This window comes from Cupressus sempervirens, chromosome 11 (assembly GCF_028749045.1).
Source record: "Cupressus sempervirens isolate cs-2001-9-10 chromosome 11, ASM2874904v1, whole genome shotgun sequence".
Taxonomy (NCBI): domain Eukaryota; kingdom Viridiplantae; phylum Streptophyta; class Pinopsida; order Cupressales; family Cupressaceae; genus Cupressus; species Cupressus sempervirens.
In genome coordinates, this window is record NC_143128.1 from 8,686,216 (window position 1) to 8,758,304 (window position 72,089).

At 34.7% G+C, this 72,089-nt stretch overlaps 1 protein-coding gene across 2 annotated transcripts; it reads left to right on the plus strand.

Moving 5' to 3' along the window:
- Positions 1 to 574: 574 nt before the first annotated feature.
- Positions 575 to 31,199, plus strand: NF-YC10 (nuclear factor Y, subunit C10). Of its 2 annotated transcripts, XM_089809182.1 has the most exons (4): positions 664 to 1,057; positions 28,498 to 28,582; positions 30,394 to 30,435; positions 30,858 to 31,199. In XM_089809182.1, exons 1-4 carry the CDS (start codon positions 746 to 748, stop codon positions 30,920 to 30,922), a joined length of 504 nt encoding a protein of 167 aa, XP_089665308.1. In that variant the 5' UTR covers positions 664 to 745; the 3' UTR covers positions 30,923 to 31,199. The 2 variants fall into 2 exon arrangements, with proteins under 2 accessions (XP_089665310.1, XP_089665308.1); XM_089809184.1 differs by lacking the exon at positions 28,498 to 28,582 and having other exon boundaries at positions 575 to 1,057.
- The last annotated feature ends 40,890 nt before the right edge of the window (positions 31,200 to 72,089 follow it).

The window sequence follows — 72,089 nt, forward strand, 5'->3', positions numbered from 1 at the left end:
TTCTTTGATGTAAGTACTAATTATATCTTTATTTTTAAAATTTTCTAATAAAAAATATGTTAGAGGTAATACAGTTTCTTAATTCTATTGTGTGTAAATTTTTGCATCAATGTTTCAAATCAGGCTAAACAATTATTATAATATATTAAGGATAATACTATTTCTGAATTCCACTTTGTGCAAATTTTTATGTCAAAGTTTATAATCACACTCTGTATTCATCATTAGAATGACAAAAGAGCTAACAGATCAATTTTCATTTGAAACTAATATTAATATGATTTCAAAATTCCACTGTGTGTAAATTTTTATATCAAAGTTTAAAAGCACACTCTGTATTCATCATTAGAATGACAAAAGAGCTAACAGATCAATTTTCATTTGAAACCAATATTAATATGATTTCAAAATTCCACTGTGTGTAAATTTTTATATCAAAGTTTAAAAGCACACTCTATATTCATCATTAGAACTAGAAGAGAGCTAAGAGATCAATTTTCATTTGAAACAATTAATAATAATATAATTTCAAAATTCCGGTGCGTATAAAAAATCACTCTTGTAATTCATTATTAAGATGAGACAAGAGAAATATATATAGGAGCTTTTTGATGCACTTCAATTTTTTTATAAAAATATAGGAGTTTCTCCCCGGCTTAAAATGTCTCCCAAGGCCTACCCGCTTGAAATTGAAGAAAATAGAGAGTTGTCTCAGCTTGTAGCTCTTGACAGCAGCACCCTGTCCATGGCAAAAGTAATCCACACAATCTCAGACTCTTCTTCCGAGAGTGCTTCAGGCTTTAGCGAAGAAGCCGTCCATGAAAACGTGGAAGGAAATGCCACTACGAATGGCATGAATACAGCGAAGAAGGATGAAGAGGAGGAAGAAATAGAGCAAACTCCAAACCATCCCTCTAAATCTTCGCATACCAAGGCTGAGAAGGTGGAGAGCCCTGCGAGCATGGCGTTCCCCTTGGCTAGAGTGAGGCGGCTTATCAAGAGTGAGGAAGACATTCGAACGACTGCCGAAGCGGCCTTCCTCGTGAACAAAGCTACGGTATTTTTTTGGCCCTAATTTTTAGCTAGGGTTTGATAATGATTTTGCTTTACGATGTTGAAAGGGAAACAAACGACACTAAGTTGTGTGGAAAGGACCGCTCAAAGATAATATAGCATTGAATTTGAATTTTTTTTGAGTACCCTCTTGGTGGAAGGGATCTTTGGTAATTTCTTTGAAGGGGTCTTTATGAGGGCATCTCGTTAAATGTGCCTAGAACTTAACTTGGCCTAGTCTTTTGAGGGTGTGGCATTTTCTAAACTACGCCTGAAATTGGATTAATACTTCTTGACGACTTTCTCCTTCAATTAGGTTGAAAATTTCAATTCACATAAAGTTTGGTATAGAATTTCAATTCATATAGAAATTTGGAATAAAATTTTCACTTCATATAGAAATTTGGTATAGAATTTTTTGGATCACTTTGATTTTATGGAATTTGGTATATATTTTTGATTCATTAAATATTTGAACTTTTTTTTTTGGAAATCCTCAGTTTTAGTTTTTTCGATCTCTTGAATGAATCCAATTTTTGGACTTGCTAACTTTGGTACTGACTGTGTTAGTTCATAAGATTAAACATTTCATATTAAGATATCCAAGCACATTACATATCTAGGGATTTGAACATAGGATTCTAGTATCATAACCTTAATGATTTACCATTTGATCTCACCCCTTTTGATCATAGCTTCTAAACATGTTGTGGACTTGATGTGTCTCACAAGTTTGCCAATCAATTGTCATTATCCTCCAATACCTCATTGAGCATAGTTTGTGAATTCACCTAAGTCTATCAAAAAGTGCAGCCAAGTCTTCCCATTAGGCTCACAAGTTCTAATGTTAGTCTCCCTTGTGTGAAAAACCTAAAATGTATGTGCCAATATTCTCATTTCATTCATTTTTTCTTAGTTTGTCTTCCATAGGTGTGGAAAAGTGCTTTTAATGTTGAGAGGAGGATTTGGGAGGTGTATTTTGAAGATTTTATAGAGTTAATAGTGAAGTTGACTAAGATATGTGTCTAGTAATTTTTCCTTCCGTATTTTTGATTTTCAAATTAAGAATCTAAAAACCTGGGTGTTGTTTTTCTTTTCCACATTTGTTTTTGCTATGTTATATCCACAATGACAAGTTCAATGCAAGGTACTGGTGAGAAAGATATAGAATGGGTGATGACAAGGCCAAGGTTAGGGGTATTTATTGTGGGTATCTTAGGGCATGACAAATCAATGGGTTGAAATAACACCTTGATTAGATACTTGGACATGATGTAAGGTATGCACTTATGTGCTTGATGAAGTGAGGAGAGAATTGGATGCTCATCTTAATAGTGTTGATATGAAGAAAATGGAAAGGAAGAGGAGAAGGGACTTGGTGGCAATGGTGATGAGTTGCAATTCACATTCATCTTATAGATTCTTTTATCAACTCATGCATATGACTTCCATTGGCCTCTACTAGTGAGACTTATGAGAGTTCTAGGCGCCTCACATCTTTACCAAATTTCTATACTCTTGAGTCCTCACAATGTTCTCGGGATATAAGCATTGCTTGGTAATACCATTTGGAACATAGACAAACACAATTAGGCTAGGGTGATACTCTCAAGATTGTACAACAATTGTATGCCTTGAAATGTGGTGAGAAACCAATATTGGGAAGGGCTGGTAAACACATTGATAGGCACTAGTAAGGGGTGTAAGAATCCAACAACTAAGAATTTGGGTGGGCTATTGCTAGGTAGTGGCAATAAAAAATACACAACTCATAGCTGATGATTATAAGTAAGTATGGTGGATAAAGGGTCACAACACTTTATGATGAATGAATAGATAACAATAATAGTTCAGTTGAATTTGATAGTAATACAAGAATTTGATTTGTGGAAACTCCTCCTTATCAAGAATAGGGCTCTTAAATTTTAAGTAGCTTCAAATGGCACATAGGTGTTCTTGAAGTATGTAGATGTTGCATGTGAATTAAAAAGGGCAAGACTTTGTGCAATTTGTTGAAGAGGTGATCTAGGAGGTTGGGGTTGAGAATGTTGTCCAAAATGTCACATACACCACGACAACATCTGTAATCACTTCACTATATGTCATGATTCTTGTCTTGCATATTACTTGAATATGATGCTTGATGACATTAAGAATATTGGATAGGTCAAACGTCTGGTTGAAGATGCTAGAAAAATTACAATATTTAAGTGTAATCATGATTTGGAGCCATCTTTCTCACTTTGTAGAGAATTGTAGTGCTTTTGTGTGTGAAAACAATTGGAGTCTACCGTAGAGCATTCACACCGAGAAGATACATGTTGATAGCTTCAATGATCTTGTCTTCATCCAATATGACCCATGCTTTTGAACTAAAAGACTGGAGGCTCCTGTTGTGAGGTTTTGACACCATCTCCCCCTTGTAAATGTGAATTCCCTCCTTTTGCTTTCGTTCCTGTAGCTTAGGTTTAGAGAGTGACTTTTGCAAGGCCTTTTTGGTTAATTCAGGAGAGTTTTGAGGGCTCAAGATTAAGAGAAAAGGCAAAATCAGTGAGGTCTGAGATTTTAAATTTGAGCAAGTGTAAGCAATAATGAGTAGATCAGGGGTATGAGTGTCCAAGACAACCAATTTTAACTTATAGACGACCCCCTAGCAAAATTTGTATTGTGTTTAGCTTGGAGAAAGGGAGGAATTTGGCTAAGTATGAATATCATAGTTCATAGAGGAAATTCCTCTGGACAGGACGGATTCTCCCTACCACAGAGGAGTCCAATTTCTTTGCTATCTCTAAATTTCGCCCCCCCCTTTTGACTGTTTTAAATCGTGCAAACCACCCTCCAATTCACCTATGGGAAGGTCATTGGTAATTTAGGTGAGTAAGTAGGAGAATTTTGAGGTGTAAGCAAAAAGGTGAAAACCAGGTTCAAGACAAACTGAGGAAAAGGCACGACAAAGAAGAAAAATCATCTGAGCATGGTGGATTCCGCCAGCTCTCTAGGAATCGAAATTTGTCTCTTTCCCCAAAATTCCACCCTCAAATTTAGCTTGGAAAGGCATCATAAGGGTTACACATCCATTTTGGCATAAAGGCTGTGATTTATGCCACCACAAAGAGGGCAATTGAGGGCAAAAGTGGAGGAATGCTGAAGGAGAAATCACTAAATATAAAGGCCAAGAATTTGGAGAGTGTGTAAAAGGAAAGGGAGATGAAACGAAATGAAAGAGGAAAATTCCTCAAGATAGGGCAAAATCCGCTAGCCCTAGAGGAATCTGAATTCTTCCGAACATGTCAATTTCTACCTTAACCTTAGAATGACAAAAAATGGATGTAGCCTCTCATCTTCATGAAACGATGAACAAGAAACTTAAGAAGTGTAAGGGAGATCGAGACATTGGCGAGATCTTATGTGAAGGTTGCAAATTTGAGAACTTTGGAGTGAGAGGATTTAAAATTCCTCTCTATGCCTCCATTTCCATTTTGCATGAAGCACATCAAACTAAACACAATTTCTTAAAGGGGTGTTAATTTTTTTGACAAGGAATGAAAATAAGCAGCAAAATCTCAGAATAGAAGCAATTATGAACACTAAGACACAACTTGGTATCCTGGGAAAAACCCTCCAACCTGAGGGGAAAAATCTAGTCACACAACAAAATCGCTTTTATCGCTTTTATTGAATAATCAGAAGTCTGAAATACAATATGCCCAAACACCAGGCTCAAAACTAAAGTAATATTTAGAAACACAATATCAATTTGCATCACCTATGGCTTACTCCTGAAGAATATATAAAATTGGCTTGACTGTTCATTATCTTGCTGTTACAAAGTGAAGACCCCTTCGTTGTCACTCTTCAATGTCTTGACTATTCAATATCTACGCACGGTCTCTTCATTAGCCAATGCCGAAGACTCCTCAAGATCTTCAAATGATGCGGCTCTTCATATGAAAGACTATTCATAATTGAAGACTTTTTGCGGCCTCATCATATTAAAGGATTAGATAACACAGTAGCATATTAAATATATTATATAATTTTGATGCAATCACAGGTACATAGATATTTCCTGTAGCTACCAAACTATAACAAGTGGAAACAAAGAATAAGATGGAGAATCCAAAAGAAAGTTGAGGTGAAAAGTTAAAATTCAAGAGATGATTCCTCTAGGCATGGCGGAATCCACCGGACGAATCCAAATTCCCCTCTAAGGCCCAAATTCTATCCCTATATGAAGTGGAGAAGAGGGAAATTTGAGGCCCTTAAAATTGAAAAAAACACAATTTGAGAGTGATATGATCCCAAGAATGAGAAATTAAGACTAATTGGGTTGAGTTTCTTGAGGAGATTGAGCTGAGGAGAGGAATCCAACAATCCTTGATTTGCCTTTGCATTTATGGTAGGAAACATGATTTGAGCCTTTAAAATTGAGTGATAACCAACAAAATGAAGGAGTTGAGTGATTGGGCAAATCTATTGGAAATGATAATTTTAAGGAAAAGTTAGAGTGGAGATGAAGATTTCTCTAGAGGTGGCCGATTCTGCTACACTTAGAGGAATCCACATTCCCCTAGCAAGGCCAAACAAATTAAATGACGAACGGACTAAAAGGACAGAGATAGGATAGAACACCTTAAAACAAATTAAATGACAAATGGACTAAAAGGACAGATATAGGATAGAACTAGCGACGGAGGACAACAAATGGACTAAAAGGACAGATATAGGATAGAACCAACGACAGAGGACAGCGAATGGACTAAAAGGACAGATATAGGATAGAACCAGCGATGGAGGCTATTGGCCGAATGGCTACGACTTCAATATTCCTTCAAATGTTAATACATACAGAGAAGATAGGATGACTGAAGACTTAAACTAGCGAGGTCTAATATTTGATTCTCTATAAAGAGAAGATCATTCTCTATAAAGAGAAAATCATACTCTCTACTTGCAAACTGACTCTCTAAGACTCTTAAACTCTAAAATGACTGATGCCCAATATGCTTCCGCATGAGCTTATTTATAACTACCTAGCAAGTTATAAGTTATCGGGAACCTGGTGATTGGGTAAGGCGGTATGTCCTTAAAGTAAAGACAGTGATGACCATTTACAAAAGAGATTCCCACTAACTATCAGTACTATCACATGATGAACTGTTGGTTGGTGACGGTAGTGGAGTCATCAATTCTCCATGATCAAATACGTCTTCCCATGTGACTAGTCTCCACATTGCCAATAAAGTGAACCGGTGGCGAATATTCCAGTCATGTTGGTTGTCATCATATACTAAGTGGGGTGAAAAGTAAGAGTCCCATCTTAGTCATAGTTTAGTGATGACACGGACACAAACCTCAAGGTCGAGATGATGATCTGGATTGACTTTATCAGGACCGGCATAATTGAAGAATTCAATAACTTGCTTAGTGTGTGGGGCCGCACATGTGATCCGCCATGTGAAGAAAGGTCTTCGAATTACATCAAGGAAAAGCATATATTAATGGTCATTCTACATCCGAAGAATAGTGAATTCTCCACTATCATCATTGAGATAATCTAGTTGTGTCATGCTTCCTAGATTTACCAGAGTATCTATAGCATAATTTGCATAGTGACGGAACTTCTGATTCATGCCTTGAAGCAAGCATTGTCTTTGAGCAATATGGTGGAGAGAGGAGAAATAAACATTAAACTCCTTTTCTAAATGGAAACCATAGTATGTAGGTTAAGAAGGGTTTACCATAAAAACTCCAAGAGCTTGCCAACTGAGATAATCTGCAACTATATTCTCTTTTCTCGGAATATGCTGGACTTCATAATTATATTGATTTAAATATGTTTGCCAGCGAACATACTTTCCTCTGCCATCTTTTCTACTATGATCCTTTTCTTTGAATGTGAGAAATTTGGTACAGTCTGTTCTGATGATGAATTTTGATAAATGCATTAGTTTTAAAGCAAATTTCTTAAGACAACAAATTACACCATAAATTTCTTTGCCAGAAGAGATCCATTTTCTGATATCAATAGGGAATGATGTATTCCTTGTTATCTTTAACAAAGCATAAATATCCTCCCTAGGCTACATCAGAAGCATCTGTGTACAGGATAAAATTCTGTATGGTAGGCACAACTAGTGTGGGAAGATTCTGAATTTTATGCTGGATCTTCTGAACTGCTTCAGTATGAATAGTTGACCACTGTGGTTTCCTTTTCGTCAATAGTTGCTATAGTGGCTCTTGATCAAAACCTGCATTTGGATAAAAATTATTTACATAATTCAAAATTCCTAAGAATTCTTGCAGCTCCTTGGTATTTAATGGAGGCTGAAATTCAAGGATCTTATTTTTGATATGAGGTTGAACCTCAAGCTGTCCAGCCTTAACTATCATTCTTAAAAATCTACAAGAGTCTATGCACCACCGGATCTTTGGTAGGGACAGAACAATCCCAGAATCCGAACATAATTTATAAAAAATGTTTAGATGAGATCTATGCTCATCAGTGTTTTTACTAAAGACTAAAATATCATCTATGTAAACACAAAGAAAATCTTTACAGCCATTGAAGATTTTGTCCATTCTCTCCTGGAAATATGAGGGTGTATTCATCAAGGCAAATGGCATGACAATCCATTCAAAATGTCCAAATGGACAGCTAAATGCAGTCTTGTGCTGATCTTTCTTCTTGACACAGATTTGATAAAAACTTGATTTACAATCAAACTGAGAGAAGATCTTTGAATTAGCAACCTTTTGTAACAGATAAGATTTATTTGGTATTGGATAAGGGAATGAAATTGTTATGTTATTTAATGGTTTATAATTGATTACCATCCTTTTCTTTCCTCTCTTCTTTTTTGATTCTTTATTGACCATAAATGCATAACAATTAAAATCAGATTGAGAGTGAACAATATACTTCCCTTTCTTAAGTTCTTCGATTGCTTGTTGCATGTCATTGTAGTTATGTGCTGGAATAGGAATCTTTTTCCCACTTTTCATTTTTGCTTTTGGCTTGATTTTTATTTCCATTTCTGGCATCTTTTTTTCCCAAAACTTTTGTGGGTCTTCAGAACAAATATTTTGCACGATCAAGGCTTTTATATTTGTAAGAGGTTTAGAAGTCTGGACCATATTGACAAAAGGATGTTTTTCTGAAGCATAGACTAATCTGGGAGCACTAATTTTTTTTCCTTGAAGAGTAAACATGATGCTCTTCATTGTACAGCCATAAGGTGTATATCTATCTATGAAATTTCCTCTAAGTAGTACATCTACGGGGATTTGTTACATGGCAAAGAAATCACATTTAAATGTCTTTCCTTCTATCTGCAAAGTTTGTTGATGACAATATTTGTCATAGCTAAACTGGTTGCCTTGTACATTACAGGCAGTATATATTGTTTTTTCTATTAACTGTTCCCAATTATTAAGGACTTGTCTTTTGCAGAAAGATAGAGAGGCTCCGGTATCAATCTGAGCATCATATTGCTTGCCATTAATTAAAACATTAATGTACTGAGAAAACTTTCTAGTAAGGAGATGTACTAAATACTGTGGTTCTAGTGTTGGAGTAAGGTCAGGTAATACAATCATTACCATTCCTGCTGTACTAGAATCAGGAGTATCAAAATTGACAATATCTTCATCTTCATATTCTTCCTGAATTTTAGAGGAGAATTCATCAAAACTTAGGCTAGAGTAAGAGGGTCCTTCATCTAAATCCCTAATTGTAATGCTAGATTTTTGCTAGGGATAACTGGCTTAGGACTGGAGAGATTGTGGTATGTGGTCAAGGCTTGTACAATAGGGTCTGGTTGTGGCTTAGACTTATAGAACTTCCTTTGCTTTTGTTCTATTGGGACAAGATTGAACATAGGGGCCTGTTGACATACCCGTTTAGAAGGTTTTGTAGTTTGATACATATTGAAGTTTTGGAATTCTTTTGTGAGGCTGTCAAAATGTGGTTTCTTCTGGAACGATGGTTGGTATGACATCTTTGGTGGTTGTTGATGCTGGAAAGAACGAGAAGAATAGGCAGGTTCATTTTCATCATCATCATACTGCCATTTATAATTTCTTCCTCCTCTGTTATTGTTATTGCGCCAATTGTTGAATCGGCCTTTTCCTCTTTTGGAATGATTCCTGTAGACACCATGTAGATACTCATTGTCTTCTTCTTCAAGCTGTTGTTTTGCTGCCTATAGGGTAGCAGCAAGATCTTCAAGAAGAGCATCATCTTCTTCAGAGACTTTTTCTGCATCTTCTAAAATAGGTTAAAAAATGTTAGCTTGCATATATAAATCTTCTTCTTCATCTACAACATCCCACCACGCTGCTGCGGTTGGATCAGAGTAGACGGCTTTAACAACTTTGTTCTTGCAATGACAACTAGGGGCTTTATGCCCAGGCTTATTGCAAATATAGCAAATGATCTGATCGCATAGCAGATGAGGATGAGAATGCTTGCGAAAGAAGTGGTTTTTAGGTGCATAAGATTTTCAGCAAGGAAAGGAGCGAGGCTAAAAGCGAAGTTTCTTATGCTTTCTGCGCTGCTTTGTGGCTTTGCACTGAGTTTTAGTGAAAGGATTGCAACCAAAATTATCAAGGAATGTGGGTGCAGTGCGCTGTGCTTTATGCTTAGTGAACTTTTGTTGATATTTACAGTTATCAATGAACTGGAGAATTTGGTCTTTGGCAAACTGAATAAGGTCAGAAATGGGGCATTCTTTGAGAGTAAGGGATCTGAGATCTAAATATTGCATGACCTTATCAGAGATGTTGTACGACAAACCTTCAAGATACTTTGTCTTTGCCATTGTGACCTGTTCTTCATTAGTCAATTGATACAACAATTTCCTAAAATGGTTTGAGTAAGCAAAGAAATCTTTTAGATCACAACACTTCATCTGAAGAGTATCCTTGATTATCCTTTCATGTCTATTACTTAACTCAGGGCAGAATTCATTTACTAATTCATTCATCAAATAGTTAATAGGAATTAGTTGTACTTGTTGCTGTACAGTTTGTCCTGTTTGATTTACAACTTGAATAGCAAATTTCTGATAGACTTGAGCATCCTTTTTAGTAGCTGATTTATTGTTCCACCATGATCTAGCAATTGCCCATAAATAGTTTACTGCAAATCTGCATGTATTATCTTGGTCTGTTCGAGACAGGGTTCCTATTATCAAAAAAGTGTTGATCCAACTTTCAATTTTTTGCTTTGGATCATCATCATTATCAATGTCTAGATACCAAGGCTGTATGTTACAACTTGTTCTCATCATCAGAAGACGATCTTTCCTAAAACGCTTCTCAGGGGCTTGTAGAGAGGTTGGCAGTACTAAGGCTGTTTGAGTAGACTGCTTTTCTTGATTGACTAACCAATCAAGAGATGTGGACAACTCTTGTAAAGAATGATCTACATTAGAAAGACTTGTAATAAGAGCATCATGATTTTGTTGGTTATGCTATACATGTGTAGTAACAACTTGAAACTCATCAACATTTTTGTGTACATTATTCAGAAGCTGTTTTGTTTGTATCTTGATATTGCTCATGGAGTCTTTTATTTCTGCTACTCTGGTATGATTTTCTACAGCAATGTTACCTATTTTCTGTACATTGGTGTTAACTACAGTTAAGGACTGTTTAATAAAAATGACATCTGTACAAAGGTCATCTATACTTTGTTGTAGGTAATCACAAAATTTTGAAATAAAGTTCTTTTGCTTATGGTCAGCAGAAGGTTCCTTTTCTTCAGCATTCTTTGGCTGAAAGACATATTGAAACATTGATACTATACCATGTTCATGTTTGAATTGCCCTTTTACAGGTGGCCATCTGCCGTTCTGATAATATGTATTTTCTTGTTCTTTGTACCATTTAAGGGTTTCTGCTCTAGGAAAGGGATTAATCATGTGTACAAAAAGATGATCCCTTTTAATCTTTTCTTTTTCCTTATTAGTTCTAGCTTGAACTGGTTCTGGAATCTGGGGACCAGTATTTAGAGGTGCTTCATCCTCAATTTCTACAAAAAGTTTGCTAGATGTACTTCCTTGAGAGCTAAAGGAGGAACGAGCATCAAAATATGGTGAGGCAGAAACAAATGGGTTCATTGACCTTGTGGACAAAGATCTGGGCAATATATTTATTTGGTTATGAGATACATGGTGTACTTGTTTAGTTGCTTCTAACAATCTAGGTACAACATTTTGCATCCAGTCAAGTCTCCATCTTGTAGGGATATCTATGGTATTTACATGACTCTTTTGAAGTTGGACTTCTCCATTTAAGGTTCTGGCATAGGGTAGGTTATCCAATATAGCAGGATTGTTTGTATTTGTCAAACTGTATAAGACTTGTATTTGGACAGAAGCATATTTGAAAGCAACAAACATATTCATTCCATATAATGAACTAAACACACCCCAACAATTTAAAGAACCATATCTGATTTTAGGGCTGGATTTATCCCTGGTCGCTACTGTCAGATTAGGATAATACAAGAAACACACGGAATTTTTTTGTCACTCTTGACAGACTAGACAACTGGCACGCATGGTATATAATTGACTTGTCTTCTATCGCATAGAGCTAAATAACATATAGGGCATATGTTTTCTGGTACCAATGATCCTGTAGTTACCTGTATAGCTCCAAAATGTAAAAAGTTCATATCCTGATGACTTCTGATATACTCAATTTCTTCAGGAGGGAAGATAGATAACATTTTGGTTTGGAATGTTTGAGTAGGATCATATTCTAAAGTAAGCTCTACTATTCTCATGCGAGGAATCACAATCGGTCTGAAAGTAGACTTAGACAAAAAATTCTTTAACTTACTTGGAGTATAAGCACTCTTCTTATATAGACTGCTAGGCTTTAACTCAGGAGGTATATAAGTACTTACTTGCCTAGATAGGGTCTTCTCATCTGTCTGTATATCTGACACTTCTTCAATATTCAAGTCTTTGCTGGTAGGTTGTATTTCAGGAGCTTCGAAGAATCCTTCCATATAAGCTTCATTAATCCTTTCGACACCATCTTGGACAGGGAATTTGTGGAACTCAGCCATTTCTAGTCACAAACTGAGATATTGACTATGTGCGAAAAGTTTATCTCTGTAGGGTTACACTCTGTGTTGGGATTTGAGAAATTTTATTACCTCCTTTTATCTATTATGTTTATTGGTATTTGTTATCTCTCCTGTAAAACCTCTGTAAGTGTAGATTTCATGTTGTGTTACATTTCTCTAGCCCGCGTTGTATTACATTTCTCTAGCAAGGCTAGATTTCGCCCTATATTGCAGTGGTTGAAACCTAATCTTTGACCATCAAGGTAGAGTGCAAATGGAAGATGATTAGAAGATGGAGTGCTGAGGTGAAAATCAACTTATATGGAGGTGTAAATTTGACAAATCCCAAATTCCTCTCCATCTATCAATTTCTGCCTTGCATCTATGAGGCTGAAAACATAAATTTTACCCTTCCAAATGCTTGAAATAATGAGCAAAATGTGAGCATGACAAGCGCTGGTGAAATCAAGTGAGTGAATAAGGAGTTTGATTTATTTTTGAAAGGTGAAATTTTCCTCTTGCAGTGGCGGATTCCGCCAACCTAAGAGGAATCTCTAATCCTCCCTTATGCATGATTTCTGCCCCAAAGGAAGAAGAGGCTTTGATCAAAAGGCAAGAAGGTGAATTAATTAAGGAATAAATAAAAAAAGAAAAAATTGCATTTGATCCTCAATCAAGTCGGTCTTGGGAGATGAGAAAGATTTAAATAAAAGGATTGGCTTAAGGAAGCCAGGTTGACCGTCATTGGAGACTCACACCTTCATACTGATCAGCACCTATACAAGGGAGGAGAGGTGAGTCCATTTCAACATCAAAATAAAACAATATTGCCTCTGCTTATTAGCAGTGAAATTCTCATGTTATGAGCAATTTCCTCTTGGATAAAGCATCAAAATTCTTCTCATTAAGGCAGCCAATTCATCCTAAAAGGGCAGCGATCTGTTGTGTAGAGAAGTGAAATGTCGAAAGCAGGGAGTGAATCCTCTTGAGAAAGCAGCTATTTTGGGCAAATAAGAGCAGATTTCTTCCAAAATCTAAGGAGAGGTGGTAAGATAATAAATCTGGGCATGCTATATTGCAAAACTTTTTTGATTTTCAGATTTTAACATGATTTCATTTCAAAATATGCAAGTAGAGAGAGTTTTGGTCTTGAACTAAGGAAAATCCATGATAAAATTTCATTTTGCCTCTATATTTTGGTGTAGAGGAAAGTAGAATTTGGATGCAATTTCATTTCATAATTCTTTCATTTTGTTTTTCTCCTATCAACTTTGTAATCTTAAATTTGTAATTTCTATCTAATTTTGCGAGGTAAATTGTTCAAGATTTCATGGAGAGAACAAGTGAATGCTACAAGATCAAGCTCAAAACTTTATTTTGTTTATCTCCTATCAATTTTGTGATCTTAATGCAATTTCTTTTTTAGTTTGTGAGGAATTGAGAGGCAATGCAAGTGCCATAAAAGAAAGTATGTGTAAGTTGACAAAAGAAAATGATGAGTTGGAGACAAAAAGCTTGGTGCTAAAGGAGATCATAAACAAATATGTGAATCAAACGAGGCATCAGAATGCAACACTTATACCATATGTTCCCACTTTCCAGGGTTCTCATTGTGCTTGCAAAATAGTGAAGAAATGGGTAGACGATATTAGGGGGCAAGCAAAGGTTTTTCTCACAAAAATGGTTCAACACATGGAAAGGCAATCATAATTATAGAAAAGGTACGAGAATTAGAGGAAATTTGGAAGGAATATCAGCCCATCAAACACAGAGTCATCCCTTGTCTCAAGGTGTTGAGAGCTATCCCCACATCAATCCTATTATGGGAGTGAGTTGTTGATAGGTGGAGCACTTTTGACTTCGGCTGTTGGTATCTCTCACTGATTACTAGGAAGTGCGTGCACACAATGCTGTGATATTGAGGATCTTATCTTGGGTATACATTCAAAGGTCCTTATCGCAATCAAGGAGCCACTCGATCTTGATTTTGATGCTTGTAGTGAGTTAGATCTAGAAAAGCTAATAAAATATTGAAATCGTTTTATTTCACAGGCATGGATTTTGTTGAAGAGAGTCACTTGAATGACTTCCTCTCACTCATGCCCTATTAATGACCTACAGTGACACTCTTTGGATTGGGATAACATATTAGACACATGCATGGAATAGTTGGAGATTATGGAGATGCAGTATGACAACCTTCATAGTATTGACATGGAGGAACTCAGTGAAATCTTGCTTAAGCTCCTTGATTTTGCTAAAAGGGAGAAGGAAGAAGGAAGTATACATCTTGGATGATGACTAGGGGACTTCCTTGCTTCTTATTGGTCTTCAAGCCTTTGAATTTTCTCATTGGCTTATTTTGTGGTGCTTATATGTTGGCTACTTTTGGTTGCCCTAGCTAGGGTTTGTAATGGATTAATTTGGGCCCTTGATTCTAAAATTAATCTTGGTCGTTCACTATAATTCACGCTCCTATATAAACCCACCCCCTCTCATTTGTAAAATGGGTTGTTTTAGAATTGTTGCTAATTTAATGGCAAATTTGTGCTTCATTGTTGTGCCTTGCATGGTGAATTGTTGTGATCAAGTTTGCATTATTGCATGGATATCTACATCCCTCATTTAGAATAGATCTTCATTCCAAGTTGTTAGATAGGTTTCACTTCAAGTTGTTAGATTAGATTTTACTTTACATATTTTAGTTTATGTGGATGTTCACTTGTTAGGCTTGAACAGACTTGGGCCACTAGCTTCTTACGAATTGTAAGAACTAGCTTGTGTGGTAAGCCAATGATTAGAACACATAACTTCAATTGATATTGAATCTTTAATTTGCATTCATTTGATTGGATTAAAGGTGAGATATTGATTTGAAAATCTTTAGCATCTACCATAGAAGCTTGCACTAGGTGAGTGGAGTCACTGGCAAGATTACACTTAGTAGAGCCCAAGTCCATCAGTACTTCCTTGCATTCATAGTTAGAAGTAATAGTAGAAGTAGAAGTTAAGCTTAAAGAGTTGAAAACCAAAAGTATATTTTCATTGCACATTGTGAAGTGAAAATCTTTAGAAGCGCATTATTGATAAGGCTTTAATGAACTAGCATAAATCCCTTGATGATCCTGTTAGCATGAATGTTGATGGTATTTTTTTGGGGGAGTATCCTAAGCATTGCTAGAACAGTTGAGGAGATTGACATGTTGCATTCATGACTGTGTTTGTCATTGATGTCAACTTAGTATTGTTTATGTAAAGACTGACAAAGCAATAGACAAAGAACAAGATTGTACGAACTATGTATTGATGATATGTTCTACATTGTGTTTTGATGAAGTGGACAAGTGCGCGTGCAGAGAGTCGAAGACATGTAAGAATTATTCAAGAATTATAGAGGACAGTGTGCAAACAGAGTACTCGAGAAGTGGTTTTTGATGTTTGGATTGCATCTCTTAACAAGGATAGAATCTTGATGAGCAAAGTTAAACAGTGACAGTAAATAGCTGATGATGATGTCAGTGAGTGTGTGAGGTCAAAGGTCGCATGTGTGAGAAGTTGTATTTACTATGAGTCAACAGTGTTTTGTAATTACGAAAAAATGTAATGTTTTGTAATATCTTAATGAGGTCTTATTATAATAATTGGGAAAGCTTCAAGGCCGACTCAAAGAATTATTTTGAGGATATGGTATAAAGGAAAGTTATTTTCCTTGTGGTGAAGTGTGTGTACGTGTGTAAGTGTGAATTGTGCAAGTGGTATCTGAAGTTTGTAAATACGTGTAAGCGATCAACGAGCATGTGTGATGTGAGTTTGAAGATTTGGTATTGAGATTTGAAGAGGTTTGGTCTAGTTAAGAGGACAAAGGAGTTCAAGTTATTCTACATTCTATTATTTTGCAAGGAATAATATAGAAATCAATTGGATAGTGAGTTTGGTAGTCTCGCCTCTGAAGTTTGGACAGTGGGTCCATCCGCCTTCTACAACTTCTAATACGGTTGGAATCTCCTAAAAGGGACTGATATGTATTGAATGTATTTCATTGGCTCCTAATAGAGTCCATCCTCCTAATATTAGTACATCATTTTGTGGGTACCATCCCCACGGGGTTTTTCCCTAGTTAACATATTTGGCGTTATTGTGTATGTGTATTTTGTTATGGTTGCTGACTATATTGCTCACATGTTTAAGATTTAATAATGTTGACAAATCTTGGTAGACTTTACTTTCTAACATATCCAACAAATCACATCATTTCCAATGAGCAAGTATCCACAATAAAAGAACCTTGAAGTCACTTCGTGATCTTACTTTGCAAGCTTAGCATAAGAAGTGACTTTATATCAAGAGAGAATTTACTATTTCATGTTTTGTTTCGAAACATTAAGTGTTTGATCATGCACGTTGTAGTGAACTAAAACTCACATCAATAGGGCCCAAGATCGTCCTTGTATTAGAGCAAGTAGTGGTGGAATGACAATTGTAACCGCAAGACACCTTCCAAAACATTGTTTCCACATAATCAGAATTGGCATAATCTTCAGGTGCCGTTGGGTCATGATTATTATTTGGTGCCCAATGCATACTGTTCCCTATCATAGCTCACTAGCATTGGTTTGTACTGATATGGTTCTATCTTTGTCAATGTCTTTTTAGAAAACAAATAACAACCCACGATTACGATCAATACAGTCATGAAGGTCAGTTCAACTCCTTTGATAAAACAAAGTAGAAAAGGCACTGAAAATGAGAGATAAAACATACCACCTAGGCATTGCAAGGAGTCCATTTGATGTTGCTCACATTAGGAGGCGTCCAATCACCCAACACGGTACTGTATCCAATGATCTTAAACATTTGTCCAAATTCGGCATGTTGAACCATTACAAATGTTAAGATCATATCTTGCCCCATGAGAAGCATAACGACATAGACATTTTTGTTTTAAAATTTGAACCAAAACATTGATATGGTGGTGTATTTTTGGCATTTTCTTATCATTTGGACTAAAATGTTAATATATATGCTGGTGTATTTTGCTATGTTGCATTATTATTAACATAGTGGTGTATGAACTAATATGCTGCACACACACACACACACACAATTACATAAGTAATTGGTAAAATACTTGCTTGTTATTAACAGAGACCAAGAGGTCTATATATGCAAAAGAATAAAGCGATGTTTGCTTAGGAAACGATCGTAAAGAATAGAAATATTCTATTCTAGCTAAAAGAAAGCTAACAGATAACTACAACTAACTAAATATTAGAAACATTCTAATATTTACAATAGATTACAGATGGATAACCATTAACTAATAATAGAAGCTTATCTATTATCATAATACCCTCCCTAAATGGTTAATCTATCCACAACACCAAGTTGTCCTCTGAATTTGACAAACTTATCAGGACCAAGAGGCTTGGTGAGAATGTTTGCAGTCTGATATGTGGTAGGAACATATTGCAAGTCTGTTGTCCCATCTTCAACCAGTTGTCGTATGTAGTGACAGTGAACATCCACATGCTTGGTTTGTTCATGGAAGATTAGATTTCGTGCTAACTTGATAACACCTTCATTATCATCAAACAAAGTGGTTGGTCTTGTTGGTGACATTTGCATATCCCCAAGCATTCAACGAGTACAAACAACTTCACAACCTGCCTTGACTGTCCCTTTGTATTTGGCCTCTGCCTGTTGCTTCTTACTGGTCCATGTGATGCCACCTAATCCCAAACTGAACACATATCTGAAAGTTGACTTTTTATTGTCAATAGAGCATTCCCAATCTGAATCTGTGAACTCACTGAGTCTAGGATTAGAACTTCAAGAGTAAAGAAGTCCATAATCTGAAAGGCCCTTCACATGACGAAGCACACGCTTTGCTGCCATCCAATGTGATGGAACACTAAAATTTTGCAAATTTTAGCTTCCATTTGAAATGTAAAGTTGACTATATATAATGAAGCCATATGATATAAACAGTCAAAACCAAAACATGATATGGAGGTTCATACATAATTTGAGGAAGCCATGATGGAAGCAGGTATGCAGAGAACTTGTTTGATAAATATCTCATCTTAAAAGATGTTAAGAATAATATTGCAGACAACATACTGAGAATCTCATATGAAGATCAATCATATGCTGATTGACACACAAAGATAAGGCATTGGAGCAAGTTCATGAATTCCTTCAAGAGTCAGATGGTAAAATCTGAGACATGAGCCAAAGAAAGCGCTCAGCCACACAACTAGAGGTATTGTCCACATCAGAAAGAGAGAGTATTATGCCATGGAGATTCGCGGCAAGAAGAAAACACTGAATACCTCCGAATATCTCACTCGCACAAGGGCACAACCAATAACCTTGGCTCACACATTTTTAGTGAGCGATAAGACTAAATGCCTCCTGTTACCAAGTATCAAGCAGTGATAACGGCAAATATCGAATTCATTGATTCAAGCAATAACTATGAATGGAAATGATGGAAACGGAGATCAGAGATAATAAATATCAATTATTTGTTGAAACTTGCCAATGATAATGAAGTTTCATGGAGATCACAAAATATTTGCCATAGATATCATAACTACGAAAACTACGAAGAGTCAGGGATAAGATCAATTAAATTATCAAAACATTTTAATAAATGTTCAAAGCTTTATAAAAGAACGTTTTCGGTAGTTTGTGTAGAGTTTAATTACAAACCTTTGTTTTGTTTATCAAGAAAGAGATATGACTCTTTGCTCCTAAAGGTTGTGTCCCCTTATATTTAAGATATAAGTATGGGATGAAAAATGTTAGAACAAGGACAAACAAGAATTCGACAATATACATTTGGGGAAGCATTTTAAAAGATTTTTTTATTTTTGTACGGAGGAACAAGGGCTTTAATATGACTTTATAATTTAAATTCCATTATTTTATTTTAATAATAAAATAATTTTTTTAAAAAAAATTATTATTAAAGGCGTGGAGATTTAAACTGTAGGCGAATTGTCCTTTGTAATTATTTTTTGGAATTCTGTATACAATTTAAATATCGGATAAGTGGACAAGGTCATTTAGCATTAAAATTTGATCATCACAGATATTGTGAAATATTTAATTGTTTCCGTATTTGTGTCTAGTTTGTCTCCTAGAGGAGTTAAAATTTAATCTAGACTAATTTAAAGATTGCGTAATAATTGATTTGTCGCATTTTGATTATGTAATTGTTGGCAGTAAAGTGTGTAAAACATTATGAAATTGTGCGTGAAAATTCCTTGAAGTTGACTCTATTGCCCGGATGAGCAGAGGCATTGGTCTTTTATTATTGAAGTCAAAAAATCTATAATTTCCTTCCCGCAAGCATCAAATTAATTATTATTCAATTATACAAAAAATCCAACCATTATTTAGCATTCAGTTTCATTTTGATGGAGTTCGAGGACTTTGCTAGCTAGAGAACTCTGAAGGTTTAAATTCGCTTTAGAAAAGCTCTGAACCAAGTAAACAGGTTCGAGGAGGTCTACCCGCCTAGGTGTAGCGGAGCCTGAACTGTAAGGGAATCGAGTAGTATTCTTGTTCATTGGCCAGAATCGATTGAGAAGCCCTACTGGAGAAGTGGCAAACTCTTGGATTTCCAATCTGCGGTTTTGGGAATCAACATAATGATCAGCCTTGGGAGCTGTCATAAAGAGTGAGATGTAGTTGACTGCAAAGCTGATATCAAGCCTAGTAGCAGAGAGGTAGATGAGGCTACCTACTAGTTACCTGTATTTAATATCATCAATGGGCGGAGAATCACACTTGGCTAATAACTTATGACCTTTCTCCATGGGTGTAGATACAGGTTTGCAATCTTGCATATGAAATTTGTCTAACAAAGCCCTGGCATATTTGGATTGAGAGATAAATATACCAGAAGATTGTTTGCAAACCTCAACACCTAGGCAATAATGCATGAGCCCAAGATCAGTCATATCAAAAGATTGGCATAAATTTTGCTTGATTCCTCGAATCAAAGATGCCGAATTGCTAGTGATGATCAAATCATCCACAGAAATAACTGGAAGGATTATTTCACTATTAGTAGTCTTGATGTACAAATTTGAGTCTAAAGAACTCTTCTGGAAGCCTTGATCAAATAGGTACTTATCAATTTTTATGTACCATGACCTAGGTGCTTGCTTTAAGCCATAGAGAGCTTTCACCAATTTGAGAACTTGATGGTATTTACCAGCAACATTGAAACCAGGAGGCTGTGTCATGTAGACCTCTTCATGGAGATCACCATTCAGGAAAGCACTCTTGACGTCCATCTGATGGACTTTCCAGCCAAATTGTGTTGGCATGGATATGACTAATCTGATTGTGCTCATCTTTGTAGTAGGAGCAAAGGTCATCTTTGCAGTAGGAGCAAAGGTCTCCTCATAATCAATGCCCTGACACTAAGAAAATACCTTCGCAACTTAATGAGTTTTGTACTTATCCAAAGTACCATCAGATTTGTATTTGATTTTGTAAACCCATTTGCAGCCAATGGGTTTCTTCCTTGGTGGAAGATCAGAAAGGATCTAGGTGTTATTCTTCAGCAAGCTCTGGTGTTTAGATGTCATGGCTTGTTCCCACTCTGGAATTCCGTTAGCCTCGGAATATGTTTGAGGTTCAAACACACTATGAATTTCGGCCATGAGAGCAAAGTTAACAGACTCTATAGGTTTGTGCTTTTTCTGAGCAGTTCTCCCATCAATGAGCTCATCATCATGAAGATCAGCAAGTGTCTTGGCCCACCACTTAGGCCGGAGAGGAGAACAACCAACATTAGTATCAGGAGATGCTGTGTGATTAGGTTCCTCATCAGAAGAATCTGGATCAGACTCAGGTGAAGCATCTTCAAATTGAGGTGATCTTGCAGGAGAAGTTGAAGGTGTTTGTACATGGATCATATGTATAACTGGAGCTACAGGAGCTACTGGAGCGCTCCCATCAGGTGGAGCTAATGGAAGCCCATCTCCTAAATCATGAGCCTTCATAGGTTGGTCGGTTGGATCAGGAACAAGAGAAACATGCATTAATGGGCCTCATTGCTCATCAAAGACTACATCGCGACTGTATAGGAGACAAGACGTCGCTGTGTCAATTAATTGACAGACTTTGTGAAGACTATTGTATCCATCAAACATAAGTTTTTAACTCTTGGCATCCAACTTGGTGCGTGATGCATTAGGGATCCAAAAAAAAACAAGGGAGCCAAAAACCTTCAAGTGACTAATTCTGGGCTTGCAACCTGCTCAGGTCTCTTTCGAAGTCTCACCTTTGACTGCCACTATGGGTAACCGGTTCAAAAGATAAATTGTAGTGTTGATTGCTTCTCCGTAGAACTTATTCGGAACATGTTTGTGTTCGAGCATGGATTGAGCCATCTCGGTGATTGTTTTGTTCCAATTTTCAACTACACTATTATTTTGTGGTGTGTGGGGTGTGGTTATCTGGCGTTTGATGCCATGAGTATCCAAGAAGCTAGAGAATTCATTATAACAAAATTCCTGCCATTGTTTGATCTAAGAGTAATAATAGATTTCCCAAACTCTTTTTCAACTAAAGCTTTAAACTTCTGAAATATAGGAAATGCATTTGATCTCTTTTTTAGAAAATACACCCACATTTTCTTCTGAAATTATCAACAAACAATAGAAAATACCTAGACCCAAGAACAAGTGTGGCCATAGGGCTGCAAATATTGACTTGAACAAGCTGAAGTACCTGAGAAGCTCGCCATGAATCACCACAGGTGAAAAGTGTGTGATGTTGCTTCCTAGCTTGGCATGCATCACAAAATCCAAGTTGTTGAGTCTAAATCTTTGGCAAAGTGAGGACAAGCTCTTCCTATGCAAGTTGAGAGAGATAATGCACATTTAAGTGCCCATAACGTTGATGCCAAAGTGTGCTAACAGGAGACCACCGAGCAGCCATAGCTAAGTCCAGAGATTCACCAGAATTAGTAAGTGCAAAAAGACCATGATCCTCAAGCTCTACTGGCAACAATTGACTGAGTTGCCCTAGCAGTGATGGTACAATATTGTGAACTGAAGGTGACATCCAACTATGGAGAATGGCGCAATAACTGACTGATTGAGAGTAGATTTAGTTCCATCCCTGGAACGTGGTACACATCGAGGAAAATGAGATTCCTTCTAGCAGATTGAATCTGAATGTCGCCTTTACCGATAATGGTGTACTATTCTCTGCCACCAAAAAAAACAAAATTTGAGTAAGGCTGGTAGTCAGTGAACCAGTCTCTGCGGTGGGTGAAATGACGAGAAGCACCTGAATCAATATACCAGGCTGATGACTTCATACAATCTGTAGGTCTTTTAGCTATGAAGGTGTAAAAGGCAAATTTTGTTTTTCCAGTGTGCTCTGCACTCTTCGCTTTGGGCTGCGAACCTGATTGCTTAGATTGGGCAATAAGCATTTCCCACATTCAACCTTCATGTGACCAAACTCGTGGTAGTAGTAGCATTGAATGTTCTTCTTTTGGGAGCCTTCTGAAGCTGGAGCAAAGGGCTTCTGTTGAGAAGATTGTTGAGACTTGCCTTTATCCTTCTGAAAGGATTTAGCAGCAAAGGCTTGCTTTGTGGAGGTGGAGATGGAACTGCTACCAAATTTTTGTTTCCATCGATCTTGCTGAAGCAAAAGAATGTAGAGATTCATGAACTTCAGATCAACACTAGAAGATGTGATGTTGAGAGTCTCGATAAAATGCTCGTAGGATTTCAGTAAACTCTAGAGAGTGATAACCACAATGTCCTCTTCCTCCATCTTGCGACCAATGACAAGCAACTGATCATAGATTTCCTGAATCCTATTCAGGTGAGCCTAGAGCGATGTTCGCTCATCATTGATAATAGAAAACAGTGTTCTTCAAGAAGAAAGCTCTGCTTTTGTCAGAAGTCTCATGAAGATTTTTGAGATGTGCCCATATCTTGGCAGTTGTCTTGCTGGACAAAATCTGAGAGAGCTGATCATCAGCTACGGATAATTTGAGAAGCGTCACCGTCTCCCAATTATTCAAATTCCACGTATTCGGACCAGCACCAAGTGCAGTTGGACGTGTAACACCCAAAACAATTTGATTGATTTTTCAATATTAAAAAATTGCTATTATCCACTACTTCCAAGTGCCATAATTTCAACCATTGAATTTGGAATTGCTTTCGAGTAGAATGTTAGTCAATGATGCCATAGCACATTTTCCAATGAAAAAGTGTGAAAATATGTGAAGGCATGTTCTTGGAGGCAAAAAAATGGAAGACCCAAAAAATTTGAAAGGTGACCCAAAAGAGCTTGAAAAACCTAGAAAGAATGTTGTCGATTTCTGGATTCGTTGGCTCAAAAATCGAGGCACCCAGAAAAATCAGACAACCCAGTTGAGCTCTTGAAAAATCCCCTAGAATCTATATTCAAAAAATATTTTTGATCCCAAAAATTAGGGTTGTGAATTGAAAAGTCCTAGGCTGAAAAAAACTTGAAATCAATGGGGGATCTATTGCAAAAAACATACTTTCTAGGTGTGAATCTATTACTGAGGGTTTTAAGTATCCCTTGGGATCGCTCCCAGCCCTTGATGTGCAGAAAAAGTGGACAAATATGCCTAAAAAAAATCACATTCTTTCAAAAATGGCCAGAAAAAAACCATGAATATTGATTGTCAATATTCTCAAACAAACCCTAGTTCGAAGCAAATATTTCAAAAAAATAATTTCAAAAATAGGGTCTGATAATTTCAGGAAAGAAATTATGATTTTCGAAAAAATTTAAAGTGGCTCTAATACCATATTATGAAGTAATTGGTAAAATGTTTGCTTGTTATTTACAGAGACCGAGAGGGCTATATATACAAAAAAAATAAAGCGATGTTTCCTTAGGAAACAATCATTAAGAATAGAAATATTCTATTCTAGCTAAAAGAAAGCTAAAGAAAACTAACAGATAACTACAACTAACTAAATATTAGAAACATTCTAATATTTACAATAAATTACAAACAGATAACCATTAACTAATAATAGAAGCTTATCTATTATTGTAATACACACATATCTCAAATTCTTGTACATATGAGCCTAAAATGAATCCAAACCCAACCCAAATTTTGTTTTGGATAAATTTTGAACCCATATCTCAAACCTACATTTGTTCTAGAATCCAACACTACTTAAGATGACCCTAAAGTTTTATTACTCTAATATGTCTTTTTGTTATGTTTAGCTTTGTTTTGTTGTGTGTTGATGGATTCGGATATGCACATGCTTACATTTATAGAATATTTGTAACATTCACATCTAAATGATAAGGAGAAAAGGTAAACTTGCTAAAGATATAGATTTGCATGTTTGTTCAGACCTTTAAGTCCCCTACTATAGACATTTTGGATTGGCCATTCAGTGTCGTGGCCTTGTGACAAGTTATTTGGACTTGGACATGAAATAAATTTGTAAGTCCCATCACATGACACTTGATTTTTTTTTCTTCATGTTTTTCTTCTTTTGTGCATTATGAATGGTAGGTTTGTATTGGCATGGTTAGTTTGCTCCATCCATCTCCCTGCAATCGATGCATCATCTAGTCTAATTTTGTCTGTTGGTGCACCATAAGCAACCCCATTAGTCTATGAAATTCTTGTGGTAGTCTCAGAGGAATTATAAAATTAATGTGTCAATTCAATAGCACAAAAAAACCTGAATTTATATCCCCACTTTAAGCAGTTGCTGAGTCCTAGGTTTGGGAAGTTTGGCCGACTTAGTGAGTTAGTCCAGACTCGGCTTGACTTGGCCGAGTCCGAATCCAAAGGCAGGAAAACCCGGGAGAGTCGACTTGGCCTTGGACAGAGTCCTGTAACTATGGTTTATGAATACACATATGGCGACCCTTGTTTTGGTGGGCGTTTGGACAGTGTCATGCATCATAAAATCGAAGAGGATCATTTTGAGATTAGACTATTTTTCAACGAGGTGATCAAATTATATGAGTTGTACAAGTATGATGTGAATGTTGGAGATGGTAGAGCAAACAATATTTTTTGGCAAGATTTGTCTCATGAACAATACAATTTGTTTCATGATAATGGCATCGACACTCAAATATCTGAGTTTGTATTGACTCCATTGTGTTCTTTGGCAAGAGACGCATATCTGACAAGTACAAAATCTGGACTGTATGGGCATTACAACATGATTCATCATGTGGTTTTGCAATTGCTTGTGGGCAAGCAATTTTGAGAAGGGTGAATTGTCATGTTCGGATGTTCCCTTTTTTCAAATTAAGATAACTAATAAATTAATAATATTATTTAAATTGGATCCTACAATCTCTAATTTAAATGGCGACTCAATAATATTAAAAAGAAGAAGATGTTTTAAACCCTAATATTAAAATAGAAGTGATACTTAAAATAATTTTAAAAAAAGACTAATAATAAAAAGTACTTCTACTTAAAGGTAGGGCCTAATTGGATGTGCAACTTGAATGGGATTGTTGGAGTACTAAATTTGACAGTGTTTTTTTGCAAGGAACTGCTATTTGTCTTCCCTTTTCCTGTAGTAATTTTATTTGATCCCATACCCTTTTTGCGAACAATGGTTGTTTTATCCTCCCATTTAGTTATTAGTGGCAATTTCTTCAAAACCAGAAAAACCTTTTCCACAATGGGAATGCATGATTGAAAGTTGATATGTGCGAAAGAAACATCCTGTTCTTCACCTAACAATTAAAGCTTAAAATACCCAATGTCAGGCAAGTCAATTTTATGTTTTTTCTAGATCTATCTCTTCCTCATATGGAACAATATAGACTTTGTGATATTACTATCAGGATTTCACTGTGTATTTTTTGAGTCAAACTCATTGACCCACGTTTCATGAGTAGTGATTCACATGAATCCATCTCGCATGATAATAAATGGAACACTTAACACTCATTGGATCTTGGTGATGCTCATAGAGGTGAAGCATCAGGACTTCGTGGGAGGTCACCCATCCCAATACTAATCCAACTTGAGCGCGCTCACCTACGGAGTTTCCACTATGGTTAAACCCACTCTGTGATGCAACACCTAGATCCAGTGAGTGTACCATTTATTATCACGAGAGATGGATTCATGTGAATCGCTACTCATACAACATAGGTCAACGAGTTTGGCTCAAAAGATATACAGTTAAATCTTGATAGCAATATCACAATTTGACTTGCTGTGGAAAATATCTCCTACTTATCAATTGATGAGCTTAAGGGGCTTTCTAATGAATAGTTCATAAGGGACAACACTTGGTGAAGGTTTGCAATGGGTTTGCAAGCAAAGTGGGTTTAACCATGGAGGAAACTTCGTAGTTAAGCACACTCAAGCTGAAGTAATACTGGGATGGGTGACCTCCCGGGAAGTCCTCGTGCTCCACCTCTATGAGCATCAACCTAGATCCAATGAGTGTTAAGTGTTCCATTTATTATCATAAGAGATGGATTCATGTGAATCAGCACTCATGAAACATGGGTCAATGAGTTTGACTCAAAAATTACACAGTTAAATCTTGATAGCAATATCACAATTTGACTTGATGTGGAAAAATATCTCTTACTCATCAATTGATGAGCTTAAGGGGCTTTCTAATGAATGGTTCATAAGGCACAACACTTAATGAAGGTTTTGCAAATGGGGTTGCAAGCATAATGGGTTTAACTAGGGAGGAAACTCTTCAGTTAAGTGTGCTCAAGCTGGAGTAGTAATGGGATGGGTGATCTCCCGGGAAGTCCCGGTGCTTCACCTTTGTGAGCATTACCTAGATCCAATGAGTGTTTAGTGTTCCATTTATTATCATGAGAGATGGATTCATGTGAATCACTACTCATGAAACATGGGTCAATGAGTTTGTCTCAAAAAATACACAATTAAATCCTGATAGCAATATCACGCGATGACTTGCTGTGGAAAATACCTGCTACTTATCAATATAGACCCTACTTATGCTTTTAAGGGAGGGTTGAGATGAAATATTTTTGAGCTTCCATGTGGTTGCTTCTCTTCTTTTTTGGCCTTCTCTTCCCTTCTTCCGTCATGTCCTAGGGGACTCTAAGTTTACTGATTTGAGCTCCCATCCATGTCTCTGTCTTGTTGAGCTTATCCATCTGGTAAATATTACTGTTCTAAACTCTGAACCCAAAACTTTGAATTTTGTCTTGTGATTACTTACATTAATACCAAAATCAGCATAAAAGACAACCTGAGCATTTCCATAACAAGACAATTTGCTGTCATCTGAAAAGCTCATTTCACAACTGCTAGAGTAGATCGAACATCCAGGATGTATCTTTGGCAATAAGTTCTTGAATCTCCAAAGGATGTATCAGTGGCAATTTTGCAAAATGCCTAATATGCAAGGTTGCATGGGTACTTGTACCGTCACCCCTGGTATTCGTATCCACGTACCCAAGTACCAGGTACATGTATCCCAAGTACTGGGTAGGTTGCGAGCATCATAGCTAAGGACCTTGATTAAGAGTTCTGATTTGTTTTTTCAGTTTTTTGTTCGTGTATCAGCTTCTTGTTTGTCATGCTTAATTCAATACCTAATCAGTTCGAAACTTTGCTACAATATTGATCAACAATAAACTTTAGCTCTGTTCAAGTCAGAAGTTTATCATTTGCAATATGTCATTGTCATATGATTTATGATCTTGTTCATGTTTAAAGTCTGCCTTCTCTTCTATGCATCTAAACATTTATCATATATTATTATTACAAACATATAGCAAATCTGAAAATGTAAAAAATACATTACACTTGTAAAACCATTGTCATGACTTAATTTCAGATTTATAATTAATATAAAAGTATATAAAAATAAAAAGTTTGACATACCCAAGTACCCCCATCCCCTATTGTGAAAAATAGTTGTACCCGTACTCGTACTGGTATCCTAGTACCCCAAGTACCCCTGTCCCCATGCAACCTTGCTAATATGTGATCTGCGATGTAAAAGATTCTTTCCTTGCAATGGCCTTTTGTCTCTGAAAGAATCAATGGATAAAAATCAACATTAATTGCCAACCCAAAGTAGTTAAACATGAAACCTTGCCTTCTTCCTCAGAGAACAAGTGTTGACTGTCCCAATGATTGCTCAAACAGTGTGTATGCTTGTTCTTTGTTCATTTTATAGTGTGCATGTATTCTGTTATCTTGTTACTATGTGCAGTACTCTTCTGGGTGGTTGAAAATTGCTTTTTCAAATCTGATTCTTGAATAATCTTCATGAAGAACATACTGAGAAAATCTTACAGTTGCATTTAAATTCTTAGTTCAAATTGTATGTTTGCAGGAAAAGTTTTTGGAACAGTTTCTTGAGGACTCACTTGAATATGTTCCAGAGCAAAACAAAACTAGCCTAGGGTACAAACAGTTGTGTAAGTTTTGCTTGGACTCTGTACTTTTACCTAGAATGTTTATAATTACAAAATTTGAATCATTTGAATTTTCGATGCAAAAAAAGGAACATACAATAAGGTAATCTTTTAAACTTACAAGAGCATTCTGTGCCCTTCCAGGCTTCTATGCAGTCTGCAATTTGGTAGTAGGAATACATCAAGCTCATTTGAAAACTTTTTTCTGCACATTTAGCTACCTCTGCCTCAAGTTAACTGTCAGAAATGGTTGACACGTATTGGAATTCTAGTTTCAATATATATTTTTAGTTTTCTGGGGTATTCAGTCTCTTTCGATTTGTTGATTTTGTTTACTACAAGAGATTCATTTCTTTTTTGCTGTCATACACTACATGTTCGTGTTTATTACACAGTCTCTGGTTAGCTTTTACTTTTATATTAGAAACTATTAGAGACTTAGATCATAGACAATGGAAAGGATCCAAGGAAATATCTCTTCTATGTACTTTAGTTGGTACCTTTAAATGGGTGGGAAATCTCTGTGCTCGTTTTTGTTCTGATCTTAAATTGAAGATTTGGGAAATGGTAGAGTTACTTAAGAAATTAAATATGCAAAAAGATAGATGTAAATTTTTATGATGATAAAAAGATAACTCTTGCCTGTTCCATTAATTTGAAAAAAATGAAAAGGTTATTGCAAATTTCAGAGAGCACTCTAACTTGACAGATATTGTTTTATTATTACGTTCCCCCGAGTTTCTGGGATGGAAACGATAGGGGACAGTGGGATGGGTTTCCGGGACATCAAATTTGAGTTTCCGGGATGGGAACGATAGGGGACAGTGGGACGGGTTTCCGAGACCTAAATTTTTTTTGGCTTTTTTTGGTGGGGGGGCAGGCAGGCAACAGCAAATGGGGACGGCTATATATATAGGGAAATTTTAAAATATACACTAAAAATTGCAACTAAGCACAAAGCATGTCATTTAAACATTATAGAACCTTGCCATACACCATTTGAATGCCATGTAGGAAATAATAACCGATTTCAGTACTTAATTGTCAATATGCATATCAATATGTGAACAAAAATATTTAAATATAAGTTTAGTAGTGAATGATATCATAAAAATATGGAAATCTAAGTATGCCCAAAGGCTAGAGGGCTGTCATGAAATTTCATCATAATGTTCAAGTTCAACATAGAAAACAAAATATAGAAAAATTAAGTAGACTGCTGCTCAAGCTGCAAAACCAAACAAATGACAAAACAACTACAATGTGGTCTTTTTTGACCTTTTAGGGCATTTGGAGAGGCAGAGCCCACTGGACGACTAAGTAAGGACAAACAAAATAAAGCTTTTTGTTTAAAAAATATATTTTAAGCTTCACAAAAAATGGGGATGGCTGGCTGTCCCTGGTACAGTTACGGGACTTCTGGACGTCCCCTTTTTGTACCAGGGACGGCCCTTTTCTTGCCTAGAAGTCCCCGAGTTTCAGAGACGTCCCCTGGTGATTTGCAAATTTTGGGGATGGCTGGGGGACGTCCCCGTCTTGGAAACATGGGTTTTTTGCTCCCTGGGGTACATAGTTTTATTATCTTAAGGAGCTCTTGTCTTTTTCATTGGCTGTGCTTCTCAGTTGTCTATTTCTAACTCTAACTCGAATTTAAGAGAGTTAAGGGAGAATTCTGAACATATATCTTACTTTCATTAATGAATTAGAATAGTGATTTAACCAGTGTAGGCAATGTTTGATCTTCTTGTAATTTTTTTTTTGGATAAAATTCAGCTAATCATTTTTTACTATTTTGTATATGTTGTGTTTTTCAGCTTTGGTTGTGGCCAACCAAAAAAGATACGAGTTTCTGGCAGGTTTGTTATTAGTTTTACCTCGATGCTTCTCTCTGTCTTTGTGCCATTAGCTTTGTAGGCTATATTTTAGTTTTCTACCTTTATGTTTTTCTGCTGTATTTCTAAATCTTGTGTAATAATGATTCTAGGATTGCCAAGAGGGAGTTTACTTTATCCATGCAGATCCAAAGAACTCTCTAAATTTTTGCTCATCTTTTTGTGATTCCATTTAATTGTTTTGTTTTAGTAAAGCCTTCTTGGCAATGGATAGGGTAGCTGTGTTTGTATATATCTTATCGAATGTTACATTGCATTCTTATATTCATGGGAGCTCAGACTTTACATATGCAGACTTTGTGACACAAAAGATTTTTTTGTATATTTCTCATTAAATGTTACATTGCTTTCTTATATTTATGTGTACATACACTTTACGTATGCAGACTTTGTGCCACAGAAGATCAGAGCAGCAGAAGCTCTGTCACAAAAGGCTTCAGCAGGAATTTGAGCTCTATGTTGTTATGGAAGCATTGGAGCTTTGTATTGGTAATATTGCTTTATACGAATGAAATTGGGAAATATATTTTATTTAAAAAGTAATTTTCTCATGAACTGATATTAGGAACTAAAACTTGGTGCACCATTTGTATTCTATTTATGTAATCCATGCAAATATTGGCTATGTATTCAACTTGAAATGCCTTCTCAAGTTGTTTAAAAAGCACAGTTGTTACAGCTGTCAGTTCCAGAAACTTAAATGTGTAATATAATTTTTTTCTCCTTGATGTCTGAGGGTAAGCACTAGGAAGAAGTGTTTTAATTATGTCTAAACCATGGTAATCTTCTTGTTTCATCATTACTCACATTTCTCTTTTGTCGTCTGAGGAAAACATTAATGTACCAACTGGATGAAGAGAAATTACAGTATTTCTTTTTCTTGAATGGTAAGAAAGGGCCATAAATAATTTGAAGGTTATTTTTCTGTATTTCTATTTAACAGACAAAGGACTACCGTGATTCTATTCAAATCTAGTGGTGTCAGTAGAGTGATTAATATTACCTTTTTTATACCTCTTGACATTTTTAGTAGGTGACCTGATTTTTGGGATTTGTATAATGGGTATATAATATATATGATTTTTTTGCTTGGTTAGTGTGGATTCTATGGGGGCCCAATGCCTTTCAGAAAATTTATAAAGAAAACCTCATGGGTGCACAAGAATTCAAACTAAGAATATAGTGCCACCTAAATGGACCCAGGCTCCAAAAAGGACTGACCTTTAGCTCTTTCTACACACACAGATAAGAGGGTGAAGGTACTCAGTATTTCTAGCTACACATCCCTTAAAATAACCCCAGATTGTCAACTTATAAAGCTAGGTCCTTACAAAGTAGGGTCATATCCAAACACCTCTTCAATAGTGACTTGGAATCCTGGGTCTGACAATCTTTTCAGTGTGTTGTGAGAAAATGGGAGTAAAATGCCTAGTTAGAGAGCCTGAATAACAGTATGATCCCTACACAATCACTTCCTTATTGCGGGCAACCATGCTCAACTTATTGGAAGGCCACAAAGTCTGAAAGACAAAACCACATGAATTTCAAAGCTCAAAGACAAAACCATGAAAAAAAATGCTTTGGGTAATGCAAAAATGCTCACTGTTGTAACCCTGCTACAATAAACACTTCTCTATCATTGATTTGTGAAATGAGTGCTCATAAGGAAAGATTGAGTGGTACAACTATTTTATTTTGCATTGCAACTACAATGTGCCTCATCAATTGAATGGATCCTTAGAAGAACTAGTCTTGTTTGCTTCTAATCGTTGTGTTTTATCTAGTCCTCTTTGATCATGTTTTGGCCTTGATCTTTTCAACACATTTGGTCAAATAACTCAACTAGGTTCAGTTACTTCTTGCTATTGAATCAGGGTTAGAGAAAGAGTTAGGGTTGGAGAAACTTAGAGGCACGATTTGGTAGTAGTTGAGTGGTTAGTTGAGCTGTCATCAAGATCACAAACAAAATGTCTATTTTTGAGTTATTTTGGAATATTTATTGAATTCTTATAATTTTAATAATTTAGTTTCAAGCATTGGCCGCGTTAGTTGGCATGGTTACTATATCTGATATTGTTGGTGGATAAAATTTTGATGACTATCTCCCTTTTTATGTAATCTTGAAGTAATATACTAAACAATGATAAGCTTTAGATTAATGTAAAAACAAGTTTTAAGGAGACTTAAAACCCCGCATAAAGATTAAATCGAAAGATAAAAGCATTATGATTCTCCAGTACAAACAACATGCCATCTATAGCCAAATACTAACCAAACGAAAAAGCGGCTAAATTGCATTGTTGAATCATTGAAGAACCAACCAAATAATGGTAAGTTATTTATTAATAAAGTTAAATCTTTGATTTAGTATTATTGTTGTTTTAACCAATTTAATGAAGGGATTGTGATCAAGTTAAATGTGATTTATTTTGAGGGGTGAACCTTTATTTTTTGATAAAATGAGAAGTTTTGAAAGGGCCCTAGAACTCTTTTACAAAATAGGTTTTAAAAACTCGAGGACTTGAAATCCAACTAAAGGAAAAAAAAAAAGCATTAAGCTTTACTAGAAGAAACTGGACTCACATGAAACAAGACAAAGCTGAGAATGATGGAGCAAGGAAGAAAACTTACTTTCTCAAGATAGAAATGGCAACCACTAAAAATTGAAACAAGACAGCTACTTCTTGTCCCAAAACAAGGAATCGACAAAACTAAGACTTTCTCTTTGATCCCCTGTTTTGGGATCTCAGGGGCATAACAAAAGGACATAATTTTGTTGAATGTTTACCTTTTACTATAATCCAATCATCTTCAACCTTGGTAGCCTTGACTTGCTAAGAGCTAGGATCTAGAGAACAACCAGACCTTGGCATGAAAGAGTTAACAAATCATGAAGAGATAGGGGTAGAAGAAGGACCAACATGTCCAACATGAACAACATCCGGCAAGGGGCGAATCTTTATTATTTAATGCTACAATTGGAGATAAAAAGATAGTGACTTTTTTAATAAAAGGAGGATTGGGGCACCCATTGGGTTTTTCCGAGTTAAAGAAAGTGATATTACTAGTAATGTTTGAGGAGATTGTTTTTTTGAGGTTTGTGAGGATAAAAACCCTTGTAGATAATATTCTCTTCGTAGTTGAAAGACAATATTTGAAGTTTTTTTATTTTTTATTTTTTTAATAAATTTTTTTATTTGTGTTTTCACATAGGAAATACAATTATGCTTATTTGTGGAGATAGTCATTATAGTGTAGAGGTATTGAACATTAGTTTTGTGAAGGACAAAGTAGGAGGATATTAAGGGAAGATCTAGTTGTTCATTGTTGGTTTCTTCTTTAGACACTTCCAACGCTAGTTGTACACCTTCTTGGATGTTTAGGATTTTTAACAGGTTTAACTTGTAGTTTTGGGCTTATTTAGATCTACATTTCCTTGCATACATTCATTGTAGCCTTTGGAGTAGATTGTAGATATGGTTCACTTTTGCTGATTTTTGTGAACAATTCAAGAAAAATTATTGACATTTTTTTGGGTATGTTTGATTTATGAATTGGTTTGTTATTTTTGAAAGGAATTTTATTTTCGTGATTAAGCTTTAATTTTTTTGAGTATGATCTATTGCTTACATTATAAGTGTGCAATATTACCTACTTTTTACATTATACTTGTCAGTTCAGAACATTGCAAAAAAAAATCAAACCGCATTCCATAGAGAAGAAACACTGCATAATACATTTTCTATTTTGTAATAGTAATATATCTTCTACTAGGTTTTGTTCCATATTCACTACTTTCTCCATGTTCAATTAGTAGTATACTCCATTTCTTTAGTTTCTTCTTATTTTGATTTGTTTTTGATTAAGTAAAACAGGTTTTGAAGAATGCTTGAAACCCTTTACACATCAAAATATTTTTAATGGAGCCCGAACAAAAGATACAATAGACCTGAGGTGAAACAGGCCACCAACCAATAAGGTGACTAGGGTGGCCTCACAGATAACACAGTACACTTCTGCCACCAAATAAAACTCAATAGACCATTTAGGGCCCTTTAATCCCAAAAGAGTGAGATCTAAGAAGTTGATCAAAGGACTGCTGGGAACATTTGTATTTTTTTTTCCTTTAACCTTTGTCCAACCTTCCTCCACCAGAGAAGCCCCCTCCCAAACCAAAGCATCGACATTTGACCCAATCGAAAAAACAAGCAAAACCTCACCAGAAAAATTGCCCATAGGAACTCGACTCGCAGAGGGAGGAGCAACCTTGGGATCCACATCCAACAATGGATCAATAACTTGGTCAGACGGGGCAGAGCTATAGGCACCCACAACAACCACAATTGCTAGGGAAACCATAGGAGCAGAGTCTTTAAGGGCAAAGTCATGTTGAACCAAAGCCCTAGGCCACCAAGAAGGTCTTTTCTTTGATTTCCACGTTTCTGCAAGACAGTGCGTTGCAATATGTCCTGTCCTAGAGCAGACCCTATAACAGAAAGCAATTCTTTCATAGTCTAGAGTCTGAATCCAAGAACCATTAGGGACCTCAAGTTTGATTTTCTTAGGGAGGCCCTTCAAAGAATCAAACACCACGAGGATGCGAGCATAAGTAGTATGCAAAATATCAGAAGATTTAGAATCCACCATTTGGAAGTCACCAATGGCATCTCCTACAGCTTCAAGAACCGAATCCAACCACAAGTGAAGGGGAAGATTTAGGAGTCTGACCCAAAGAGGCATATGAGAAAAAGATTTAGATGCATGGTTGAAACCCTCATGCCAGGGTTTAGCCAACAAAGGGTAACGATCCTCCCAGTTGAAGTGACTACACAAAATAACCCTCCTATCGTCAACATTATCAAATTTTACTATGAAAAAGCCCCTAGCCACAGGGTAAATCTGGATAGATTCAGAAATCAACAGGGCCTAGTGCTTAGAAATCCAAGCATGAAGAGCTTGAAGGGAAGGCTAGAAGCCTCACAATTTGAAAATAGCTATCCTCTTAGGGAAGTCCATGATCGTATGAGAAATCTCTTCAATAATTTCATCCTCCAACACCAATTGGATAGGTTTGCAAACTGTGACGAGAGTCACAACTGAGGAAAAAACTAGATGATCCATAGCCGGAACCCCCAAACTATGGACATCAGCTTTGAAAGCTATCACATCCGCAAAAGAGGCAACATTGCCTCCTCTAGTAGGAGTAGAAAACCTAACCCCTGATCCATCGCCAAAAGAAATAGGCCGAGCAGATACAACCCTAATAGCCATTTGGCCCAAGTGATGGTGGGAGCAACGAGCGGGAAAGCGATTGATACAAGTCCTTAAACTTTGGGGGAAAAGTCCAGTCTTGTACCCCAGGGCAACAGAGTAGGTACTTGGCACGAAAGTCCTGTAAGGGAAGCTAACCTACAACCCTTCTCCACTATGAAGGGGAGTCAAACTTGTGACTTAACAAGGAAATAAACCTCAAGGCACAGACCAACTCACCAACTTTGTTACCTTTAAGGGGCTTCTCTTTTTGTGCTCCTATAAGTTTATAACATTTTGGTTTTATAATTTACTAAAACCTTTTGTACTATCACCTTATCTTTGCCATTGACTTATGCAATTACAAACTTTAGTTTAACATTCACTATATGAAGTTTTCTTATTGCTTCTTTCACACTGCAAATGTTCTTAATTGTCATAAATTTTTGAACTTCTTGTTGACTTAGCACATACACTTTTTTCTTTCCTTTAGAAGCCAATTCATGTTTGTTAAATTACATTACCAAATAATTCCTATGTTTGTGCTTATCTTCTTCTTCTCTTAATTGAATAAAGAGGTGCCTTTACCTATTCTTCTTGGCATGCACATTATTAATATCCTCTTTGTATGCCACAAATGATTTTAAAGTCCTTTGAGAAACATAGTTCTCCTTTCCTTCAAAAGATAATTTGTATATCTCACTTCTATCTTCATAATATGTCAACTAAAAATGGTATCTTCCAAAAAAATGCCTTTAAAGATCCTTATCACTTATAAGGATGAGATAAAACAAAGTCCAAATCACTATTGCATATTTGAACTTGTTTTAGAATTATTTAGCTAAATAATTTTTTTTCACTTTAGTCCTTTAAAGTGTAGTGCAAAATAGAATAACTCCTATCACTATAGGCAAGAATTATGTAGAGACAAAAGGTTTGCCATGCGAAGGAGAAAATTTATTATTGAAAAGTTACGTGCAAAAAGCTCAAAAATTAAGGGTAACATAAACCTTCTTGGATAAGGCAAGACTACTTAATTTGGGAAAAGATGTAAAAAAATGAAATATTGATCTTCATATAGTAATAACAATTCAATTAAGACTCCACTTGTAGGTGAGTTGGTCTGTGCCTTGAGGTTTACTTCCTTGAGGTCACGTAGTGGAGAATGGCCGTAGGCCAATTTCCCTTACGGGACTTTCGTGCCAAGTACCTGTTTCGCTGGCTTGGGGTATAGGATTAGACGTTTTCCCCAAATTTTTATGTATCAATATAGTTTTTTATCCTGCTCGTTGCTCACGCCCACTTCTCTCTGCTTGGTCTGTAGATGGCTGTTGGGGCAATTTCTCGACCTGTCTCTGGCGGTCGGGTGTGGGACAAGGTTCCTGTCTCAGCTACAGGCGGTTGTGTTGCTTCCTTTGCGGATGTGGTCGCTTTTGAAGCCAAGGTTCATGGTTTAGTGGTTCTGGTAATGGATTGTCCAATTTTCTCAATGGGTGTGACTCTTGTCACGATCTACAATCCAATTCAGTTGGAGTTGGAGGATGATGTTGCAAAAGAAATTGCTAAAAAGATTGAGGACTTCTATGAGAAGGCACCTATTTTCAGATTTAGAGGCTTGTGGCCTTCCCTTCTGGCTCTTCATGCTTGGATTTCTAAGCACTGGGACCCGTTGATTTCTGAACATGTCTAGATTTACCCTATGGCCAGGGGTTTTTTCATAGTAAAATTTGATGTTGCAGAAGATAGGAGGGCTATTTTGTGTAGTCGCTTCAACTGGGAGGACTGTCACCCTTTGTTGGCCGAACCCTGGCATGAGAGTTTCAACCCTTCTTCTGAATCTTTTTCTCATATGCCTCTTCGGGTCAGGCTTCCGAATCTCCCCCTTGAAGTTGTGGGAGATGCCATCAGAGTCTTCCAAATGGTGGATTCTAAATCTTTGGATATTTTTCATACTACTTATGCTCACATTTTTGTAGTGGTTGATATTTCGAAGGGCCTCCCTGAGAAGATTAAATTTGAGGTCCCTAATGGTTCCTAGATTTAGACTCTAGACTATGAAGGTATTCCTTTCTGCTATAGGGTCTGCTCTGGAATTGGACATGTGGCTGTGCGTTGCCCTGTGGAGTTAAGGAAATCAAAGAAAAGATGACCTTGGTGGGTTGGGGCTTTGGATCAACATTACTCTATCCTTAATGACCATGCTCCTTTGGTTTCCCCTGTGCCTATGATTGCTTCGGGTGCCTGTGTTTCTTCCCTGTTTGACTAGGCTTTCGGTCCATTGTTGTATAAGGATGTAGTGGTTTCCCCTCCCTCTGTGGGTAATCTTTCTAGTATGTTATTCCCTATTTCTCTGATGGGCTTGATGCCAATGCTTCAGTTCGGGAGGAGACTTCTTTGGTGGAGGAAGATTGGACAAAGGTTAAAAAAGTTGTAATTTGGTGGTAGAAGTGACATGTGTTATCTGTAAGGCCACCCTGGTCACTTTTTTTGGTTGGTGATCTGTTTCTCCTATGGTCTGTTGTATTTTTTGTTTGGGTTCCACTGAATTTTTTTTGAGGTGTAAAGGGTTTCAGGTACCCTTCAAAACCTATTTTACTTAATAAAAAACAATTCAATTAAGACCTAATTGGCAATATCTACGCATTGTTTGTGTAACTACTATTAGATGTTTTGGTCACAATTTCAGCTATACAAAAATTGCATGATATTAGTATTTAAAAGGCTAATTATATATTAGATATTTTATTAATTTTTTATTTTTTACTAAGATCTTAGTAGTTATAATATTTTTAAAAATTATAAAGATTATATGATACAAGTCTTTTTAAACCTTAAATCCTTAGAGGTATTCATATATGTATAAAAGTGTGAGCACATGATTGACAAAATTGAAGAAGGTACCATTATCTCTAATTAAAATATCTTTCTTTTTAAAAGGCTTTGATGAATTAAAAAAATATGAATTTTGGTGCTCGATTTCATGCTAGAGAAAGCTCATAAAGCATACAATAACAAACAAATTTCAATTGATTACTTATTATGTGCACGGTGCATGTGTGATCTTTAGTATTGCATATATAGAGGTTATATATTATAGGGTCAAGTAGATTCAACATAGCTTTTATATTTGAGACTATTTTAAAGAAATTTGTGAAAGTGTTCCTTGATGATATATTAATTTTAAAGAAATTAAAGTAACATTAATATATCCTTTTGCAAGAGATTCAATAGAAATTAAAATGAAATCATGACAATAGAATAATAATTATTTTCTAAATTTAATTTTTTTAGGAGATTCTTAGGAGCTATATGTTATTCTATTATGTTATTCTTTTTAAAACTTGATTTCAAAAGTTGAGAAATGTTTGTTTAGAGACCTAAAATAATATCACTAGTCAAACTAAAATTCCACTAAGAAATGGAATTTGTAACATATATTAAGAAAACATTTATCAATATTTAATATCTTTTCTTCTTTTATAACTTAATTTTTTTTTTTCTTTAATAGTAGAAATTTAAAAAGACAATGATATGTTTAAGACAGAATTATTATAGAAAATATTAAATAATCTCATATAAATAATATAACAAACATAAAACTTTTAGTCAAGCAAAAAAAATCATTAAATTTACACAAATCAAATTTTAATTCTAAAACAAGTACCAATTCTTAGATAAACTATTATCCATACAAAATTTTCCTATATCAGAATAGATTTTTTTTATGGAATTTTCACTAGTCTGATTTTATAAATCTGCTTGGACAATGCAGTAAAATTGTAAAAAGTCTAGTGGAAACTCATTATATTATTTTTATGGGATTTTCACTCGTCTGATTTTATTAATCTGCTTCCACAATACAGTAAAATCCTAATTTTTTAAAAGTAAAAACTCATTGTATTATGCAAATTTGTATTTTTCCAACTGTACTATTTCTCAATATATCTCTATTATTGTACCATATATATAAAATTCTTGGTCATGACTGTAAAGTATATAATTAAGATAGGTTCCCTTAATTGAAATTCTCTTAACTCAGTGATTTGGGCTCTTTAGTAATATAATAGGCGCAAGTTGGCTTGAACTTATCTCTTCACTCCTCAACAAGTTCTCTCAAACTAGTAAAAGGTTTCATGGATTTTGTTCTTGGCCGAGTAAATTGCAGTATTCGATTAAAAAAAAGCCCATGGAATTAGCATCCAAAGAACGAATAATCAATCTAGTTCAGAACAATATACGGATAATCAATCCACCTCAGCTACGTTCATACAATCTGATCTTTCTCAACTTTGTTATAATAATCCAACTTTTCCAATTCAATTATATCGGAATAATCAAGCCACTTTTAGCAAGATCAAGAGGAATCATCTTTACAAAATTGCACCTAACCCAAATGGAGCAGGCATTCAACCATTCCATATTATACCTTTTTTCCCTGTAAACACACACAAATATACCCAAAAAAATCTGTTCACAAAAAGACTTTTTGTACATTCATACAATTATAGTCAGTTTTTTGAAAGCATTTCCATGTTATTGCATCACAATGCCTCCAAAGACAAGGGGATATAACTGACTTTAGCAGGGATTGATGGATCCCAATCAAACCGACACTGGAGTAAGCAGACACCACCAATCTTCTCTCTGATGAAATGGGCCCCCATTTCTGTCTTGTGTGAATATGGTACTAAATTTGAGGACCATATAATAAACTTCTCTGAATATGGTCCACTCATTTTGGTTTGTACGAGAGATAACCGACACTTTCTACAGTGCTCAGCATAATAAATGATGTACAGGTGTCTCAATAATACCATAGTTGCTGCCCATATGGAAAGGACATGGCCTTTCACTACATTTGGACGGTGGGTAATTTTTTTTTGGGTTAGTATGGGCAACAGTGTTCACATGGTGTCGGTGATGAATTATTAGAATGAAGGATGGTTGAGGCAATGTACCATATTTAGTTAATATGGGATTGTTGTTATTGTCATTGCATTGTTCTTTTGAAAGCTCGTTGGATGGTACTGAAGATGACACAAATCAGCAGTGTGATAAGGATGATAGATGTGGGAAATTATGGTTGTGATGGTTAGTAGTAAAGGTTTCTTAAATGGGATATTGGATTGTTATTTATGGAATGAACGAATCGAGGAATTTTAATGATATTTATAAGTTTAAGGTGGGGAAAGATTAAAAATTATAAGATTAATCTATTTTCATATTTCTGATTATCTCAGTTCTTCCTATGTTTTGATCCAAATCAGTAGTTTAAGAATGATAGATGTGACAAATTACTGTTGTGATAGATAGTAGCAATGCCATGGTGGGTTTTTAACTGAGACATTTGTTTTTATATATGGAATGATTGAATGTATTTGAATGACATTTAAGAGATCAAAAGTCTAAGGGATTAAAAGTGACAATATTAACATTTATTCATATTTCTTTCTATATCAGTTCTTCTATGTTACTATCACGCTTCATTGGTTTGTTGAACATTTGTTGGTCAGTACATAAGATGACACAAATCAACAGTCTACTATTGATAGATGTGGTGAATTACTGTTCTGATAGTTAATCACAATGACATGATATGTTTTTAAATAGGACATCTGTTTGTTGGACGTGGAATGAAGGAATGGATGATTTTTAATGACATCTACGAGACCAAGTGGTTTAAGGGATCAAAAGGAGCAACAATAACACATTTATCAATTTCTTTCTATGTTAGCTCTTCTATTATGAATCTTGACCAAGAAGTCTGGTAACTTGTGAAGCCTTGTCTCCTCAAACAACTTGTTTAGACTGTCCACCTTCAAAGTGTTTTCAAACAACTTGTGGACATTCTCATAGGCTGCACAATTTATGACAATGAGTCATTCAGTTTCAACCACTCTTTGCTACTAAAGAAACAATATCTTTCCTCCCATTTTTCTTTGGCATTAGTTCATCAACCCATTTCACATGATGAGAGTGGGTTCTTAGCTGCTGTATTAAAAATTTAACCTTACCAATAATTGCAGCCATCAGATAGGAAGAATCTGTTTTCTCGTAGTGAAGAGATAAATTTATAAGTTGTATTTTTAAGGTAGATATTGTAATGTTGAAAATGTAAGTTGTCTCAATTATTTTGGTTATTGAAAGGAATCATATATCTTAAAAGAACAGTAAATAGGTTGCCATAAGAAAGAAGAAAATCTGTTTAAAGTCAGTCCAAACAAATCATATAACATATTTGAACAGGAATTTTAATGTAACATTAATGACATTAGATTTTCATAATCTATCATATTGACCTTGTTGATTTTGAATTCAGTTGTGAAAGAAATTTTCTGCATCAATGATTCCAATCATATTTTAGATTCATTATCAAAATACAATAAAAAACTAATTTTTAAAAATATATTAATTGCTTTTTTAGTATAAATAACAACATTACAAAATATTACTAATTATTAAATTTATTCAATTATTACAGATACCATGTGAATTGATATATATATATATATATATATATATATATATATATATATATATGTATATACATATATGTATATATATATATATATATATATATATGTATATATACATATATGTATATACATATATGTATATACATATATGTATATACATATATGTATATACATATATGTATATACATATATGTATATACATATATGTATATACATATATGTATATATATATATGTATATATACATATACATATATATACATATATATATACATATACATATATATATACATATACATATATATATATATGTATATACATATATGTATATATATATATGTATATATATATATATATATACATATATGTATATGTATATGTATATATATATATATATATATATATATATATATATATATATATATATATATATATATATATATATATTCTATCTTTAAAATTCAAATCAATGTCTTAGAAGTCAATATTTACCGGATCAAAAATCCACTCAATATCTTAGAATTTAATTATATTTCTCAAGCTAGTTGAGATATGACATTGGGAAACATTAATAGGACTGTTTATTCATAAATCAGCATGCAGCAGCTTACTAATATTGACTTGTGCGAAATTTTTTATTGTGATCTTCAATTATGCATATATCATAATCAATATGTCTGATATCCAAGGTCAAGTCAAATCAATTGAATGTCTTACAAGTCGATAAAGTATGACATTAAACAAATGTTAGGAAGTTCATAAATTAACATGCAAGTGCTCAATGATCTTGGGCGTGTAATTGAAAATATAAACTCTATGACGTCTGCCAATCATGCATACATTTTTTTTCCAAATTTTAATTGTGGTTTACAAATTAATCATAAGTTTCATAAAATTAGCAGGGAAGTCATTTCAATGTTCATAAATAGTCACTTAACAAGTTTAATAAAAAAAACTAGAACTGATATTTAAAAACCAGTACATAATATCTAGAAACATAAATAAGAAAAATTAGCAATCATAATTTAGAGACATCTTATAAAAGCTTACGTTTTAAATTTTTTTTTTAAAAATTAACAAATGATCAGAATAAAAAAGTTTTTTCATTGTTTTGTGAATGAATCAAGACAGGTGGGTAGTATTATGGTCCACTCATTGTTTCAAATATGCCTATAAAGTTTTGTGTGATGCTGTTAGTAAACAAATTGTTCTTTCTGATTTAACTTTTAGATGCCTAAAATTGTGAACAATATCTGGTTACAACAGTTGAAAAGTTGCTTCTAAAATGGCTAACTTTTGTTAATGTTTAGCGTCAGAAGAAGCAAAACATGAATCTCTTATGTTACCACTGTTTGCTATGCACCACAGAGATATAAGCATACGTACGTATATACATATTGATACATGCATACATATATGTATACTTACACCTTTGTTATGCATCAAAATTATTGATAGTGAAAAGATCATATTATTGACCAACTTTATAATTGTCGGGCTTCATATTATCAGCGGCTTCAGTATTTTGCTTGTATCGGGTTTCATACCATCGTGCCTTGCTTTTATCAAGTGTTGATCATTATCAGGCCCTTGATTTATTATCAGGCAGTGGCTTATGATTATTTAGTTTGGCAGTTATCTTATCTAACTTCCCTCTAAAGAGGCATGTCCCTATGTGGCTCTTGGGCCACGTAGAGACATGACTCTTTGGAGTCATGTCTTTACATTGCTTATATATACTTACAAACTGCCATAGGGAAAGCATTAATATAAGGCATCCAAGTACCTGCAGAAAAACATCAATATTGTGAAATATTATTGTTATCATCACCATTTCTTTTGTTATACAGCGATCTAGTGCTTTGACTATTGCTGAAGGAGGAAGACAATCAAATATTTTGCTACATGTCACAGTTAGAGATAAGTACTTATATTCTGCATAATTCAAATTAGAACTTATCTGCAAACATTCTTTTGTAATTGTTTAATTTTTTATCTATCAGAGATCCACTATATTTAACATGGTATCAGAGCTATACTGATAAGAAAACTCTTACAAAATACTCATTCTAAACTGATTCAAAAGTTAAAGGAAGAAAGTTTTTAAAACAAAGTATTAAAATGGTGAATCACATAAGAATAGAAGATAGGCTAGATGGAGCATCGAACTTCTCATCTTGGAAAATCGGATTATTAATAGTACTAAGAGAGGTGGAATTAGAAAATTACATTGAATCAAATTTATCCATGCCTGAAAATGAATTCGAGAAAGTAACATGGAAAAGGCATAATAATAAAGCGATGAAAATCATCATAGATTCAGTAAAGGATCATATACTTCCATCTATAGCCAATCTTAAAATTGCATTTGAAATGTTTTCCTCCATTCAAAATACATTTGAAATTAACAATACAAGTGGATTATTAACTCTAAACCAAGATTTGCTTTACATAAAGATGAAAAAGGGAGAATCCATAACCTCTTACTTCCTAAGAATCACTGAATTAAAAGATCAACTTGCAATTATGCAAAGCCAAGTGGATGATAAGGAACTAAGCATGATTTCTCTTAGAGGTCTACCTCTATCATGAAAAACCTTCATACAAGGTTTAAGTTCTCACCTTGAACTTCCAAAATTTGATCAACTAAACAATGAATGCACTCAAGAGGAGTCTAGATTAGCTTCCAGAGGTCTAAATTCAAATCAAGAAGGTGACATCCAAGCATTATATACCAAATCAAATAAGAAAAGAAAGTTTAAGAATAACAAGAAGGATTTCAACAAAAATCACAAATCTTACAAACAACGTGACTGGTCCAAAGTAAGATGTTTTAAATGTGATAAACTTGGTCACTCCTATTATGTATGTCTAGAAAAGCAGAAAATTCAAGCAACTTTAGCAGAAGTTAAAGAAGAAAATAATGAGAAAATGGATAAAGAAAATTATGCATTCCTAGTAGCTCTCTCAAGCGGATTAAGCATTAATCACAACACTTGGATCATAGATAGTGGAGCTTCTCATCATAGCACTGGATTTAAGGATAAGTTTGAAACCTTCTCAAAATATGAATCAGAAGAAGTAACTATTGGAGATAGTTCCTCTCACCCTATTAAAGGAATTGGTACTTGTTCTATTCAACTGAATTTTGGAATCACACTTCAACTCAAGAATGTCCTATATGCACCAAGGATCAAAAGAAATCTTATCTCCATCTCCGGACTTGCTAATCAAGGTTACATAATTGCATTTCAAGAAGATAGAGTTCTATCTTGGACTAAGAACTCATCTATTAAGAAATCCATTTCCATTGGAGTCAAGGATGGAAGTCTTTATAAACTTTGTAATAATCAAAATCCAAATTTAAACCTAACCCTTAATAATGATAAGTCAAATTCCTCTGAAATCTAGCATAGAAGACTAGGTCATCTTAACTTTCAAGCCTTATCATCTATAGGTAAAATTGTAAAAGGCCTACCAAATCTAAAAGCAGATCATTCAAGTATTTGTAAAGGGTGTGCTTTAGGTAAAAATACTAAACATTCCTTTCCCAAAAGTGATCATAAATTTAAATTCATTCTTGAATTGATTCATACAAATCTTTGTGGTCCTATGTCAATCCCATCTCTTAATGGATGTCTCTTCTATACAATTTTCATTGATGATTACTCTAGGAGAACCTGGATTTATTTTCTGAAACAAAAGGAGTCATCTGAGGTCTTATCCAAGTTTAAAGAGTTTAAAGCCTTATTTGAGAATCAATCATGTCAAAAGGTCAAAACCCTAAGTCTGACAATGGGGGTGAGTTCACATCTGATATCTTGAAATTTTTTTGTATTTTTGTTGGGAGTAAGAGGGAGTTTTCTATACCTTATAATCCTCAATAGAATGGAATAGCTGAAAGGAAAAATAGATCTATTGTTGAATCAACTAGAGCCATGTTACATGATCAAAATCTTCATTACTCTTTTTGGGCTGAAGCATTCAATATTGCTATCTACATTGAAAATCATTTCCCTCAGTCCATATTACAAAATACCACTCTAGAAGAAGTATTTATAGGTGTTAAACCAGATTTAAGTCACCTGAGAATATTTGGATGTCCAGTCTATATTCACATACCAAAAGATAAAAGAACCAAATTGGAGCCTTTTGGGAAAAAGGGAATATTCATTGGATATAATGAAACTACAAAAGGGCAAAAGGGTACAAGATCTACATTCCTGGGCAAAGGACAATTGAAATTAGCAAAGATGTAATATTTGAAGAAGAATCCATGTAATATTTAAAATTTCTAGTAATAGTGATGAATCCATTTTAGAAGAAGATCAATCTACAAAAATTGAGAGAGAGGATAATTCTGACATCTCTTCCATGTCTAATCATACAAAACTTGAAAACATTAACCATATCAATAAGAAGAGACCCCTTTGGGCTAGAAAAATGTTAGCAGAGAATCAAGTTGAACTAGATGAAGTAATTCAAGAAAGCAAAAAGACTAGAAATCAATCTTGTTATGTTGCATTACTATTTGAACTCATAAAATCTGAACCTACTAATGTTGAAGAAGCACTTTCACATCAATCTTGGAAGGAAGCTATGATTGATGAATATAACTCTATATTGAAAAATGATGTATGGGACATTGTACCAAGACCTAAGAACAAATCAGTTGTTTCTTCCAAATGGTTGCTCACGATTAAACATGCTATAGATGGTAGTATCAAAAAATACAAGGCAAGATTTGTAGCACGAGGTTTCTCTGAGAAAGAAGGTATTGATTATGAAGAAACCTTTGCCCTTGTTGCCAGGTATACTTCAGTCAGAACAATCCTTGCTATTACAACATCCAAATGATGGAAAGTACATCAGATGGATGTCAAAACAACATTTCTAAATAGTAAGATTGAAGAAGAAGTTTACATTGAACAACCAGAAGGGTTCAATACCTATGATTGCAAGACTCATGTTTGTAAATTAAAGAAAGCACTTTATGGTCTCAAATAGGCTCCCAGAGCCTAGTATGAAAGAATAGATAACCACCTACTGAAAATGGGATATGCCAAAAATGAAGCTGACCCAAATCTATACTTGAAAACTGAAGGTGATGATATGGTTATCTTATATTATATGTTGATGATTTGCTAATTATAGGTGATGAACATCTCATAAATAAATGTAAGCAAGATCTCACTGCACAATTTGATACGAAGGACCTAGGGTTACTTCACTACTTTTAAGGATTAGAAATCTGGCAACAAGACAACTGTATTATACTAAATTAGGGATAATATAAAATTGATTTATTAACCAAGTTTGGAATGATGAAATGTAAACCAGTTGCTATCCTTATGGAAATAAATCTACACAAACTAAAAGATGATATGAACGAATCTGAGGCTGCAGATCCTACTTACTACAGACAAATTATTAGATCCCTAATGTATCTGGTTAATACTCATCTAGACATATGGTATGCAACTCACGCCTTGAGTCAGTTTATGTGTGCTCCTAAGAAGATACATTTTCATGCAGCTAATTACATATTGAGATATTTGAAGGGTACTATTGGAATGGGAATCAAATACGACAAAGTCAACCTTGAACTAATTGGATATTCAGATTCTGATTGGGCTAGAAGTTCCATTGAGCGAAAGAGCTCTTTAGGATATTGTTTTATTCTTGGATCTGGTATGATTTCCTGGTCTAGTCGAAAAAAAACTTCAGTAGCATTAAGTTCTACAGAAGCTGAGTACATTGCATCTTCCTTGGGTGCTAGAGAAGCAGTATGGCTACGGAAGTTTCTTTTAGATCTCTTCGAAAGACCTTTGAAGCCCATAATAATTTATTGTGATAACCAAAGTTGTATTAAGCTTTCTTCTAATCTTGTGTCTCAAAATTGCTCCAAACATATTGAAATTCCATTTCATTACATCAGAGCTATGGTTAATCGAGGAGTCATTCAATTGGAATATATATGTACAAATGATCAAATGACTGATATCCTTGCCAAGCCTCTTGCTAAAGTGAAACTGAAATACTTTAGAGAAAAACTTGGTATGATTAATTGTAATGACAAATTTTTGAAATAAAAGGTTTATTTCATTTGAGATTATGTTTCCATTGATTACTTAATAGTATTTGATATGTGATGAAAGGTGACGATATTTCATGGACATATTCATTTGTAGAAAATTATTTACAAGGTGACGATCTTGTAAATAATAAATCTTTTTTTTTTGGGCTTCTCTAGACATTGCTTAAGTGCAAGTCGAGATTATATTTGGTCTTCTTTAGACATTGCTTAAGTGCAAGTAGAGATTATATGAGCTATCTCTAGACATTGCTTAAGTGCAAGTAGAGATTATATGTGCTATCTCTAAACATTGCTTAAGTGCAAGTAGAGACTATGTGATATCTCTAGACATTGCTTAAGTGCAAGTAGAGATTTTATGTGCTATCTCTAGACATTGCTTAAGTGCAAGTAGAGATCATTTACTATTCATATTGTGTTTCTTATATGATGATTCTGACTTAACTAATGTTTTACTTCTCCCTAGCTAAAGAGGGAGTGTTAATGTTTAACGTCAGAAGAAGCAAAACATGAATCTCTTATGTTACCACTGTTTGCTATGCACCACATAGATATAAGCATACATACATATATACATATTGATATATGCATAGATATACGTATACTTACACATCTGTTATGCATCAGAATTATTGACAGTGAAGAGATTATATTATTGACCAACTTTATAATGGTTGGGCTTCATATTATCAGCAACTTCAGTATCTTGCTTGTATCGAGTTTCATACCATCGTGCCTTGCTTCTATCAAGTGTTGATCATTATCGGGCCCTTGATTTATTATCGGGTGGTGGGTTATGATTATTTAGTTTTGGAGTTATCTTAATTAACATGCCTCCAAAGAGGCATGTCCCTACGTGTCTCTTGGGTCACATAGAGACATGACTCTTCAAAGTCATGTCTTTACATTGCTTATATATACTTACAAACTGCCGTAGGGAAAGCATCAATATAAGGCATCCAAGTACCTACAGAAAAACATCAGTATTGTGAAATATTACTATTATCATCACCATTTCTTTTTTTATATAGTGATCCAATGCTTTGACTATTGCTGAAGGAGGAAGACAATCAAATATTTTGCTACAAGTCATAGTTAGAGATAAGTACTTATATTCTACATAATTCAAATTAGAACTTATCTACAAGCATTCTTTTGTAATTGTTTATCTATTAGAGGTCCACTATATTTAACAACTTTCCTTTGAATTATTAGGTACAACTCCCTATTGTAGATTTGCAATGAATTATGTTTTTTTTTAAAACTAAAACAAGGTATGTTCTTAACCTAAGAACAAGAGAGGTAAACCGATCCAGGCCTAAATAGGAACTAACTCAGGGCAGAAATGTTTTGTGAAATTAAGCAAGTGTATGGGCTCACACATCTTATGAACTCGTAAGGCTTACTGATTTAAAAGTGCATGCTAACTACTACTAAACTGATTTGGTAGGAAACTAACTACATGGAAAGAAAACTAAAATGAAGGGAACACCAAGGGATTTCTCTTTGAACCTATGATGACAATTCTTATGATATTCAATTCACTGCCTCAAAACAAGGGAATGAAGCTCTGTTCATTCCTTATTCTAATTCAGTTAAAAGAGAAAAAAAATACAATTAACATCTAATAGAATGGAACAAAAAATAATGGACACAAAATACCATTCAATTGACTCTGCAACATCTAGTATTTGACATAAAAAATTAGCTGACCCTTCATTAATTTTTCATTCTGATACATATAGGATTTCGAGATGACTATTAGAAAGGAAGTTCAATCGATTCATCTCTTCAAGAATGAAAAATGGCAAGGAGCCCATTTTTCCATTACAATGATTAAATTGAAAGATGAAAGAGGTAGAATATGAATCACTTCACCTTCTTTCCTTTTTCTGCTTTTGTCCTATTGGTCTTGGCGGAAACAATGATTGGAATTAATTCTTCATGTCTATGGATATGTACATTAGTGTATTTTAAGAGCTATTTAGAATGCTCTCAGGCCGGATCTTTGACAACACCCAACCGGTCTTGTAATTCTTCCATGGCCATGTGTATGCATCCGCCAAGTTTTTGGAGTTCAGAGACTCTGTTCTAGTGACTGGAAGATATTCCCATCATACTATATATGAAGTTGGAGAATTTTTTTTGGATGATAGCTACTCCAATGATTTCTTTTCTTTGCCCAATAGTCTGTGAGTATGTATGCAAACCTCTTAGGAGTTCATAATCTCTATCTTGCTCCTTCTTTACTTTGGCTTCAGTTTCTAGAAGAGCATTGGACATATTCTCACTTACCTCATAAGCCCAATCAATATATTAGATGTCAGAGTAGATGACTTGCACCAAAAAGAAACAATGCTCAACAAAATTTTAAGCTTCTACCTTACCTTTCAATCTGTGCAAGAGGACCAAGATATTGACAATCTTAGGTTTGAGATTGGTCCCAAACAAAGTCTTAGGGACCTTACTCTTGGCACTCTGTGGCTTCTGGAGCCATGTCTGCATGATTTCCTTCCTCCAAGTCATCTTCTTGGCAAAGAACTTGAAATTTCTCTCCTGACTATCAAATCTAAGAATTCTTCTTGCTCCAAAACTCAAAGGCAATTCACCACAGTTTTCCTATCTATGGAAATTAGGACTGTGTCATCTAGTAGCACAATTTTCCTCCTATCTAGTTATATTGATTTATGCATTGATAGATTAATTCTGGGGTATGGACTATGATTGGAAAACTAGCTGCCTCAACCAACCCACATCCTCGTAGCTTCTCGGTAATGGGATGGATCGGCTCTGACCTTACTCTCCTTTGGAAATCCTTCATGTCGTAAAATGAAAGTATATATCTGTAAAGTTTTGTAATTGGGACTTGATCCCATTCAATTTGTTGAAGCCTACAAATCTAGTTGCCATTCATTGAAAATGAATTTGAATTGAGAAACTGAGAGAGATAACTAATACAATAGATATTGGCCTTTTGAAAAAGTTGTGTACATTAACAAAATAACAGTTCTAGAAAAAGAGCGGTAGTTTGTTAAACTATTCATATTTCCATATATATGGGGGTCTCAATTTATTTGTTAATTTTCAGAATTTGTGCCACATGAATGAATTAAAGGAGAGATCTGTTGAAATAGTAAATATGTGGTCTTAACGAATATCTTAGAGTCTTTTAACTATTCTGTTGGCCTAATGGTAACTTTCTATCTCCCCCTTTTTACTTTCCCATTCTCCTTTAGTTTTAGGAATTTATCAATAGAGTACTCCATGGGAAAATATCCACTAAGTTGAATTCTATTCATTAATTCTTTCCCACAAATGGTTAGATTATTTCTATTATCATCTTGAGGTGTTTTGTGCACAAATAATGGGTCCAATCTACTTACTATCCTAACTTTCTTTGAAATCCAAAAAATTGTCTTCATGGGTTGAAAACCCACCAAGGAGAGGTTCATTTTTCATTTTTCTGCCAACGCTTCCCTTTTAATTGGCCTTTAGACCAATGTCCTATTTTGAGTTCGAAAATGTCTAAGTAAAGTGTGGAAATGCCATAGGGACTCACCTTTTGTTTCTTTTTGTTTAGAATTGCCTTTTTCCAACTTCATGGGTTGAAACCTTGTCGAGGAGAAGTTCATTTTGAGTTTCCCATTGGATTTGATTATGAAAGCCATGGTGAATATTTAACCTTGTTTGAGTCACACAATTGTAAAGGGAATGTGGATTCATTGTAAGGTAGCTTACTATTCTCTTGTTTTTGATCCATATGCATCATTTGGTGCCTTCGTGAGAAATTGTCTTCATGGATTGAAAACACACCGAGGAGAACACGAATTATGAATTTTTGTAAGCTTTTGTTTTTACTAAGAAAATGATAGACTGCGATAAGATATGACCTTATGAATGATCTTTATATGAGTAACATGAATCTCCATAGGATTAGGAGTTAACCTACCCACAAGATGACTTCAACACAAATGAAAAACCAACTAGCTATGAAATGTGGAGAAGGGGAAAATGAGAAATCCTATGGAGACTCATTCCACCTAAGGGGGTTTAGAATTAGACTTAGACACAACTAGAAATTCCCTAAGGCTCAAATAACCACTTTTATTACTTGGTTAGAGGTGAAAAGTGGGGCAACAACTAGCTTTTTCTGGGGATTGGGTAGATCATACCCAAGCAAGGAATCCAAGATCTCTAGTTTCGCAAAATTAAAAGGGTGGCTACACAACAAAACAAAAGCGAGGAAAGACAAGGAGAAAGGAAAACAAGGGAAACCTAAATAGGAAAACAAGAAAGAGAACTAAACAAAACTATAGTACAATAAATGGGTTACCTATTTTCAATTTGAAATTTGATAAAGCTTTAAATCTTAACCATTGTATATCAGGGGTAGCACTTTGCCATCTAGATATGCCAATTTAAATGAGTTTTTCTCAAATGCCCAATGAATAGTTAACAAACCTTTCCATAGGGTATCAAACTTCTTTTTGCATACCTTTTGGTGCTCTTCACTTATCCCATAATAGCACACTATTTCCTACCATAAACTTTCATAGTCTAGCCCTTTTATCAAACAGGCTCTTCACATGCATCTGGTGTTGTGTGATGTGATCCATGATTTCTTCAAGTTTTCTCAAGTACAAAATCCTCTTCTCTAGTTCATCTTTATAGATGTCATCCTCAATTACTGTCCTTAGTTTACTCACAGCCAATTCCAGGGGTAATGGAAGATTAGCTTTAGTTCTATAGACCAATTCAAAAGGAGAGATGCTAATTGCCCTCTTAGAGGTTACCCTATCTACCCATAGTGCTTTGAGGATTTTCTTGTGCCAATTTTTCTGATTATTTGACACCAATTTCATGAAAATATTCATCAATTTTTTGTTACTTGATTTTGCTTGACCATTTCCTTGCAGGAAGTAGTCAGATGAATGACTGGTTGTGATGCCATGCTCAAAACAAAAATTGCTGATCTCAATTGAAGAAAAATATGCCACATTATCCATTACCAGCTTGATGGGGACACCAAATATAACTAGCATGTTTTCCTTGATGAACTCACAAACTATTTCAAAAGTAGTTTTCTTGGTTGCTTTGGCCTCCACCCACTTGGTGAAGTAATCGGTCACAATTATAACATATTGGTGACCAACGCTAAATGTAGGATTGATAGGACCAATGAAATTGAGGCCCCATTGTTAGAAATGACCTTCAATGAAGACAAGTCTAAGGGGCAACACAATTAGCTAGGGTCTCCTAGTGAACATTTTACATTTTTGCATTTTGAAACCCAGGAGTATGCAGCTCTAAACATTTTAGGCCAGTAGTAGCACTGTCTTAGTGTTTTGAAAGCCATGACCAAAGATGAAAAATGTCCACCACATGCTTCATCATGAAATGTTCTCAACAACTTTTCTTGTTGTTGTTTATCTATGCATCTTAGGAAAATACCATCTACAACTTTCTTAAACAATTTGTTATCCCAAATTATGTATTTGGCAACTTTCAGTTTGAGGTCTCTTCTTTGCTTCGTGGTCATGCCTTCGGGACATTCTCCATATGTCAGTAGATGTGAAATGTTTTCAAACTAAGAGCCTTGTAGGGCTACTGCCAACACTAACTATTCCCCTCTCACTTCCTCTAGTTCTTTGACGATTTTGTTCTCTGCAATTGCTTTGCATAGAGCATTACCTCTCACTAATTTAGTAGGCTTGATTTTGATGTCATACTCTTGTGTTTTTGCTATCTACATCCCTCTAGCATTACACCCTACATCTTTTTGTGTTAACACACTTTTTACGGCTACATCAAGAACATAAACCATAGAATGTGAGTGCAAGATATAAAACATAAAATTCTTCAGTGCTTTAACTATTGCAAAGGCATGTTTTTCAATTTGAGAATACTTCAACTCATGACTTTTCAGAGGTATGCTTATGAAGGCAATAGGGGCTTGTATCCCTTTTTTATTATATTGCATAAGAATAGCTGATAAGGTGTGTTCAGAGGTGTAACAATAAATAATGAAATCTAATTTGTAGTCTGGATGACATAATACCAGAGCATTAGCAATAACAATCTTTATATTCTTGAAGGCTTGTCTCTCAACTTCATTCTACTCAAAACTTGAATTTCCCTTCATCATGTCCACAATATATTTACTAGTCTCTACAAAATCTAATACAAAACTTCTGAGGAAATTCACTTGCCCGAAGAATGATTTCACTCTCGTTTTGTTTATTGACAAACCTTCAAATGACTTTGACTCGCTTGGGGTCAATTCTAATACCTTCTTGGGAAACTATATGACCAAGTATCTTTCCTTCCATTACACAAAAAATGGATTTTTTTAGGATTTAGAGAGATTTCATGTCCCTGACATCTTTGTAATACCTTCCTCAAATCTTCTATGTGATTTTTTATCTTCCTTGAAAACACAGTGAGATCATCCAAATATATAACAATAATCTGATCCTTTAGATCAGAATTTTTTTTACTCATACACCTTTAAAATGTGGCATTGACATTGATGAGTCCAAAGGGTATTCTATGATATGCGAACATACCACAAGGAGTGGTGAAAGCCATTTTGTGTTGGTCTTTTTCTTCCACATCAACTTGATTATATATTGAGAGTCCATCGAGTATTGACATCATTTCAGCTCCAGCTACTATTTGTAGTAGGTGATCCATGTTAGGGAAAGCAAAATTGTCTTTCAAGGATGCTTGGTTCAAATTCTTGAAGTCTATGCAGATTCTTATTTCTCTATTCTTTTTTCGAATAGGTACTATATTAGCTACCCATGTGGAGTGATTAATGGGATAGATGATCCTCACTTTTAGCATCTTATCTACTTCCCAAAATATAGCATTTGTCACTTTTGGATTGTAATTCCTCTTCTTCTGTCGGAAAGGGACTGCATCAGGCTTCAATGGAATCTGATATTTTATTTCCTTACCTCTATAGCTTTTTAAATCTTTGTAACTCTAGGTGAATACATCTTGATATTCTATAAAAATTTGTATGGAAACTTCCCTTTCTTTAGGTGAGCAACACTTTCCAATATTGATCATTTTAGGACTTTGTGTGTCTCCAATATTCACCCCTTCATATTCTCCAGTGGTAGGACCCTTTTCTATCCTCTTTTTATTTATGTAGGCATCATGTCTATTAAAAACCTTTTCTAAAGATACAAAGTATGGGGGAATAATATTACCTCGCAATTGGACCTCACTAGTTTGATCTTCTCTTTGCTTAAGGTAAGGGTCTTCTTGATTTTCTTCATTGGATTGGTGTTTACAAGTAGCTTGATCATTTTCTAAGAATAGCTTCAGACTCTTGTCATCTTTGAAGACTTGTTAGAATTCTACGTTTTTAGGAATGGAGGCTCGATAGATTATTTTAACTTGATACTTCTTGTCTTTGAATTCTGGGTGAGGAAGTAACAAGGAAGCAGAAACAACTAGTGGATCTACTTTAGTGTTCATTTCTCTTGGTATTGATTTGATAGTGAATGCATCAAGGCCTTCTATTTCATCCCAAACTCTATTTTTGTAATTTTTTTAACTTATGATTCTTCATGGAGTACTACCACCTAATCTGCTTCAGGATGAGTTTTGCATCCCCTCGAGCTCTCAGGATCTTTATTCCTTTTACTTTTATAGCTATTATCCCAAGTAGTAGGGCTTCATATTCTACTATATTATTCATGTTTCCAAACTCTAATTTGAAAGCCATGGGTTTGGGTTCCTCTTTAGGAAGTATTAACACTACACTTGCACTAGATCCTGACGAGGAGCAACTTCCATCAAACTCCAATGTTCATATACTTGATGACTCCTCTTCCCGACTGAGGTTTTCCTTTCCTAGGTCCTTGATTTTTTGCTCATTTAGAGTTTCTTTAGTAAATAGCATGTAATTTTCAAATTGATAGAGAATCTAAGCTCTAGGATCATCTGACTTTAAGATAGTAAATTTTGCCTTTTCTTCAGGTTCCAATTTGACCTTCTTGTTTCCTATGGGTATGACTACTAGGGACTAGTCTAACTTTACTTCCCCTCCTAGATCCCTACAAAAACTTCTTCTTAAGAGCAAGCCATAGCTTGTTAGAATATTTGCAACTAGGATAGTCAATAGTCGTTTCTTTTTTGGATGAGAGACTAGAGCCACCTGAGCATCCTTGATTTGCCCAAGTAAGGGGACTTGTTTAGCATCCATTGAATAACACCTTCCCTAAACTTTATTAAGGGTGAGGCCCAAGGATTTAGCTATGGAATAAGACATCACATTGTTTGATGCACCTAAATCTATTATGGAGTTACTTAATTTGCATTCATTTATATATAGTGAGATGTAGAATGGATCAGGTTTTTGGCCAGGAAAGATCACTAAGATAGTGAAATCTTCTTGATTAAAGAGGTTAGATGTCAAATGTTCATCTTATTCCTTAGTGGTAACATTATGATTCAAATCCAAAGAACCTCCTTTAGAATGATCTACTAATCTTTTCAACTCAGAGGGATGAGATTTGAGATAATCTATAGGAGAGATTTTGATCTTTGACTCTTCGCAAAATTTTATGAAATAAAAAAGGCTCTTGTCCTTACCTATTTTAGATGTCGATGCTCCTTGATCAATGCAAATATTATTTGATGAAGAAGTGGGGTCACTTCCTGGAGCATGACTAGAGGATTGATTTTTGAGCTTTTGACTTCAAGTTAATACTGTGTATGAAGTTCCGTCGATAATTGCATAACATTCACCCTTTGGCTCAGAGTTTGATTCATATTCCAAAAATAAATTTCCAGAGTTGCCATTTGAGTATGAATCTAACTCAGGGAAAGGGGTGGTAGTGTTCAATTCATTGGTAGATAACAAATGCATCATACAAGTAGTTTTTGGATAGCTTTCACTATCATGATCCATTGTCAAATGGAACAAACACATATTTCCTTTCTTAGGTGCCACCTCAATTGCCAACCTTGATTGTGAACCTGTAAGCTGCAAGAATTTTCCATCATTATTCCTTCCTGGTAGATTTTGATAGTTCCACTGGTAAAAGTGATTTAATCTAAGTAATTGCCTCTTCACTACCACCAATTTTTTTGATAACTTTTGAATCATTTTGTTAGAAAAAGTGGTATTGTTAGAACTTCCATTGTTTTGGAGTTCTCTTTTCCATTTCCCAGCAGATATCAAGTCATCTTCAAATTCAATTGCCTTCTTTTGTGCATCAGCTAAATATGTGGGATGTGCCCTCCTTAAATCATAATTGATATCTGGTGGCATTGCACTTATGAAAAATATTTTCAGATTGCTAGAAGTAGGTTTGTTAGTAGCGGGGATCCTACTGGTGATCTTATCAAAACTTGCAATGAAATCCCTCATACTCATGGTAGGTTGCTTTTTAATTGATGTCAAATGTGTTAACAAGATGTGTCATCTTTTTCCATTTTAAATCTCATTTTGAAGGCCATCCTCATTGTATCCCAATCGGTGATTGAGCCATCATCTAGATGATAAAATCAATCTGTTGCATTTTTCGTCAAGGTTTCTACAAATAGCCTTACAACTACATATTCATGAGCAATTCCTAGGATGTGAGTAGTTGTGAAAAAGGCCTTAATATGCTCATCTATAGTTACTTTCCCATCACGTGAAAACTTAGGGAAATTCTTCCTCAAATTAGATGGGAGTGGGTGATAAGCTGTTAGTGCTAATGGACCTATCCCTGCAACCCAAGGAGTAGCCATGATTGTTGTAGCAAGGTATGGTAGAAAATTGACAACTAGGGGAGTAGTTAGTCCATGTAAGGAAAATAATTGGCAAGTAGTATGTGAAGAACTTTAATTTCTAATAGGTGAAGGTGGTCTACTCTGAATTTTTTTATCACCTTTTCATCTAGGAATGTCTAGGATGGGAAAACCAAGTTCTGTAAGCTTTTCAAAGATAGGATCTTGCCCACCTTGCTCTTTGGTACTTTTGAGGAACCTTTCTTGTTTTAGGGTTCTAGATTTAATTTCACCTTTGGGCTTCACATTCTAATTATCTTTCTACTCTTCAAATTTCTCTCCTCTGAAGAACTCTTTCTAATGCTTCGGCTCTAGATTCTTCTTCTTCCAAAACTCGGCTAGCATTCTTGTTGTGCTCAACATTCCTATGATTTCTCCAAACAAATTTATTAAGAGATGAGATTATATCTTCTTGGTCATCTTCAAAACCAAGATTAGGTTGGAGTACTAGGACTATGTTCTCATGAGGTAGTACCATTTTCCCTCATGTTATAAGTGTATTAGTCAAGTGACTATTCGTCTTTCCCCCAGTAGAGTTGCCAAAAATCTATTACTAAACATATTGTTCTTTCTGATTTAACTCTTAGATACCCAAATTTGTGAACAATATCTAGTTACAATAGTTGGAAAGTTGCTTCTAAAATGACTAACTTTCCTCTGAATTATTAGGTACAACTCACTATTGCAGATTTGCAATGAATTATGTTTGTTTTTAAAACTAAAACAGGGTATGTTCTTAACCTGAGAACATGAGAGGTAAATCAAGGTAGGCCTAAACAAGAACTAAATTAGGCAAGAAATGTTTTGTGAAATTAAGAAAGTGTATGGGCTCACACATCTTATGAACTCATAAGGCTCATTGATTTAAAAGTGCATGCTAACTACTACTAAACTGATTCAGTGGGAAACTAAATACAGGGAAAGAAAACTAAAATGAAGGGAACACTAAGGGATTTCTCTTTGAACCTATGATAATGGTTTTTATCATATTAATTTCTACCTCAAAATAGGGGGATGAAGCTCTGTTCGTTCCCTATTCTAATTCAGTTAAAATAGAAAAAAACATACAATTAACATCTAACGGAATGGAATAGAAAATAATTGCACAAAATACCATTCAATTGGCTCTACAACATCCAGTATTTCACACCAAAAATTAGCCGACCATTCATTAATTTTTCATTCTGATATGTATAGGATTCTGATATGACTCTTACAAAGGAAGTTAAATCGATTCATCTCTTCAAAAATGACAAATGGCAAGGAGTTTGTTTGTCCATTACAATGATTACATTGAAAGATGAAAGAGGCAGAATATGAATCACTTCACCTTCTTTCCTTTTTCTACTTTTTTCCTATAGGCCTTGGTGGCAACAATGATTCGAATTAATTCTTCATGACTATGGACGTGTACATTAGTGCATCTCAAAAACCATTTAGAATGCTCTCGGGCTAGATCTTTGATAACACCCAACCAATCTTGTAATTCTTCCATGGCCACATGTACGCATCCACCAAGTTTTTAGAGTTTGGAGACTCTGTTCTGGTGACCAGAAGATATTCCTGTCAGACTATCTATGAAGTTGGAGAAATTTGTCTACATGATAGCTACTCCAATGATTGCTTTTCCTTTCCCACTAGTTTGCAAGTTTGTATGTAAACCTCTTAAGAGTTCATAATCTCTATCTTGCTCCTTTACTTTGGCTTCAACTTCTTTAAGCCCTTCCTTTGCCACCATGCTCATTTTGGTCTTGAACTGCATACTTTGAAACCATTCAACTAAGGGCTTATCTCCTTTAGGGAAGATATTTGCTTTGACAACCTCCTTTACCTTCATGTGGATCATCATCTTCAACAAAGAAACACAATCCTCACTCTTAGTTTTCTCTATATCCAAGGTCGCTCTATTCATTGATATGTTATCTTTCTCTGTCTCCAACCTCAATATAACATTGCCAATTTTCTCTATATGGAGAGTCCTTCAAGCTTGATTGTCCCTCTCCACTCTCTACCAATATGCCCAAAGTTCTTATCTTCTTGGAGTTGAGAGATGAGTACTTGAACATCTGAAACAGTGGGATCACTAGTAATAGGCATCCCGAAGATGCTTTCCAAGGGGGTGACCAATTGCCTAATGAATCCATTTAGTTCTTGTATTTCTGCCTTCATCCTAACTTTTGACAATTTAAGGCTTTCCAGCTGTCCTTCAATCACCTCATTTGTTGATTTCCACAAGCCAACCTTGGTGTCATGTCTGGCTTCTTTGGTGGGCTTTGCAATCTCCATTGTTAGATGCCCTATTTTAGGCTCTTGTCTGAGGATGGACAAGGTCTTTTGCTTTTTGACCTTTCTCAATGCCGATCTAGAGCAGATAGCAAGAGATAGAGTATCTTTGTTAGGAGCTCCATAAGAATTTTGTATAGCTTTGATACCATTTAAGAATTTTGCTAAGGCAATAATTCAACACCAAGATCAAGAAGCTCAATAGATAACACAAGAGAGACTAATGATGATCAAATGAGAATGGATATTAGATAATTGGATGATTGAATACACATTAGAAGTGCCTGTATATAAAGGCATCTAGAATGACTAGGAGTCAGCAAAAAAATAAACATCACAACTAAGCACATGTCCACCAAGAGTGGACTATCCTCCATTGAGGACATGAGTTTGTGTGAAGATGAGAGGATAAGTTTACATAGGTGTATCTCATAAAGAGATGTTGTAGACACCATGTGCTCTAATAAGTTGTTAACTCCTATGTTGTCAACAAGACAACTCATATGCCTATGCATATTCCTAGGTAAAGTTAAGTAAAGTGTAATAATAATTAATTATTTACACTAACACCCCCCTTTAAGTGCAACTTAGGGGAATGCACTTAAGCTCACAAAGCTAAATGCAAGATGCAATGTGGGTCCCGAAAACTAGGCCATGTTAGGTACCCATGTACAAATGCAATGCTCTACATACAATGCAATGCAATATCTTTGAAAACAATGAAAGAGGGAAAAGATCATGGGAAAAAAGTCTTCCAAAAAGAGAGATGAAGAAATACAAGATGGATGCAAGGATGGTCAATAATCATTTCTTTTCTAGATGAGAGACTAGAGCCACCCGAGCATCCTTAAGACAATAAATTTTGCCTTTTCTTTGGGTTCCAATTTTACCTTCTTGTTTCCTATGGGTATGACTACTAGGGGCTAGTCTAACTTTACTTCCCCTCCTAGATCCCTACAAAAAATTCTACTTAAGAGCAAGCCATAGCTTTCCAGAATATTCACAACCCGGATAGTCTATAATCATTTCTTTTCTAGATGAGAGACTAGAGCCACCTAAGCATCCTTGATTTGTCCAAGTAAGAGGACTTGTTTAGCATCCTTTGAATAACACCTTCCCTAAACTTTAGTAAGGGTGGGGCCCAAGGCTTTAGCTATGGAATAAGGCATCACATTGTCTAACGCGCTTGAATCTATTATGGAGTTACTTAATTTGCATCCATTGATATATAGTGAGATGTAGAACGGGTCAGGTTTTTTCCTAGGAAAGGTCACTAAGATAGTGAAATCTTTTTGATTAAACAGGTTAGATGTCAAATGTTCATCTGATTCCTCAGTGGTAACATTATGATTCAAATACAAAGAACCTCCTTTAGAATGATCTACTAATCTTTTCAACTCAGAGGGATGAGATTTTAGATAATCTATAGGAGAGATTTGGATCTTTGACTCTTTACAAAATTGGATGAAATCAAAAGGGCTCTTGTCCTTACTTATTTCATATGTCCATGCTCCTTGATCAATGTAAATATTATTTGATGAAGAAGTAGGGTCACTTCCTGGAGCACAACTAGAGGATTGATTTTTGAGCTTCTTATTTCAAGTTAATACCATGTATGAAGTTTCGTCGATAATTGCATAAAATTCACATTTGGCTTAGAGTCTGATTCATATTCTAAAAATGAATTTTTGGAGTTTGCATTTGAGTATGAATCTGACTCAGGGAAAGCGGTGGTAGTGTTCAATTCATTGGTGGATAAAAATTGCATCATACGAGTAGTTTCTAGATAGCTTTCACTATCATGATCCATTGTCAAATGGAACACACACATATTTCCTTTCTTAGGTGCCACCTCAATTGCCAACCTTGATTGTGAACCTATAAGTTATGGGAATTTTTCATCATTATTCCTTCCTGACAGATTTTGATAGTTCCGCTAGTAAGAGTGATTTAATTCAGGTAATTGCCTCTTCACTACCACCAATTCATTTGATAACTTTTGAATCATTTCATCAAAAAAAGTGGTATTAATGGAAGGATGTCATCCCATGAAGTTGAAATAGGAAGACATGGTGTTTCCTGCTGCACTGAATCAGGAGTATTTGTGGCTGGAACTAGATCAGTAGAAGCATCGAGAGCATTAGGAGGTATAATCTCAATTGGAGTTGTAAGTACCATAACTGGAGTGATTGGATGGAGAATATCCTTTGGGAATGGAGGGAATTTTGGATCTCCATATGCTTTCCAAAGACACATCCAAAGTTCATAAGGATTACTTGCCTTTCTAAGGACAACAAAACAATCCATGCTGATATTTATAAAAATAGCTTTAAAAATCATTCTAGGAACTATCCAGTCAATAGAATAAGGTAGTTCTTTGGAACACAGATAAGGAAATGCTTCCTTATGTTCTCTTAGATGATCAATAATCAAAGCACTCCATTTTTGATAGTTCCATTTTGTCAATTTAAATCTTAAACCAAACTGACACTTGTGACATGACTCCATGAGATCAAATAATGTATGCACCCCCAAAATGCAAAAAAAGAAGAAGGAAACCCCACCTTAATGCATGATTTGGCACTTTATATATAGTGCGATTACAATGGCGACTTGCTAATTTAAGGCGTAAGCGGACTTCATATTTTGATGGTTACAACAACAAATATGAAGCTATATCAAACTCAACAAGATAAGACACAAGACCTCTCAAGGATCTAATTAATTACAAGTGCCAATAGGCCAAAATGAGACCAAAATTTTAAAGTACTATGTCTACTCAGAATTACTCCAAATTGATACTAGATCTAGCAAGTAGACAATAAATCATGCACTTTCAAAAAAAATAACACCTGAATATGTGTCCAGATGAGCCTGAACTAAGCCTTTGAAGTTTCAAAAATTGGGATTTGCAATTTGTAGAAAAATTCAGTAACAAAGATCTCACACATCTTGCTCAAAAAAAGGAGTCTGTATGAGAGAGATATTGCTGTTTGAAAATCACCTCTATAATTATTTTTCCTGAATTGACACCATCGCACCTCCAAAAATCAAATGACTCTAGATTTTACCTCAGATGTCTAATTTTGATTAAACAAAAATTAATTTGGGGGTTTTTTTTGACCTTTTGAATGTGATGCCAATATCTGATTTGCACTAGCAAGCTCCAATCTTGACCTATAAAAAAAATCTCTCCAATGGCTATGCAATGAAACTCCTATGGCTCTGATACCATGTAAGAATTTGGTATAACTTTGATACCATGTAAGAATTTTCTTAAGGCAATAATTCAACACCAAGATCAAGAAGCTTAATAGATATCACAAGAGAGACTAATGATGATCAAATGAGAATGGATATCAGATAATTAGATAATTGGATGATTGAATACACACTAGAAGTACTTGTATATAAAGGCATCTAGAATGACCAAGAGTAAGCAAAGAGATAAACATCACAACTAAGAACATGTCCACCAAGAGTGGATTACCCTCCATTGAGCACAAGAGTTTGTGTGATGAAGAGATGATAAGTTTACATAGGTGTATCTCATAAAGAGATGTTGTAGATACCATGTGCTCTAATAAGATGCTAACTCCTGTGTTGTCAACAAGACAACTCATATGACTATGCATATTTGTAAGTAAACTTAAGTAAAGTGTTATAATAATTAATTATTTACACTAACACTCCTTCATCCCTCCTCTTTCACATTCTGTCTAGGGTGTCCTCTAGCCATGAATCTGTGCTTATCACCTTGGAGAATGTTTTGAGAGAATCTATGCTAAACATCTTTCTCTTGGCTGAGGTGATTATTTTCATAGTCAAAGAGAAAGGATTGTTAAGAGTTTATGAAAAAGGATTGTTCAGAGTTTATGAAACAATTTCTAAAGAATCTTGGCCTTTCTCTTCCCCTAAATTTTTCTTTGCTGCTTCATTGGATTCAGTAGACTCACTCACTACTCTACCATCTCCTAGATCCACCACTTGTACTTGAGTGCTACTTGGCAAGAGAAGTGTAGGGCTTATAGATGGACTGAGATGCTATGAGGCAAAGGGGGAGGAGTGGCTACACTATCCTTTTCTTCTTATTTTATTTTTATGGGGATCAAATTAGTGGGAGGGAGCCATCTTGGCAAGTTTGAGCTAGGAGAATGTTCCTATCGGGGGTTTGATCACCTCTGCATGATGGTTGAGCTGGCTCTTGGGTAATGACCAAAGTTACATTTGATGTGTCACCTTGAGAGGAGGAAGCCTTTGCAACTATTGGGGAGGCTTGAGTGAAGGTACTTTTGCTTTGACTCTTCTTGGCAGTGGTCCATTCAACCCATTTTCTAGTTCTTTTGATGATCTGAGCCATCATTGTATCTAGCTCTTCCCCCACACTTTCATAAGGTTCCAAGCTTATCAAAGTGCCTCTTAGATTAGTCAGATAGGTCTTACTATACATATTTTGACCATCATATTCTATTCTCTCCATGTCAATAGTAACTTTATACATCTTCACTTGATTAATTGTCAGCCTAGCGAAAGTACGATCACTACTTTCAAACTCATCTTTGCAATTGGCCCAGTAGTCTTCAATAGTGGCGATGTGCTTGATGACACTTTCAATCTGTAGAAAATTCCTTGCATACCCATTTGGATCAAACATGGGTCTCAAGACTTCATACATCCCTAGCTTATACTTCATTTCAAACACCTTTAACATATTCTTGGCATCAGAACAAGTCTCACAATTGAAAGCTCCCACTTTCATAGGAAATTTGTATCCTTTCTTCTTCAAACTTCTACATAGCACATTTACATGGATTACTTACCACATGTTCTCGATCAACATGATCATATCACTAGGATACTTCGGCAACTTCAAGGGAAAGCCATCAAAAGTTGCAAGACACAAATATGAAAAGGATGAGAATTGAATGAAGTAACTTCCAAATTGCCTAATGGATGCCATGGCTTTGAGAACAAATCTCCTCTCTAGGAATCCCTATAGCTCACTGCAAATTCTCTTAGTGAATGTATCATTAAATTTCACATACTCTGTATAGCTATTTTCAAATTGCAAGCATGGGTAAAACTCATAGGATTTCACATCATCAGGAAATTTTTCCACCCGTGGGAGGCCTGGCCATAATTGTAGAGAAGCTAACATGTAAATGAGGAAAGAGGACATTTAGAATATGTTGTAAAATTTTGTGGCACAAAGAGCATTGGAGAGATTCTTGCTTACCTAATAAGCCCAATCAATATATTGGGTGTCAAAGCAGAAGACTTGCATCAAAAAGAAATATTGCTCAACAAAATTTTAAGCTTCTACCTCACCTTCCAATCTGTGTAAGAGGACCAAGATATTGACAATCTCAAGTTTGAGATTGGTCCCAACCATAGTCTTAGGGACCTTACTCTTAGCGCTCGGTGGCTTCTAGAAATATGTTTGTGATTTCCTTCTTCCAAGTCATCTTCTTGGCAGAGAACTCAAAAATGGCTCCCCCGACAGTCAAATCTAAGAATTCTTCTCACTCCAGAACTCAAAGGAAATTCACCACAATTTTCCTTTCTATAGAAATCAACACTGTGTCATATGGTAACACAATTTTCCTCATGTCCAAGTTGTATCAATTTATGCATTCATAGATTAACTTTGGGGCTTGGACTGCAATCAAAAAACTAATTGCCTTGACCAACCCACATCATCATAGCTTCTAAGTAATGAGATGGATCAGCTCCAACCTCACTCTCCTTTGGAAATCCCTCATGTCATAAAATGAAGGGATGTATCTGTAAAGTTCTATAATTAGGACTTGATCTCATTCAATCTGTTGAAGCCTGCAAATCTAGTTGCCATTCTTTGAAAATGAATTTGAATTAAGAAGCTGAGAGAGATATCTAATAAAACAGATTCTAGCCTTTTGAAAAAGTTGTGTACATTAACAGAATAATAGTTCTAGAAAAAGAGTGGTAGTTTGTTAAACTATTCATAATTCCATATATATGGGGGTCTCAATTTATTTGTTAATTTTTAGAATTTGTACCACACGAATGAATTAAAGGAGAGATCTATTAAAATAGTAAATACATGATCTTAACAAATATCTTAGTCTTTCCACTATTCCATTGGCCTAACGGTAACTTTCTATATCCCCCTTTGTACTTTCCTGTTCTCCTTTAAGTATTGGAAAGTTATCAACATAGTACTCCATGGGAAAATATCCACTGAGTTGAATTCCACTCATTAACTCTTTCCCACAAATGGCTAGATTATTTCTATTATCATCTTGAGGTGTTTTATGCACAAATCGTGGGTCCAATCTGCTTACTAGCCTGATTTTCTTTGAAATCCAAAAAATTGTCTTCATTGGTTGAAAATAAGTTGAGGAGAAGTTCATTTTTCATTTTTCCACCAAAGCTTCTCTTTTCATTGGCCTTTAGACCAATGTCCTTTTCCAAGTTTAGAAATGTCTAAGTACGGAAATGCCATAGGGACCCACCTTTCATTTCTTTTCCTTTAGAATTGCCTTTTGTGGAAAACCAACTGCATGGGTTGAAAGCCCACAGAGGAGAAGTTCATTTTGAGTTTTTTGCTAGATTTGATTATGAAAGTTGGGGCAAATATTTAACCATTTCTGAGTCACACAATTGTAAAGGGAATATGGATTCACTTTAAGGTAGCTTACTATTTTCTTGTTTTTGATTCATATGCATCATTTTGTGCCCTTCATAGGAAATCATCTTCATGGGTTGAAAAATTGCCAAGGAGAAGACAAATTCTGAATTTTCACAAGCTTCTATTTTTATTGAGAAAATGATAGACTGCAAGTGGATATGACCTTATGAATGATCTTTGCATGAGTAACATGAATCTCCATCACACTAGGAGCTAACCTACCCATGAGATGACTTCAACACAAAGGAAAAACCACCTAGCTATAAAATGTGGAGAAGAGGAAAATGAGAAATCCAATGGAGACTCACTCCACCTAAGGGGGTTTAGACTTAGACTCAGAAATAACTAGATATTCCCTAAGACTCAAATAATCACTTTTACTACTTGGTTAGAGGTGAAAAGTGGGGCAAAAAATGCTAGATTCTATTTATAGGTTAGTAGTGTTTTGAAATGTTTATCCAATTATCTCTACAAACTAACTATTTTTAGTCCATGAAGCTCTTAGATTAGTGGTCATGAACAAGAGAAGATATTTGTTCTTCCTTACACTTTAGGTTCTGATAGATCTAGGGGGTAACTCTAAAATAATAGTCTTTATACCTCGAGGTATTGATCAACACTTTATCAAGATGGTTTTTCATTAGATTAGCTAGATCCTTAATATTTTTTCATTTCAACACCTTGAGAATATGGTTCCACTCAATCACATTAAAAGAAAATAAAATCTTGTTTTGCATTTTTAGGGTTTTACAATCTAAATTTTGAATAGCTAGCAATCTCAAATCAATACATTTTCAGGTCTATAGAGTCAAACTATCACAATAAATTATTTTCTTTTAACATCAAAACTTCATACTTAGATTATTTTAACTTATCACCATCTCATAATGATTATTTAGCTTATCATTATTTTCAAGAAAGTGTATAATTTCAAGTTCTACCTAGTAATTGATTACCACAACACATATCCCTCCATTTCTTGCTTAAATCATATCTAGTCCATTACTTGAATAGAAGCAAAAACCAAGATACAATAAAAATCAAGATACAACCATTGTCTTGGTGTAAACCGCCTCATGTTTGAGTATCTATCTACACACTCAAAAATTTCTACTGTGATATGACCACCCTTAAACATCACACACTATGGAGAAAATTAAGCTTGGGAAAAATAAGCCAACTTTGACTATTTAATGCTTATAGCTTAGGAATCAGGCCTTAGTGTGTGATGTTTAAGCTATTTTCTCTAATACCACTTGATAAAGGGTACTCCTTATTAAGATAAAGACATACAAAAAAACTAGAGAAATAACAACAAATTGTAAGAAGATTCTTATTATCTCAACAAAAATGGAATTACAATATTAGAACTATAAAATGTAAAGCCACATGGGCATTTTCCTTAAAATATTCTGCAAACTAGAGCCACTATATACATCCTCCTAAACTATACTAGACAACCCTATGGGCCTTCTTTTATATAGATGGTTTTTAATTGCCAAAAAAGGATCTAGAAATTTTAACCCTAAAATTTAAGGCTGACCAACTCTAAGATATTAAACTATTTATATTTTATTATACTAGAATAGGCCCCAAACAACTTTGGAACTCAAAATAAGTCTTAAGGAATTTCATTTTCATCCATTTCAGGTGGCATAACTTCTGGAGACCATAACTGATCGCTAGTTGCTCCGATTGGCTATTATGACCCTATTCTAAAAATGCCACAAACTACTCTATACCACAACTTGTACAAGCTTCAATCAAATGAGGCTTGGCTCCTTTTGGAGGCTCTAAAATCTTTGAAACTAAGCTCAAAGTTTTTATACCCTATTGATAATACTATTTTTCTCAAAATCTTCAAAAATAGGCTTGATCTTGCAATGAAACTTTACTGGCATGTTAATATATCCAAAGTGAATTTCCAAGGAAGAATTTTGAATATTCTAAGATCAACCAACTTACTTAACCTAGTTAGCTTCTAGAAATAACAACTTTATACTGAGATAACCCTTATTGAAAAAAACTAAAAACTTTTTTGGGTGATGCAAGATTGCCTTTACACCCATAATGCTCTTACACCAAACACCCAAAACAATTTGATCAGAAGTGACCTTGTCACATCTCAGATGTTCAGAGGAAAACCAAGATGATTAACCTCCTCCCTTGTCATCCATGAGAAATCTACAACAAGTCATTCTATGCTTTTGACCATATATTCTTTATATGTCCTATTTCTTGTTATTCTTCTAGCACAATTGTCTAAAATGACATTAAGATCCTTTGTAGCTGAAGTAGCTGTTGGAGTACTCCATTGCATGCTTATGTGACCTCATCTTTAACACCTCATTCATGATACCCTATTAGATCTAAAATGGTAAGAGTCGGTGAAATATTAAGTTCACTGGGTAATTGTACTTCATAGAGATTTCCCAAATCATGCTTCTTCAATATCCTGCACAGTCTAAACTTTTTCATCTTCAACTTATTATATGTTCCTAGTAGAAATATCTTCTTTCCCAAATGAGCTATGAATTCTTCTCCAATATGAAATTATTTATGCCTCCTTTTTTCATATGACTTATCCTTGTACTGTGTATTCATTTTAGTGATTCACTTCCTCACTTCTTCATGCAAGTTCTTCAAGTATTCTACAAAATCTTCAATTTCAACACTACATGTCTATATTTTGTCTAACCAATTCCCTAATTTAAATGTATTTCTAGTACTACTTTCATATACTATTTGTAATGATGATTTACCAATTCTCTTATTGAAAAAATTATTGCATGTAAACTAAATTGAATCCCATCCCTTTGGTTTATCTCCAATAAAGCATCACAACACATTTCTCAAACTTTTGTCTATCCAGTACTTTGTGGGCAATGTGTTGAGATAAAATTCAAGTCTATCATTAACTTCTTCCACAATGTTCTCCAAAAGTATCCAACAAACTTTGTGTCTCAATACGAGACTATGCTCTTTGGTAGACCAGTAGTATCACCTCTTCTCTGAAAAATAATTCTACCACATGAACAACATCATTAACATTCTTACAAGGGATGAAATATACCATCTTTGAAAACTTGTCAACTACAAAAAAAATTGAATCACACCCTCTCTAAGTCTGAACTAAGCCAATATTAAAGTCCATATCGATATCCTACCATGACTTCTGTAGTGTAGGGAATGAATGATATAACCATGTATTCTATTTTTCTCCTTTTTCCATATGACATACTCTACAACCCTCTATAGATTACTTAACGTCTTTTTGTAGCTGTAGCCAATAGTAATTCTCACCAACCAAAACAATTATTTTATCTTGACCAAAATTTCTAGCTCACCCTCCACTATGCTTCTCTTTGATGAGATTCTTCCTCATAGACATGGTATTCTGTAACTTTTTATTTCAAAAACTCAAAAATTTTGTCTGCTCCTATAGTCCACTTAAACTCTTTTGTATCCCCTCTCATTAATAGTCCTTGAGTCCTTGCCTTATATAAGGCAGGGAACTTATGTTTTCTTTTTCTCCCCTCAGCAATTATTTTTTTTGTAGACAAATCTGTCAATCAAAAGGTTTGGAAGGCTTGATTTTTAAAATCAATTATGATGCACAATTTCTAAATTTATGATTGGTTTACACCAATTTTTTTGGGGTTTAAGCATATTTTTGGAAACAAAAAATTCAAAAAAATATTAAATGCTATGCCACACTATTGCCCATGTAAATTGAAAGCCCCCTACCGTCACATCACATTTGATAGCAACTATTAGACTAAACATGGTGCTGACACGGTGACAACATACTAAATTACATTTGTTTCTAAATAACACAATTTGAAATTATATTGAAGATAAGTCAATGCATAGACTTTAATTAATTTCTAAAATATCTAGTTTCTTGAATTATTCAAATATATTTGAAAATTTATAATTTTATAGTTGAAAATATATAAATATGTATTTGCATTTGATTTTGATGTATTTTTCTTATTTTTAACTTTTAATTATGATTATATTGATTTTAATTTTAATTCTTTCTAAATCTAAATGAAAACAACTAGGTTATATAATTAAATTAATTTTAGAGAAAATTAAAATTTATAATATTAAAATAATTAATTAAATTTTAATTCAGTTTCAAGTTAAAATATATAAGTGTAGACATGCTTGAAAATATATTACATATTTATAAATATTGATATTGATAGATTTCTAACTTTTGTTCTCTTAATTAACTATAATTGTCATATAATTATAGAATCAGTTCTATTTTACATTAAATTATTTATTTATTTTCTTCCTTTAATCAAAATTAAAATCAATTCAATTAAATAATCAAGATAATTCCAATGATGTATAAAGTTAAAATTTATTGATTTTCTTTGTGAAAATTAGAGGAAGTTTTTAAAAATTTATATCTTAGGTTACTTTTATAAGTGTTCTTATCTTATTTAGAGACATGATTCTAAGATATGTAAAATGTGAAAGTGGAGGCATGGTAAGTTAATTTTTAGTTTATTTTTTAAATATAAAAATCAAAATAAACATATAAACACAAATCTTTTATGCTTATTAATTTATTTCTATAAGTTTTCCATGATCACATTATTAAAATTAAATTAAATATTAATTTTTTAAAATTATATTTTTATTAACATTGTTATACGAGATTATCTAATCATACTTATTCATCAAATTTATTCAAAATTACTTAATTCTAATTAATTTATCTAACAAAATATCTTGCTTGCATTTACATTTAATGCTTTATAATATTAACAAATGTTTCACTAATAGCATAAGGTAGTGACTCAAGCTCTTGTTTTAGTCAAGTGTCCAAAAACACTACTATTGATTTTGATAAACTTATGTAAAATCTACCCAAACCTTGAAAAGATATTACGTCTTTAGCACTCCTTGGGGCAAACCATTCAAGGATATCTTCACCTTCTCTTGGTCCATTTTTAAATCTTCTGCTAAAAGTACAAATCCTAGATACACCAACTCCTTTAGACAATTGTACTTCTTCAAATTAATCAATAATTTAT

Excerpts from the sequence above, each read along its gene's own strand:
- NF-YC10 (XM_089809184.1), top strand. The coding sequence starts at position 662 with ATGTCTCCCAAGGCCTACCCGCTTGAAATTGAAGAAAATAGAGAGTTG. Across the intron at positions 1,058-30,393 it reads TCCTCGTGAACAAAGCTACG|CTTTGGTTGTGGCCAACCAA; the intron begins GTATTTTTTTGG and ends TGTGTTTTTCAG. Across the intron at positions 30,436-30,857 it reads AAGATACGAGTTTCTGGCAG|ACTTTGTGCCACAGAAGATC; the intron begins GTTTGTTATTAG and ends TTACGTATGCAG.